This window comes from Mastomys coucha, unplaced genomic scaffold, assembly GCF_008632895.1.
Source record: "Mastomys coucha isolate ucsf_1 unplaced genomic scaffold, UCSF_Mcou_1 pScaffold4, whole genome shotgun sequence".
Lineage (NCBI taxonomy): Eukaryota > Metazoa > Chordata > Mammalia > Rodentia > Muridae > Mastomys > Mastomys coucha.
The window spans coordinates 10958511-11029452 of record NW_022196910.1 but is presented as its reverse complement, the minus strand read 5'-3'; the positions used below and the strand labels follow the sequence as shown (position 1 = coordinate 11029452).

General features: G+C 42.7%; 3 protein-coding genes and 1 non-coding gene across 13 annotated transcripts in view; 1 reads left to right on the top strand and 3 right to left on the bottom strand.

The window, feature by feature from the left end:
* Bpifc (BPI fold containing family C) overlaps nucleotides 1–16981 on the bottom strand; it is a 61714-nt gene extending 44733 nt beyond the window's left edge. The window contains exons 1-2 of the mRNA XM_031350081.1: nucleotides 16865–16981; nucleotides 3652–3775 (exon numbers count right to left, since the gene is read on the bottom strand). Of these exons, the coding sequence (XP_031205941.1) occupies nucleotides 3652–3775; nucleotides 16865–16969 (229 nt within the window). The 5' untranslated portion in view covers nucleotides 16970–16981. The remainder of the gene's footprint in view (nucleotides 1–3651; nucleotides 3776–16864) is intronic.
* An 11065-nt stretch (nucleotides 16982–28046) lies between these two features.
* On the top strand, nucleotides 28047–56281 carry Fbxo7 (F-box protein 7). Of its 6 annotated transcripts, XM_031348906.1 has the most exons (10): nucleotides 28307–28485; nucleotides 29138–29278; nucleotides 30752–30894; nucleotides 35685–35912; nucleotides 37999–38140; nucleotides 40428–40511; nucleotides 50735–50830; nucleotides 52387–52563; nucleotides 54741–54778; nucleotides 55682–56281. In XM_031348906.1, exons 2-10 carry the CDS (start codon nucleotides 29167–29169, stop codon nucleotides 56066–56068), a joined length of 1407 nt encoding a protein of 468 aa, XP_031204766.1. In that variant the 5' UTR covers nucleotides 28307–28485; nucleotides 29138–29166; the 3' UTR covers nucleotides 56069–56281. The 6 variants fall into 6 exon arrangements, with proteins under 6 accessions (XP_031204765.1, XP_031204764.1, XP_031204766.1 ...); XM_031348905.1 differs by lacking the exons at nucleotides 28307–28485; nucleotides 29138–29278 and adding an exon at nucleotides 28047–28300 and having other exon boundaries at nucleotides 30600–30894; nucleotides 52402–52563; XM_031348904.1 differs by lacking the exons at nucleotides 28307–28485; nucleotides 29138–29278 and adding an exon at nucleotides 28048–28300 and having other exon boundaries at nucleotides 30600–30894.
* Nucleotides 46287–46390, bottom strand: LOC116076666. The gene has a single exon (XR_004113063.1). It is a non-coding gene; the product is annotated as a U6 spliceosomal RNA (small nuclear RNA).
* Nucleotides 56282–61054: 4773 nt separating the features above from the next.
* The window catches only part of Syn3 (synapsin III), a 467567-nt gene continuing 457679 nt past the window's right edge, over nucleotides 61055–70942 (bottom strand). For all 5 annotated transcript variants that reach the window (XM_031348897.1, XM_031348899.1, XM_031348898.1 and 2 more), the window contains 2 exons: nucleotides 65337–65628; nucleotides 61055–63853 (listed from right to left, as the gene is read on the bottom strand). In XM_031348897.1, the coding sequence (XP_031204757.1) occupies nucleotides 63721–63853; nucleotides 65337–65628 (425 nt within the window). In that variant the 3' untranslated portion in view covers nucleotides 61055–63720. The remainder of the gene's footprint in view (nucleotides 63854–65336; nucleotides 65629–70942) is intronic.

The following is a 70942-nucleotide window of genomic DNA, read 5'->3' as shown; positions in this document are numbered from 1 at the left end:
TTATTTAACAAGTTAACATTCATTAACCTTGCCTTTCTCCCTTTAAGTTCATCCCAGTTGGTCTATCCTCCCTGGAGAGGAGGAAGAGATAGTATCCTATAAGATGCTGTGGATACTGTTGTAATATGGGGGCAGAAAAACACAGTACAAAAAAGGTGAAGATAAGAAGCAACGGCAGAATTGAAGAGCTTAGGCTTGAACCCAGCACTGTTAGACACTTGTGACACACACTCAGCTTGTGTGACTTGGCCTCTGTATCACTCACTTTTCTCATCTGTAACGTGGAACGCATCTATTCACACATATGAAAGGGATAGTCACTGATGTTTACTAGGCATTGTGTTCTCAGTGCTTTGTACATGTGAACTCATTTCCTAACACAGCCGAGAGGTGGGCATCACTATCATTATGTCCACTTTGATAAGCAGCCTGGAGATACTACTAACTATTCAATTTATATATGGGAGAAGAGTTTTTTTTGTCTTGTTTTTGTTTTGTTTTGTTTTGTTTTATTGGGCAGAAAAGGTGAGATGTAGAGGGAGGTATTGTTTCCCTAACTGGTTCTTGATTGTGTCACTAAAAAAGGCAGAAGCTGGTTGCTGGGTGAAAGGAAAAAGGTGAGACTTCTAGGTCCCAGGAGGAAGAGAAGGGATGCAGGGAAGGAAGACAATTCGGACCAGGCTTTAGAATGAGAAGGAAGCTGCAGTCATATAGGTCACAAGGCACTTAGAGTGTGTAGCCTCTGCCAGGAGCAGGGGCAGGAGATTGGAGGGAGCTGGCTGATAGAATTAGGGCAGGACATTCTTCCCCCAGCCATTGAGTTATCTGGCTAGTTTCAAAATGATAAAACTGTTTAGTTTTTTCTATCAGAGCTAAGGTGGGCAGGAAGAGAAAGAGGGCAGCTGGGGTGGTTGTTGGCCGCTTGGGCAAAGCTAGCCGGAAGGAACAGGCAAATTGGAAGTAAGGCTGGCCTGGGAAGGAGGTAGTGCCGGCTGGTGGGAGTGTGATTTCGGAGCTAAGCTGAGAGCGCAGCCAGGGTAAAGAAGCAAGCATGGCTTTTAAAATGACATGCAACAGAGCACATTGTGCCCTGTAAAACTGTGGTGGCATACCATTGCTATGGTTCGTAATAATAGTTAATTTGTATGGAGGACCTGTATGTGTCAAGACTGTTCATACTCTATGTGGGTTCTTTCCTTCGGGTCTCAAAATAATTCAGTGGCATAGGCATTGCCCCAACTCCACATGGAACCACCCTAGGCTCAGCATGAATGTCATCAGGCAGGGCTGTGAGGCACGAGGAACAGCGCTATAAGCCTATGTTGTAGGGTGAGATGCACCTGTTTGGAAACATTTCCCCATGTTTGGTTGGAGAGGTCACCAAGTTCTCCAAAACCATACTGACTACTGTTACTGCTTGTAAGTGTTCACAGAACTAGAAAGCGAGACTTTATTGCTGAAGACACTAAATGTGTTGGTCAAGACATACAGAAACCACATTATAACTTGACTGGAAGCTTTCTCCCAGCTGGCTAGTTCTCATAGTGCCAGAAGGTGCCTCACAGACTGCTGGGGTGAATTTCCAGCAGTTTTTCTCAACTGTGAACCCTGTGTGAAACAATACCAATCAGTCAGGCGGGGTGAGCCTTAGTGGTGAGTCTGTTATGGGATAGTCAACCAGTTTCTGATGGACTTAATAGTTGGTCCATAGGGGGAAGTTTATATGTCGTACTGTAAGCCTGATCAAAAGCCCAAGGCTGGGAAGGACATAGGCCCTAGTGGGAAAGTTGTTTTGTTAAATGAACACGCCATGCCTATCAAACGGCCTGCTAAACAGCTGTGTTTATTCACACCGATTAGTGCTGCTGTTAGCCTTAGTCAGAAAAATCTTTTTTGAAGTGGTAAGTAGTGGCTTCAGACTCATAACTAGTTAAGGTACCAAGAATAAGAGATTGTTGAATGCCCAGCCATAAATGGGATGTCTTTACCACCTGCTTCCAATGCTCAGGGAACATTACAAAAGAAGGAGAAGAATCTAAGAGCTAGAGGAGGAACCCGGAAGAGGTGTGGAGCTCTGACTTCTGGACAGGAAGTAGCTTCTATATTCTTGAATTCAAAGTAGCTGTGATTAGCTACACAAGATATGCACTGATTGGGCCTGTAGGCACGCTGCTGTCATGGAAGTGGGAGGGCTCAGACAGCTCCACCCTTCCCTGAGGTTTTATACACAGTTAATGGTTGATGAGGGAGGGAGACACATTCTTATCTGTGGTATTGTCACTGATAAGGTATCCATGCTTCTGAGACCAACTCTGATCCGGACACACACGCACATGCACGCACGCACGCACACCTAAGGGCTAGGTAGGAAAAGGAATGCCTTTAATCCCACCACTAGGGAGGCAGAGGCAGGTGGATTTCTTAGTTCGAGGCCAGCCTGGTCTACAGGGTGAGTTCCAGGACAGCCAGGGCTACACAGAGAAACTCTGTCTGGGAGGCGGGGGGCGGGAAGAAAATGAAAAGGCAGGAAGGGAGGGTAACAAAGGCATGAATACATTCAAAATAAATTACACACATGTATGAAAATGTCACAGTGAAACATGCGATTTTATATTAATTACATACAGTTAACATAGGCTAATAAACACTTTTTTAAAAGGTATATCCAGCGGCTAGAGATCCAGACCAGTTGGTAGAGCGATCGCTTTGCACATATGAGGTCCTGGGCTCCAATCCCAGTACTGAAAAAAGAAACTAAAAGAAATTATACAAAAAAGGAAAAAGAGGAAAATATTTCTTCAACGCTTGCTCATAAGGTGTGGCCCCGATTTTGAGGGCTTTAACTCCATCAGAGGGTTAATTCATTGCTGGATTCATAACTTAATGGGTTATTGGGAAGTGGTGGGAATTTAAGGAAGTAGGTTAGAGGAAGGAAGTCATTGCGGAAATGTCATTAGAGGAAATATATTATCCGTATCTGTGACCTCCCTTTCTGCTTCTCAACTGTCATGAGATAACTAAATTTGCTCTACCTGCACAATCCCTGCCAGGACAGTGTGCCTCATCACAGGCTTAGAATTAACAATAGAATTGCCTATTAAGCAACAGGACCACGGGCTGTAACTTCTGGAATTGTGGGACAAAGCATCTCTCTCTTTCTCTCTTTTAAAAGCTGGTTTATTCAGGTATTTTGTCAGAGATGGAAACCTGACTAAAGCTGGACCTGAGTTTATACTTTGCCTTCGTCCTCTGCTGGTATGAGACTCCTGACATCACAGCCTCTTTCTGTGAAATGACATCAGCTTCTTCACAGGGCTCTTGTTGGGATACTTTCTACTCAAGGCCCATGAGGCATAGCCTGGCATGGTAGATGCTGATAGCATTCTGACTACAGTGTCTTTTTATCTCCATGGTTCCATCCTGCATTTCCACAGGTGAACTCCTTCGGTTCTACCACTTATCATGTAGGGACCAACTGCTCATCACCACTTTTGCAGATGAGCAAACCTACGTTCCCAAGTCTGGGCATTGAGGAGAAGGGTAGAACTATCCATGCAGGTAGGCTTCAGATCTGTTAAATGCTATGCCTTACAAGGTGGAAAGAGCACTCTAAGACTATTACAAGATGCCTGTTTCTGACATCTGACTCACCATAGTCTAGTGCACGCTGGGTGATCCTCGCCTTGATTCCAGGGTAAACAGTCTGAGAGGAGGCGATGTAGAGACTCCACAGGAGGAAGCTTGCCCAGAGGACTGGGACCTGCTTTGTTTGCATCTGCAGTGAGTGAATCAACATTTAGAGTTGCTTTAAATATTTTTACTTCCTCATCTGTCAATTCCACCTACTGTTTCTAGGCTTTCTTATTTTCATTACTAACCCCTCTAATTTTTCCTATTTCCTATCTTTCCTATTTGCTGACCCACCTATGCATCCATTCAGACAGGCATCATATGTAACAAAATACATTGCAGGTGTAGGGATGACCTGCATATGACTCCTCATCTTTCTTTTCCATGGGCTAGGGGGTGAGCTGGATGTGTGTATGATCACACACACACACACACACACACACACACACACACACACACACACACATTTAGAACACAATGCAATAAAATAGCTTCAATAGGGCTATACCCTGAGATGGATCCTGGGTCTCCGAGGTGAGATGCAGAACAAATACATTTTAGAACATGTACGTCAGTCATGTAGCCTTATGGCCATGAAGCAAACTTTCATCTGCTTAAAGCCACTGGTAGCTCCCCTTTATCTACTGGACTTGATGTGAGCACTGAGCACAGTAGTCAAGCTCTCGTTTAAGCCAGGCATGGTGGTGTACACTGTAATCTCAGCTTTTAGGAGGCTGAAGCAGGAAGGTCAGGAGTTTGAGCCCAGCCTTTTTTTTTTTTTTTTTTGGTTTTGATTTTGGTTTTTCAAGACAGGGTTTCTCTGTGTAGCCCTGGCTGCCCTGGAACTCACTCTGTAGACCAGGCTGGCCTCGAACTCAGAAATCCGCCTGCCTCTGCCTCCTAAGTGTTGGGATTAAAGGCGTGCACTATTACTGCCTGGCCAGCCTTGGCTCTTTAGCAAGCTCTTAAATCTGTCTCAAAACAAACCAAAGGAAAAAAAATAAATCAAAAAGATTTCCTTTCATTGTCTCTGCATTTCTGAGCTGCTGTACCTCCTCTTCTAAACAGTGGGCCAACCAGACCCATCTGCTTGCTATTCATTGATTTACTGGTCCTTGAGCCTTCTGCTCAACTCTCCCCATGTGAACAGACACACGTGTGCACATCCTCCGTTCCAGTTCCTGCACTCTGGTCACCCATCTAGAGTCTACTCTGTGAAACCATTCTCCTGGATCAGCTTCAGTTTCCTCTGTGACAATATCCTTTACTGTGCCATTCCATGCATGTGTGGTTCATTACACACCCCTCTCAGACTTGCAAAATGAACGTGTTTTAGTCAGGGTTTTATTGCTGTGATAAAACCCCATGACCTGATCTCTCTTCCCCCAGACCCAACCCACAGGGTCGTCCCTATTGCTGCAGCAGAGCCTCCCCTGCAGCCTCCCCTTCTCCCTGCCCTCACCTCCTGTGGATCCACAGACTATTGCCCCTCCCACCCTCAGTTTCCCTTCTCCTCCCTCATTGCTGTTTCCCAGATCCCAGCTCAGGCACACACTTTGATCAACCACAGGCCATTTGAGATCAAGGTGATACAAATTGGAAAAGAAGATGTCAAAGTGTTATTATTTGCAGATGATATGGCAGTATACTTAAGTTATCCTAAAAATTCAACCAGGGAACTCCTACAGCTGATAAACACTTTCAAGAAAAGTAGCTGGATACAAGATTAATTTTTTTTTTGAAAATTAGCTCTTCTCTATATAAACAGCAAACAGACTGAGATGGAAATTAGAGAAATAACGCCCTTCACAGTAGCCTCAAGTAGTATAAAAGATCTTAAAGAAGATCCCAGAAGATGGAAAGATTTCCTATGCTCATCGGTTAGTAGGATTAACAGAGCACAATGGCTGTTCTACCACAATCTATAGATTTAAAGCTATTCCCATCAAAATTACAAGACAATTCTTTACAGGCCTTGAAAGGACAATTCTCAACTTCATATGGGAAAACAACAACAACAAAAAACCCTTAAGGATTGCTAAAACAATCCTGAGCAATAAAAGAACTGCTAGAGGTCTCACCATACCTGATCAAGTTGAACTACAGAGCAGTACTAATAAAAAAAACACAAGGTATTGGTATAAAAAAGATATATTGATCAACAAAATCGAATTGAATACCCAGGCAAATCCATATACCTATGGACCCTGTTTGTTTGTTTGTAAAGAAACTAGAAGTACACACTGGAGAAAACAACAGCATCTTCAACAAACAGTGCCAGTCAAGCTGGACGTCTGCTGGAGAAGAATGCAAACAGACCCATAATTCTCACCCTGCACAAACTCAAGTCCAAGTGGATCGAAGAGCTCAACATAAAACAAGGTACACTAAACCTGATAGGAAAGAACTGGGGGACAGCTTTGTATGCATTGGCACAGCAGACAACTTCCTGAACAGAACAGCAATAGCAGGCCCTCAGATCAACAATGAATAAGCTTCCGTAAGGTAAAGGACACAGTCAAAAGGACAAACAACAGCCTACAGAGTGGGAAAGGATGTTCACCAACCCCACATCCAACAGTAATATCCAAAGTATATTAAAAAAATACTCAAGAAACTAGACATCACTAAACCAAATAAGCCGATTTAAAAGTAGTGTACTGCTCTAAACCTAGAATTCTCAACAGAGAAATATCTAATGCCTGAGAAACATTTAAAGAAATATTCAACATCCTTAGCCATCAGGGAAATGCAGATTAAAATTGCTTTGAGATTCCATCTTACACCTGTCAGAATGGCTAACACCAATAACACAAGCGACATCCTGGCAAAGATGCGGAGCAAGGGGAAGCGCCTCCTCCTTTACTGGTAGGAGTGCAGACTTGTACAACCACTATGGAAATCAATACAGAGACTTCTCAGAGAGTTTGGAATTGCTCCACCTTAAGACCCAGCTATACCTCTCCTGGGCATATAACTAAAAGATACCCCACTATACTACAGGGACACTTATTCATACATGTTCATAGCAGCTTTATTCATAATAGCCAGAAACTAGAAACAACTTAGACATTCCTCAAAGGAAGAATAGACAAAAAAAAAAATGGTGGTACATTCACACAATGGAGTATTTATTACTCAGCTGTTAAAAAAAGACATCATGGGCTGGAGAGATGGCTCAGTGATTAAGAGCACTGACTGTTCTTCCAGAGTTCCTGAGTTCGATTCCTAGCAACCACATGGTGGCTCACAGCCATCTGTAATGGATGCCCTTTTCTGGTGTGTCTGAAGAAAGACAGCTACAGTGTACTCATACACATAAAAAAATAAATCTTTAAAAAAAATGACATCATGAAATTTGTTCACAAAACAATTCATCTCGAGTGAGGTAATCCAGACTCAGAAAGCCAGACATAGTATGTATTCACTTATCAGTACATATTAGCTGTTAGGTAAATGATAATCAAACTACAATCCACAGACCCAGAGAGATTAGGTAAGAGGAAGACTCTTAAGGGGAAGCATGGATATCCCCATGAAAGAGAAATAGAATAGATTTTATGTGTAGCTGTGGGGATGGAATCAGGAAGTATCAGATTAGGGAAGGGATGGAGGAAGACAGTATGAGGAGAGAAGGCTGGAATCGGGGGACATTTGGGGAGCGGTATGAAAACCAAGTGCTGTGTAAACTTCCTGGAATCTCCACAAAGGTGATTCTAATGAGAACTCCTAGTAATGGAGAATCCAGGGTCTGAACTGGTCATCTTTTGTAGCCAGACAAGGCTTCCAAGTGGTGGGACTGGCTTGCATTTGTTGACTGAGTAGGTCCTGTGGAGATTCTCAAATAACCCAGGCTGATGTTAGGTCACTCTCTGAAAACTGACAGCAGGGTCACATTGCATAGGACAACCTTCACACAGCTCATTGAACATAGCGCTGGAAGGTACTCTGTAGGCACCAGCCCAGCCACAAAACCTTCAACCTACAATCTGTCCTGCCTGCAAGATGTGCTGGGGCAACGGTGGTACAGAATTTGCAGAACTGGCCAACTATCATCTAATTTAATTTGAGACCCACACCATGAAAGGGAGCCCATGACTGACAGTGGTTGGGTAACCAAGAGAGTCTGCATAGCCAAGAAACATAGGATAGAACCAAACACAACTGGCAAAACCAAAACCAAACCAAACCAATGAAATGATTCCTAACAATATTCTGCTATATTCATAGATTGGTGTCTTGTGCAGTCATCATCAGAGAGACTCCCTCCTGCAGAAGATGGGATCGGCAGAGACCCACACAGGCTTTATGCGGAGAGAAAGTCTAAATTAGAGGTCTCCATCTGGTCCCTCCCCTCAGAGCTCAGGGAAGTCCATGGAAGAGGAGGACACCAGTAGAACATAGCCCACAGAATCAACTAAACAGGGCTCCTATGGGCTTACAGAGACTGGAGAGGAAAGCACGGGGCCTGCATGGGTCTGCACCAGGCCCTCTGCTTATATGTTATGGCTGTTAGCTGGGTGTTTTTGTGAGACTCCTAACACTAGGAGCCGGCATGTCTCTGACTCTTTTACCTGGTCTTGGGACTATTTTCCTCCTACTGGGTTACCTTGTCCAGCCTCGATAGGAGGGCTTCTGCCTTGCCTTATTGTATCTTGTTTTATTGTGTTTGGTGGTTGTCTCTCAGAGGCCTGTGCTTTCCTGAGGAGGGAACAGAGGGAGAGTAGGTCCTGGAGAGAGGGAGGTATGCAAAGCTGGGTGGAGTGGAGGGGGGGCAACTGTGGTGGGGATGTAGTGTATGAAAGAAGCATTTATTTTCAATAAAAACAAACAAATAAATCACATTTCACTAAGAAGGACCTCAGCTCACCCAAGTACATTGGAACATTCTCATAGAAATAACGTAATTCACAGGAAGAAGGGAAGTCTTTAAATTTTGCAAGGTATCATTTTTTCAACTATCTTTCATCTGCATAACGAAATGTACATGCTGATGTCTCATGAAAATGAGATTTGGGAATAGAACACTATGGTCTCCCTGTCTTTCTCCCTCTTTTTCATATTGCATTAGAAATTTAAAAGAATATTTTAAAAAATGTCTTCCACCTTGTCTTTAAGGGACAGTTGCCTACCTGAAAGAACACAAACAAACAAACAAACAAACAAACAAACAAACGCCGTGACCAAAAGCAATGCAGGAAGGAAAGGGTTTATTTTAGCTTCCAATTCTGCAGCACAGCTTACTGCTGAAGGACATTAGGGCAGGAACTCAAGCAGGGCAGGGACCTAGAGGGACCATGGAAGAGAGCTACTGCTGGCTTGCTCTTCCTGGCTTGCTCAGTTTGCTTCCTTATATACCCCAGGACCACCTGCCCAGCAGTGACATCACCTACAGTGCCCTGGGCTCTTCTCTATCAATCATTAAGCAAGAAATTGCCTTACAGGTTTGTCTACAGGCCAATCGGTTGGGGACATTTTCTCAGTTGCATTCCTCTCTTTTCAGATGTCTCCAAATTGTGTCAAGATGACAAAACAACAGCAATAAAACAAAAGGAAACAAGGATCCCTAATGAAGCAGCATAGCATTATGTGTGCTGGGGCATTTGACTCATGCTGCTGTCTGCTAGAAGGCAGATAGACCTCTTGCTAGTCTCTGGTTCAAGCCAATGTTGTGTCACATGTAAGTCTTTGATAACCTCTGTTCTAGTCTCCCTGCTTCAGTATTTGTTGCTTTCTGGATAGTCAGTGGGGATGTGAAGGTAGGATCACATCAGCCCCCTCTGGCTGGCTCTGTTACAGCCTTCTAGCACTTCCTCATCTCAGTATAAATTTCACCAGAATCAAGGCTTCCTCGGCCTCTGTTCCATCACTGACCTCTTCCTGGTGCACACTGAGGACTACCGGGCAGTCTAGTTCACTAGGTCTTTCTTGAACACCCTAAACTGCTTGTCTCTATTCTACACTTGTTTCCTCTGCCCCACACAGCCTTCCCTAGATGAACTCATGCCCAGGGCTTTCACTTTCTCTAGGATGTCCAGCACCACCTCAGAGAGCCTTTCCTGTCTACTCTATGCGAAGCAAGACCCTCCACCGGGACTCTGATAATTCCTATGCTTTTTCTCAGAATTAGTTTTTCTTCGAAGCATATATCATCTACCACATTGCCTCCTGAAAAAATTTCTACCTAGAATCCTTTTTGCTCAAGAAAGTTTTATTCTAGTCTGGCTATATAGGCTTATAAAATATAGGTTATATAGGCTTTGTATAGGTATACAAAGCCAATATTTACTGATCATAAATAAAAAAAAATATTTTAAAATCACAGAGGAAGATTAGAGGTTAGAGGTTAGAGGTGAAAGATTGAATTTTTGCCTAGGGTTCAATCATTTGGGACACAACACAGCCTTTAATATATATATATAAATAAATAAAATTATATATATATACATATATAAAATTTTACTGTTTGTTAAGGACAAAAGGAAATTTGCATGCCATTGAGAGGGATGTGTTTATTTTTATATAAAGAATTAAATTCTTGTATATTTGATGCTGTTGGACATAGAACACCTTCAATAATTTTTTTCAGAGTAGATCAATATTTTGATTTAGAAACCACCACTACAGAGACTGTTACTTTGCGTAAGTACAGTACAAAAAGTATATTTAGGGCCATTACAGAATCATTGGAAATACGTGTAATCCAAAATTCATTTAATTTTTTTTTATAAGACTCAAACCAGTAACAAAAATAACAGTTTCAAAAATCAAACATTCTAAAATAATAATAATGATGATGTAAAGAACAAACATTCTAATGCAACAAAATCCAAAGATATATTAATTTGATACATGCTGAGTAATGATTCTAGAAAAGTATTAAAAGCTTGTTTTATGATGGCCTACAAGATGGCTTAGCATGTAAAGGAGCTTACTGCCAAGTCTCATAGCCTGAGTGTGATTTCTGGGACCCACATGGTAGAGGGAGAGAATTAATCTTTACAAATTGTCTTCTGACTTCACATATGTGATGTCCTCATTTCAGAACTCTCTCTCTCTCTCCCTCTCTCTCTCTCTCTCTTTCTCTCTCTCTCTCTCTCTCACACACACACAAATGCAATAAAAAGTCTTTGTTTTCTGTAAATAGACCATTGTGTTTCTATGAGAGGATGAAGTTTTGTATGCACAGTGAGAACACTGTAGTTCATACTGCAAGCTAGTTTTTAGTGTGAGCTGAGTTATTTCAGCAGCCAGTGTTGGTGCTGTATGGTGTGACAGCCTGTGCAGTGAGCATGTCATCTGTTCAGGGCGATGGTTGCAGTGACATCACACAGTGGAACACTGGTCTCCATTGCCAAAAACACTTTAGGTTCATTATGAGTTTTTAAATTAATTTTTGGTGATTGTTTAGATACCTCTTCCTGTTACATTTTTTCTCTAGTTCCATCAGTTATGAGACTTCTTATGGAGCTGTGATTCTTAGATTAGGAAGTTATAACCTAATCATTATTTAAAAACTGATTATTGGGTTTTCCCCCTTTCTGGACATTTTTTGGTGTCACAAGAATGACATCATTGTGTCAGTACTTTGGACAGCACCTGGCGCCCAGTAGGCAATGGGCAAACATTGAATGATGGATTGATTGGATAAATGAATCATTGTCTCCTTGAGGCTATGAAATGAATCATATGTGCCTTTGTCCTGAGACCTTAGTATGAGGTGCTCAAGGCTCTGAATTGTGATTTCCTCTCTACTTCTCTGTCTTTACTCACTAAGGGAGTGTTTTGTTTCTGTAGCTCCGCAGTCTAGTACAATGCCTGGCTCAGAGTAGTCATGCAGAAGTATCTTGATGAGACAAACATACTCACCAAGGAAAAGAAACACATTGTATTCAATGTTATGTCACCCATGTTTGGAATGTATAAGTAAGCGATTGTTTGCTTGTTCAGTTAATGCTGCCCCATGGATTAATGCCAACCTATTTTTCTTGTTGGCTAAATGATGCCAATAGCAACAGTGGTATAGACTTATTTCAATGACAGCCAGGTGATTACTATCCACACAAGCCTTACGACTTATATCAATGGCGGCCAAGTGATTAATATGCACACAAGCCTTACGACTTATTTCAATGGCGGCCAAGTGATTAATATCCGCACAAGCCTTACTTCTTGTTTGGGGTGTTTACAGTTTGGATGAGCTGTCACTGCTGAATTCACAAAGGCAAAGTCACATTAATTTAAAACAAGTCAAGGAAGGTGGTCAAAGTAGAGACATTTCTGAGAGTTCTGTGCTTGGACAGAAGGAGGAGTGCAAACAGATAAGCATTAGAAGAGACTTAGACCTTGGGAGCAGCCCTGGTGAAGAGAAACCAGTCATGGTAAGGGGGCAGGATGGGGCTCGATTAATGCAGCCGAGAAGTTTGATCCATAGAGTTTGTTGCTGTAGAGGTGATATCATGGAGATGGTGATGAGGATGCAGATGAGTAGATTGTCTAGAGAGTTGCTTTTAAAGGACGGAACAGTGTGCTTAGGGTAGGAGGGGCAAGCAAGGAGTTTGCTCCTCTTTCTTGGACCTTTGGATGAAGTGGAAAAAGATGCCCTCTTGTTGGAGCAGAGCAATGCCAGTGGAGAGAGCATGTTAGCAAAGCAGCACAGCAATGTGTGAGTTTCAGGGGAGTGAGGGCTACCTCACTTATCCTTTGAACTACTGTTTTTCTCTAGTGCAAAGACCACCAAACTCACAGTTGGCCTGTGCTCAGATTAGTATTTTACTGCAGGGCCATGAGCATTAGAAAGTGACTCAGTGCGCCTATGAGAGTCCCTCTTTATCTTTAGTCTATCTTTAGGTGTAAGCCCACCCATATCTGCTTGCATCTCTCATCTGGCCCCCCAGGAGCTTCCTCTATGTATGTAATATCCAACCAAAGTGAACCTGCAAGCCCCTAAATAAGTGAACAATGCCCAGATAATAGATACCACTGCTCATAGACAGGTGGCTTTAATCCCTGGACTTGGGAGGCAGAGACGGGAGAATCTCTGAGTTAGAAGCCAGCTTGGTCTACAGAGAAAGCTCCAGGACAGCCAAAGCTACACAGAGAAATCAGGCTCATAAACAAACAAAACAGACAAATAAACAAATGAATAAAACAAAACAAAAAATAAAAACCACTGCTCATGCTTTTCTTTATCTAGGCGGTAGAAACCTTATGTCTCCTGGAAGTCCAGCTTATTATTTTTGTTTGTTTGAATATGTGTATGTGGTATGCATGAATGTGAATATGCAATGTCACATGTGTGCCTGTGTGTGTGTGTGTGTATGTGTGTGTGTGTGTGTGTGTGCACTTGAATGCATAGGGATGAAGTTGATACCAGATGTATTCTTCAATTGCTCTCCACTTTATTTTTTCATGTTCAGCTTGTCTGGACAGAGAATCCTGTCTCTCAAGTGCTGGGATTATAGGTAAGCACTGTGCCTCCCCAGCTTTTTTTTTTTGAGTACTAGTGTGTGTGTGTGTGTGTGTGTGTGTGTGTGTAGGTCACAGAACAAGTTATTGGAGTTGGTTCTTCCACCATGTACATTCTGGGGATTGAAGTCAAGTCCTTAGGTTTGGTGACAAGTACCTTTATCCACTGAACCATCTCACCATCCCCCACCCAGTCTTTCAACAGCTTCTGGGGATCTGAACTCTGGTCCTCACACTTGCAGTGCTTTATGCATTGGAGCCATCTTCACAGCTGCCTGGAGGTGTGTGTCAAGCATTCTTTCTAAAGGCCTTTCTGACTTCCTTGAGCTCATGCCACTTCTTTCTGAACTATAGGTGAGAAAGTCTATTTATGTGTCTGTGTTATTTTCTTGAAAATAACCAGCTTCTTCTACCAGAGTGCAAGCACACAGTTTGGAGGCTCCAAATCTGGGACACAGTGGGTGATTGATCAGTTCGGTAGGATGAATGTATGAGAGAATAAAGGAAGCAATAGCTCTTATCTTACTCTGGATTGTGCTACAGTCCACGGCAGAGACGACTAGCATAGCATTATAAACTAGTAGAGTACAGATACCTATCAGATGTAGGTTGCAGTCTTGCAGCAGGGTCCAGGAGGTTGGGTCTGGGTCATGGGGAGGATAGGGCATTTTGGAGGACTGTTCAGGGCAGTTAAGGATACTGTGGGGCACAGAGTAGTAGCTCTTTACTCAGGGATTTTTTGGTATTTTTATACTGGTATGGACTTGTGAATCTAGTATGATGTTTCAGCCTCGCACAGCTGGTTTTGATTCTGCACAGCAATCTCCAGGAGGAGACCCATGGCCCACTCATGTCATGAGCATGAAAGGGAGACCCAGCTGATGGAGAGGCACTCAGTAGGCCAGAGAGACAGGCTTCTGACCAAGCAAGGAGCTATCTATGGTTGGAGGAAATGTAAGGAAGGATAAACAGGTGTGAAGGTTTCATATCTTGGGAAGCAGAGTACAGGGTAGGCTATAACAGTATCCTGTACTCAGGATGGAGGCAGATCCAGTGGCTTCCTGGTTTTCTAAGCCTTTCTGATCCTGTAATTGTACTGGGGGCAGGTAGTCAAGAGATCCTGCAGAACTGGACAGATCGATTGTTGGGTAAAAAATTGTTGGCTGTGCAAATATGAGGACCTGAGCTTGGATCCTCAGCACCCACATAAAAGCCAAGTGTGGCTGTGTACATTTGTAACCCTAGTGCTTAGGGGGAGATAGATGTTGGGCATATAGTAGAGACAGGAGGATCCAGGTCTAGCTGAGATGTGAGCTCCTGCCAAAACAATTAGATCCCATGACCCAGAGATAGGAAATACCCAACCTGTTGCCTCTACAAGGTATGCACACAAAGATGAAAACACACTCACATATGCACATCATAAAACACACCACACACACACACACACACAAGCACACACACACACACACATACTCAAGGGATTCTGGAGTGGAGACTGGACACAGAGGGATGGGGCAGTGGGAGTGAGAAGAACACCCCAGGCCCTCAGATTAGTGCCTTTATACCAATTGCTACAGAATATTTCCACATTTTACCAAATGGAGAGGCCATACTGCTGGTGACCACATTAGTACGACTGGAGACAAAGATTGGAAGTGGAAGTGTCCCTCTGAAATGGTCACCAGAGGGATTTTTGTCAAAGAGCAAATTATTTTTCATAGCAGAGAGAAGCAATGAGAAAAGCCTGAAGCAATGTGACTGTTTGAAACCGAGGGAACAGGGCCTTAGTAAGATTCTAACTACATAAGAGAAGTTCTAGAAAAGGTTGTGACAAAAGAATAATTAAACTATGCACACACACACATATACATACAAACATGTATATGCACATATGCAGATATTCCCATAACTGCAGTGGAAAAGCACAACCAGTCTCACATGGTCTCTGCAGGGTCACATCAGTGTAAAGCACTACGTTGTTTCAGTGTCTAATAGTGACAGGTATGTGTGTGTGTGTGTGTGTGTGTGTGTGTGTGTGTGTGTTCTTAAGCCAACAATGCACTTCACAAGGTGGATATTGTTGTTTCACCTCCAGTTTAGGCACCTGGAAATGGAGATTTATAAAAGTGTTGCTGACTCATTCAGTTCCACAGGCCCCCGACAACCAAGTCTTCCTCCTCTAATTCTAGTATTACTGTTTTTTTCCCATCAAATGAGTTGGTAAATGCTAGGTCTTCATTTTCATCTAGAGATTTTTTTTTTTAAGGTAAGAATTCCTGGGGGACATCTTCAATGTGGAGATATCCAACCAGCACTAGGAAGTTTTCAAGCATTGCTGAGCACCCCTCTATTATATTTTATTGGGCACAAATGGAGTTTAAAGTTCCTCTCCAGAGGTAAAAACCAAAAACCAAAAATCCCAAAACAAAACAAAACAAAAAAACTCCAAACAACCCCCCTCCCTGTTTTCTTGGCTAAGGGAAGTGTCTGAATTGGCATACTTTGATGGTGATCCAGGAACTCAAATCCTGTGTAGAAAAACATATTTTTTTCCTCCAGACGTCTTATGAGGGAATTAAATTACTGAAGTAGAAAGGGCAGGATTGTCCATAACTTTCAGTTGAATTGTTTGCCCAGAATGATGATTTATGGGCAGAGGAGAGCCACCCTGACAGGCAAGCTGATGACTTGAGAAAGGTTAAGTAATTTGTCTGACAAGTAAGGGCAGGGTGAGCTGCCCGCTCAAGGAAAGGATCCAGGACGACTCACAAGCCCTCCCAGCCAGTTCCCTATTTTGTTGCCTCTCAGGAATAGTTTCTTTCTAAGAGTCAAAGCCTCCACAGCAACATTTCCTTGCCAACGCACAGAGAGAAAAAACGCCCTCAATTACATGGTCTGGCTGTCCCAAACACCAGGAACAATACAACACCAGTACTGTTTAAAACATTCTGGAGACTTACAGTTCAGCTTCCCGCTGCTATTAATGATAAGATAGATCTGGAAACCCCGATTAGGGGAGCAAGGAGTAAACAAAACGCAACATTCTAAACAATGGCACCATTGAAAACTTGAGTTCAACAGGTTGGAAGATGTCTCCACTAGGGTATTCCAATATATTGGTTAAGAAAAAAAAAAAACTATATGTAAACGTGTAAGAGAAATATGGGCAGAATTGGCAAATCCTTCAAGGGATTCTATCCTTACATTTATGGTATGGCAAGATCCAAGACCAGAGGGCCCCGATATTTCTTACAAAGTTGTTCCTTTCCAGAGTTGAAGTTTAGCACTGACAAGTTCAGCTGTTCAGACAAGTGGGAGGGCAGGTTTGTGGTGACAGGATCTAGGTCACTGGTGTGGTTTGAGACACAGCTCCAAAGCGTAGGGATCACAATGGCTCCTTAGTCCTGACTACAATGACTGAGGCACAAGAGGACAGATTCTTCTCTCAAATGGAGGCTCAAACAAGCCATCAAAAGCCCAAATTCCATGTCACCATGAGCCAACTCAGGGTGGATGTATATATAGTCCAGACTGACTCTTCTCTCTTCTTCTGGCCTCCCAGTATTCACTAAACCTCTTTCCTAGGAGGGTTCCAGTGAACAAGGATAACAAAAGAACCCAGCACGGAAAACCCCATGGGTAGTAAGAATTCAGAATGTGTGACAGCTGACTACTGAGTGTCAAATCTGGGATGTCTGCATCAAAGGTCCCGATCCCATGGTCCTGGGCCAGTAGAGACCTGAAGTTTGTTTGGGATTCTTACCTCAAGTTCAGGATGAGTCCAAAGCTGGAGAGTGTCTTCAGTTCCCTTCACCTTTGAAGCAGGAGTGTTCTCTACTGAGCTCCTTAAGCGCAGAAGCTGAAACATCAAGATAATTAAGTCTGAGTCATCTCAGCCATGAACTTTTTTTTTCAGATGACTCTTTCAAAATGTGATATAGAATTGCCTCACTACCATTACCCAACAGCGTGAATGAACACTCCAGTCTCTCCTGAGATGAACACACAGGCTACCTGTGCAATCATTGCCTTCTTATAACACGTGTGTGTTCACATGCCAAATACACACGCAATGTACTTATGAAAGTATTTGGCTATTTTGCCAAAGTGACTAAGAAAAGACTTCAGATCTATCTTTCTTTCTTTTTTTTTTTCCAAGACAAGGTTTCTATGTTTTAGCTCTGAGTGTCCTAGAACTAGCTCTATAGACCAGGCTTGCCTCAAACTCAGAGATCTGCCTGCCTCTGCCTCCTGAGGGCTGGGATTAAAGTCATGTGCCACCACTTGGCCTGATCTACTTTTTAAAAAGGTGATAATTCCTTTTTTATTTTTATTTTTTTCAGTTTTTCGAGACAGGGTTTCTCTGTGTAGCCCTGGCTGTCGTGGAACTCATTCTGTAGACCAGGCTGGCCTCGAACTCAGAAATCTGCCTGCCTCTGCCTCCCAAGTGCTGGGATTAAAGGCATGTGCTACCACTGCCCGGCTGATAATTCCTTTTTAAAATTAGTTTATTTTTATTTTTTATATACACTGATGTTTTGCCTGAATGTATATCTGTATGAAGGTGTCAGATCCCTTGGAATAGGAACTACAGTCAGGTGTGGGCTGCCATGTAGGTGCTGGGAAATGAACCTGGCATTCCCTGGAAGAGCAACCAGCATCCTTAACCACTGAGCCATCTCTCCAGGCCCCAAAGGTCTCAATTCTTATTGAATTGACTCAGGATGCAGCTAAATAGTAGAGTAATTATCTAGCATGCCCTGGGTTCCATCTCCAGCATCAATGGGAAAGATGGAAATACTAAGTTGAAAGATGCGGAGAAGAAGAAGAGGAGAAATGGAAGAGAAGGAGGGGCAGCAACCGCAGCAACCGCAGCAGCAGCAGCTCTGGGACAATAAGCCCCACTAGGGTCCCTGCCGTGGAAGACTCCACCACTGCATAGGATAATTTTAGGACTTGAGGTGGATCAAGAGATTCAGTGTAAAAGCATGTGGCTGATAACCAGGCTGGTATTGTTAGCATCTTTGTCATTCAAGGCAGGACTACAGATGGCATCTCTACATGGCTGCTCCTCTTCAGAATGCTATGACTTCAGAATGCTCCCAGCATTTTTTTGACACCAGTTGTATGTGTTTATCAGGTCCTCTATACCCGTGGTTTACATGATTTAGCCAATGTATTTATGTTTTTTCTTTCTCGCAACAGATCTCTCTGGGTAGCTTAGACTGGCCTCAAATTCACAATCCTTTCCCAAGCATGAGCACTACAGGTACGTGCCACCACACTTAGCTAGTTAGTGCATTTTGAATGACCAGGGATTGGATTGCATGATCTGTCATATTTTAGCTATATTAAAAGTTGTCTTGGGTAAGGTAGAATTACTGTCTCAGTTTTTCCAGGCTGTGTGATTTTTCAGTACTAAAGTGAGGATAGCTTGGGCCAAATCAGGATATTTATTTTCTCTAGTGAGGGCAGCAGACACGCTCACTTTGCATATCCCTACTACTGATGGGGCTACAATTTTGTCATAAAAAATACCTTGAGTGGATCTAGGGGAGAGGGAAGATTAGGGTTATTGACTGGGAGGAGAAAAGGGAGAAGAAACAGTGGACAGGATGTAATAATGAGAAAATGATGATGATGGTGGTGATGATGGTGATGATGGTGATGATGGTGATGATGATGGTGAAGATGATGATGATGATGATAAATACTTTGAGTTCTAGTCATCTCTTTAACTTGATTTTTTTTTTTTTTAAATCATGAGCAAAATGAGGTTCTACATGAACAGGCTCTGTACATCAACAGGAAACAATGATAACACAATAATATGCCATTAAAGCCATACAATTTTAGTGGCTTTGTCAATGGCAACATGGGCCTGGATACAGTCATCATAGATAAGTCTACTTATTCAGTCAACAAACATTTATCAGGGCTTACTGTGGGTGAAGGTCTTGTTAGCAGAAAAGACAAGAGGAACAGTGGCCACCACAGAGCACATCTTCCAGCAGACAGAAACAAAGTGAGTATGTGACAACCAGAGCAAAATTGCACAGACTGGAACATGGACTGTTCCATGCTTTGGATGCTGAATGTTCCCTCCCAGGCCCAGGGATTAAAGGCTGATTTGTTAGTGTGGCATTATGAGGAAATGGTGGAATCTTTGAGTGTGGATCTCATAGGAGAGTCTTAGGTTGTTGGAGGCATGCTGTTGGAGCGGACTGTGGGACCTTTAACTCCCTTCTTTATGCTCTCATGCCCTCTTGACCCCAGGCAAGCAATTTTCTTCCGCCACAAACTCCTGCCTTGTCACAGGCTCAAGTCAACGGTGCCAAACTGTTATAGTCTGGAACCTTGAAAAGGGTGAGTCAAACAAACCTCTATTATTTATAACTTAATTGTCTCAGGTAATTTCTTATAGTGAGAGAAAGCTGAGCAGCATATATCATATGAAGGAAATAAGGAAATGTAGCTGGTGAGGTAACCTTTTAATTGGTAGAGTGATGCAGTTGCAGGAAGCCAGCTCACTTTGTCCAGGCTGGCCTCTCTGAGGAGGTAGTGTGTGGACTGAGCTCTGGCTAGCAGAAGCCACTGAAAGGAAATAGTAGAGGGGTACTGAGAAAAGTGAGCAAGTGGAGTGGGTGAGGATGGACACAGGGATAGGGGTTGTCATGGTGATGAGGAGTGTGTGTGTGTGTGTGTGTGTGTGTGTGTGTGTGTGTGTGTGTCTGTACCTTGAGTTCAGGGAAGAGATCTCTGGAAGCATGGATTTTGAGTCATCACCCAGAAGTGAAAGACATCATCTGAACATGGGGTCCTATGATGCATGATGGGAGATAATGCCAGGTGTCACACAGACAAGCACATCAAATTATACTGTGGCCCTTTTTGGTGAATTAGAAAAAAAAATGCAGAAGCTGGAAGATGAATGATGTCATATATCATATCGAAAAATTCTTAAAATAGCTCTAAACATTTATGCTTTCTTTAGCATCTTCTTAGGATGGCACCAATAGTTTCTTTCTTGTTCCAACTCTCCCCCTGGAAAAATATGCTAATTTAGTCTTGATGATTACAGTCTCCCTCCATGACTACAGGTCATTGGGTCCAAATCTGTGCAGCCCTGGCTGTCCTGGAACTTACTCTGCAGACCAGGCTGGCCTCCAATTCAATGACCCATCTGTCTCTGCCTCCCAAGGGCTGGGATTAAAGGTGTGTGCCATCACTGCCCTAATGTGTAGCTTTATATATTCTTTTTAAAAACATGACATTCATCTTCTTGAGAAACTTCAAAAACATTTCAAGAAATGGACCCTTTATGGGAAAAACTGTATAGCTCACGTGAAAGATAGAATAGGTTTTTAAGAGGGACACAAACAATTGGAGCTTAAAAAACAAAAGGCAGGCAGGAAAGATCTTAGGTCTTGCCTGGAGACCTAAGTTCAATCCCTGGAATTCAGGCAAAGGTAGGACAGAACTGCCTCCACAGCCTGGCCCTTTGCTCGTCACAGCCAGACACATCATGTGCCCTCGAATCATAAAAAACAAGTTTAAAATGGTCCAAGGAAGGGCGAAATTTGTTTTATTGTGTTTGGAAAGGGCATTTGAAATTGGCTAAGCTAGTTTTCTACTCTGTTCAAGGAATCATTTTAAGGCAAAGTTTCCAAGTTTATCAAGAAAACAACAAAAACCAACAGTGCCCCGTCCAATTTCTTTGTTTCTTGGTTTTCCACATTTAACTGAAAAAAAAAAAAAACTGCTTGTAATTCCTGCTTATTCAGACTACTCATGATTGTAATCTAAAACACAAGATTACTTATTTTGTTTATTAATGGCTGACAGGGACTTGGTATTTTCAGATCAAGGGATACTTTTTAATGAAAGCTTCAGATGAAAAATAATAATTAACTAGGCAGAATAATTATTCGTTAAAGAAAGATGCCAAGACCCAATTGAAAGGAATAAAGCGTCCCCTGTTTCTGGTTTCTAGAATGTGTAGCATGTAGAAGTTGATACTCTGAGCAAATGTAGCCACCATTTTTATCAGAACAGCTATGCATACTTACAAGAGGGAATCTGTTGACTCTTCCCTCAGAGGAGAGAGTTGGAGGGCCTTCAGTTGAGATTCTAGCTGTTCATCTGGGTCATTTATACGTGACTTTGTTCTTCTTGCCTGTGGCCTTAGGTTCTCAGGAGGTGTGGAATATACAGGCTGGGTCAGATTAAATGAGGGAACTCCATTATGCAGCTCTGGGGACCCATAATCCATGCTGGGGATTTTCCAGTTGGGGAAAGCCAACTGATTTGGGGTCTCCCATGCTCCTCACTTTTGCTCTGGAAGGAAGCCTCACAAACTCATTGTGTTCCCAAGGTGAGGTTTGGTTTGTCCTTGAGACTGTCTGAGGATCAGTGGACATGGTTTCTGTCTCCTTAAGGAAAGGATTATATTCCCATGGAGAAGGAAACACTGTAAGTTGGTTTTTTTTTTTTTTTTTTTTTTTTTTTTTTTTGACTTGAAGATTAATTATACTGTTTTCATGGGAGGGGATGGTGTTAGATGTATATAGAGTATGGGAGAGGCAGAAGGGGCAGTTTGGAGGCAAAAGTCAAATTTCCAGCTTTGCTCCTTGTCTCCCCAGCACTTGTGCTAACGAAGTCTGATTGAAAAGGAACCCCAAAGGGAGACGCACAGGGTATACGAAATGAGACCCAGTATTTATTATGTGTTTGTTATGATTTGGGTACTTTTCATATATGAACTCCCTGAACCCCTGCCAAGACCATGCAAGGAGCAAATACTATCTCCATGGTACAGATGAAGAGACTGAGGTCAAGGCTGAGGTGAAGCTTGGCATCAGTGCTGCCATTCAGGATGTGGGTGCTATGTTTCTAGGCATCTCTTACGCAATGCCTATTGCTTTAGTAAGGTCGCTGAAGGGCAACCCACAGTTCAGGGTATGTGGAAGGCCGGGCAGAGAGGAGAATGCTGTTACTTGGTAACCCATCTGGTTTCCTCACTAGCTAATTGAACTTGTGTGAGCAATACAGATTTGCGTTTTGAATTACTTACCGGAGGAAGCTGCCTGGAATTTGTCTGGCTCTTAAGAAAGGTAAGTAACTCTATAGTCTGGTAGAATGACCTTGCCAGTTGGCATCATCTCTATCTCTCTTCCATGCTTTGTTTGTAGGTCGCAAGTGTTTGAAGTAGCCTAACTGAAGAGTTTTGGCGGAAAAGGTACAGACCTTAACTGTGGGGAGGAATGGAGTCTGTAAGTCTAAAGGCAATGAGAACTGCAGACCAGCTGGGTAGTCTAGTCAATGCACAGGGTATGGGTTAATAATTCCGAAGGCAGTATGCATGTACAGCAAAACAAAAGTAAGTGGCAGGTAGCTGTAGGCAGATGACTTATAGCTGGGCTGGGAAGGAGAAGGTCAGCAAGGGAGGATGTTGCTATACAGAAGGCTGGTAGAGTTTCTATCAGGGACAAAACCAAACTCAAGCGTAAGCTGGGACTTAGTTAAACCCTCGCCTCCATGGAAAACTGTAGGGCAGTCTGACAGCCAGAAGGAAAACGCCACAGATAGCTCTCAGTCCTTATAACCCAAAGCTCTAGGGAAGGCCTGGCATTTCCAGTAACCCAGTAACCCTGATTTTCCCTTAAAATACACCAAATTATAAAATAAAGTGGTTCTCTCTTCAAGTAGAGGAAACCAAGAGAGTCTGTATGTCCTTCTACACAAATCATTGTTCTCTTCTAGGAACCCCCGCGTTTTAGCTTGTGCTGTACAGGCTGAGGCGGTAGGGGGCAGTGATTCATATGTGAATGGGTCAGAGTTGGGTCCATCAAAATGCTATATCTGGTTATGCATAGAAGTACATATTCTATTATGGAAATATGATATACCTTGCTCAGTCAGCTAGGGAGGCTTAGAAACAAAGACACTTCAGTAACAAGAAGTATAATCAGCACTCAGGTCTTGGTTTCAAATACCAATATTAAAAAAAAATGGAAATAGGCAAAGATTCTTGGAAAAACTGGTTTTGGTGCTGGGGCAGAGAACATATAAAATTAACCCACAGCATCTCATGGTTGTAGAAAGTAAGAAAATGCTTAAAAAATGGAATTGAATAAAACAAGTAAGGGAAAAATCCCGAGATGGAAAATGAATATAAGAGGCAATGGAAGACTCCTCCGGTGGGTAAGCTGGGCAGCAGCAGTAACAATGAAAAATTAGTATTAGGCTATGATGAAAACCATTAAGTGATTGATGAAGAAATAGACAAATGTACTATGTAGACTAAGACAGAACACATTTATTTATTGAGTGAAATAAATAAAAAGGAAAAGGAAACATGACTGCCTTTCGCTGTGGTGGAGGAAGTTTACTGCAGATATATGGGAGAGTGTAGCCAGAGGCAGGGGCATCTAGAAGAGGCCAGAGTGGCAGTGATCAGACTGACATGTGCCATGTGGAAGGGAGAGGGTACACAGGGGAACCAGAAGCAGCGGCCAGGAGCCCAAAAGTACAAAGAGGGTGGGAAACTAAAATGGTTGGATTATATAGGGGAAGAGCAGCCCAGCCCCCTGGGCTGGAGAGTTCATGGTAGGAGGTGGTGTATGCCAACCATGAGGATCCTGTGACAGGTAGGGGATAAAGGATGCTGGGAGAACCTGGTGGTGTCTGCTTTGATAATGTTAAGTAGGTACTTCAGTCATTTGTCTCAGGGTTTGAAACCTATTTATTTATTTATTTATTTATTTATTTATTTATTTATGAATGAGACAGGAGCTCCCAATATCTAGCCTGGAATGTAGATCAAGCTGGCCTTGAAGTCACAGAGATGGCCCAGTCTGTCCTGAGTGCTGTAGTTAAAGGCATGCGCCACTATGCCTGGATATTACTTATATCAGGACTCACATAACCCAGATTGGTCTGGGCTTGTTCCTGATTCTCCCACCTCTCCCAAGTGCGGGGACTAAGGCATGCACCATTAGACTTAGCTTGTGCAGTGTTGCTGATCAATCACAGGGCTTAGTGGATGTGTGGCAAGCACTTTGATGTAATCAGAAGCACAGTAAAGAAATCACGCAAGAGTCTGCTCCATTATTAGAGGGAAGGCTTTTTATTGTAAGAGAGAAAGGAGACCCACAGGCATTTGCAAGAGTTGGAAGCTGAGAGAAGAAAGCAGACGGGACATGAAGAAAGCAGACGGGACATGGCTAGGGCTAGGCTAGGGCTAGGATGGAGAACTAGGGTCGTGGAGCATGGGAAAACCATTCTAGTTATAAAGAGGATGAGTAGCTCAGGGAAGGGAAACTATGAACTGGAATAGCCTACAATGCTAGGGTACTGGAGGTGGTGAAAGGGGGCAGGATGCTAGTATGGGCTTTTAGATGAATAACAATATGTGTGAATAGGGACTGAAGGGGACAGAAGGCCAGTATGGGCTTTGACAGGTATATGTCAATTGAGAGCTATTGGTTCCTTTTGTCAGAGTCAAGGGCAGGTTAACAGAAATGACTTTTTTTTTTTTTTTTTTTTTTTTTTTTTTTAGCAGACCCATTTCACAGATTTCTGAGGAATGCTGAAAGAATCGGCCAGGAAATCCTATAGTCCAGCATCATCTGAGCCAAGATGGTCATTCTGGACCAAATTAGTAGGCCTGCTCTTTTGGGATGCTTGGGGTTTTCCTTCAGACTTAATATTTACCAACTGAACTATATTCCCAGCCTAAGCCCACACAGATACCCCACCTACAATGAGTTGGACATACTATTTTAAAGTTTAAAAATATTTTAAGTCTGTAGGTGTTTTTCCTGCATGTCTGTGGACCATGTGGCTGCCCGGTGTCCATGGAGGCCAGAAGAGGGCACTGGATCCTCTAGAACTGGAATTGCAGATGGCTGTGAGCAGCAATATGGGCGCTTGAAGAGCAGTCCCCTTGACCCCTGAGACATCTCTACAGCCCTACAGGTGTTCCCTGCCACCTTTTTTTTTTTTTTTTTTTTTTACAAGTCATACATTTCAGATTAGAGCATGGCCCTCGTAGTGTACATCTGTCAAACTCATGTCTCCCTATCAAATTCGGAACAACCTTCCCTACACTTCTGGGGAAATTCTAATAAGTTCCTGAGGAAGGAGTCAGATTCTGATTTTTCATTTCTTTGTAGCGAGGACTCAGGTTTGGGGGCCCAACTTCTTTAGTCAGATTGCACCCCTATAAACCTTTGATTGGGAAGTAAGATGAAAAAAAAAAGAATCTTTTGGAAGCTTGCCATTTTGTTGGTGCAGGATATAGCAAAACCCACCAGGAATCTGAGGGTAGCAGAGACAGGGTCAGTCACTCCCTAGTCTTCCCTAGCAGTGGTGACAGCAATTTCCCCCAATCCCAACTTTGTTATATTCCTAATCAGGACAGGTCTTCAGTGTGATTATAAGTTTTCTCCAATCCTTCCTAGAATCTGCTGGGTCATATATTATCCTTTTGATTCACCCCTTCCTGGGTAGTTGCCCAGAATCAATTTTCACTGTTTAGAACTAAAGACCCTGATATTGAAGGCTCCCTCACCACTTTCCAGTGGCTTCTTGTGTATTCTAGAATGTGCCTCAAACTCTTTCGTAAAAATCAGTTTTCTATTACAACCAGTCTCAAACCAATGGTGATCTGATCTGTCAGTATTCATGCTTTTGGTTTGGTATTCTTATACTAAAATATTGGCTTGTAGCAAAAAAAAAAAAAAAAAAAAGAGAAGTAAAAATGTAACTTAAGAGGCTATGTCGTGGGGCTGGAGAGATGGCTCAGCGGGTAAGAGCACTGACTGCTCTTCCGAAGGTCCTGAGTTCAAATCCCAGCAACCACATGGTGGCTCACAACTATCCGTAATGAAATCGGACGCCCTCTTCTGGTGTGTCTGAAGACAGCTACAGCGAATTACACCGGAGCGAGCAGGGCCAGAGTGAGCGGGGCTGGCAGAGGTCCTGAGTTCAATTCCCAGCAGCCACACACATGATGGCTCACGGTCATCTGTACAGCTACAGTGTACTCATACACATAAAATAAATAAAATAAATCTTTTTTAAAAAAAGAGGCTATGTCGTAAAAGACTTCTCAGTTTCTGTCTTGGTTATGCTTGGGTTGCTTACTCTCAGGGAATCCAACTATCATGTTATGTGGATGTTCAAGCAGATCTCTGGAAAAAAAAATCTGCGAAAAACTGTGGCCAATAGGTTGATGATATGTGTATTCAATTCTTCAGGCTGCTCTGGTGGTAGATCCTGAGGCAGTAGATCCTTTTTACCCATAGGTTAGAAAACTACCTAACCACCCAACATCCAAGTTCCCAATCTGCAGAATCTATGGGGCATGGGGCAACAAATGTTTATTCATGTAGGCTAGTAAGCTTTGGGGGACAATTGATATGCAGCAAAAGATTACTAATACATGGTGCAACAACTAAAAGTTGCTTTAAAATTTGCAGTAACCTGAAGGACCTAAAGGAGTTGGCTTCAACTTCAAGTTTCTAAGAGCAGCACCAAGGAAGAAAGGTGGCAAATGTTGTTAATCCCACAGAAAAAATGATCAGTCCCACAGATTTGAGGAGAATGACCATCAAACCCAAATCATCATGGCCAAATTAATTAACGCAAGCTTCTCTTGGTTTATGTACATGGGCTAGACATAGGTAAGATAAGGTTTTAATAGTTCAGGGGTAGGGGGCTTCCAGATGAGGATTTGGCAGGCAAATAGGCATGGATTATGGAAGCAAAACATAAACATACCAAGCTGGTCAAAACAACCTCTTGAAACAAAGACATGGTTGCAAAGTGGTTTCAACAGGGTCACCATAACAACAGGGGGTCATACTAACCTTTTGTAATAAAGCATGGGGCAGTACAGAGCCGTTTGTAGTTAAGATTATGGGTAGGACATAGCCCAATCTTTGAGGAATAGAAATGCAATCATAAACAGGAAAGAACCTAGTTTGTCTTTACTGTAAGATCACATTAAAGCCTGAGATGAAGGCAGGCTGGCTTATCAGGATTTACCCTGGGAAGTGGGGAGCTAGACTGTTGTGGCCTTCAAATCCATTGGGAGAAACCAAAGACTTAGGCTCAATTCAAATTTATTTATTTTTGCACTGGTGTTTTTATTTGGTAGTATATACTGTTTAAGTGGAGTATTGTCCTCCCTGTTACAGGGCAATTCCCATCGATTCAAGTTTATATTAAATGAGTTTATTCTTACTGCTAGCAGAAGGAAGGCAGCTTTAGAGCCAAAACGACATTCCATAGGGAAGGGGGATTAAGGATTAAGGTGGGGTTTTAAATTGGACATCAGAAAGGTGTATATTACAACTTCCCACGAAACCCACAGTCGGGCAGGAAAATTATTTTACTTTCCTCAGTTGTTTCTTACCTTCCCGCTATACAGCAATTAAAAGATCATTTCATCCCTCTCCCATAGCGATAGTGAGTTTTAAAGAAGCAAAGGCAGCTGTTAATACGTCACAGCCATTATCCCATTCTTATTTCACTTGCAGGCCTCTAGTATCTCCCATGCATTCAACAGCCCTTATGAGATCCGTGGCTCCACATTAACTCTCTTTAGTCATCACGGGGGACCAGCGTAAATTATTTCTCAGGCAGGTCTGAGCACTCTAATGACAAGGATGGAGCAGTTCATTTCTGGGCAGGAAAAACCAGTGCCATCAGGTTAGGGCCCTCTGTCATGTCTCTTCACTGTTGGCGGCAGCATTCCTCCCAGAGCTAAAGATCCAGCTAGCTGGGATGGAAGAAACAAACTCGCTCACCCCAGCGGAAGCGCACGGGTTAGAGCGCGCAGGGAGGCTCAAGTGCGCCGAGGCAAACTCAGCGCCTGCGCCGTGCGCACCTCGCCCCCAGGTGGCGCTGTCGCGCGCCGAGACTCCGATAGGGAAGCGCAGGCGCTCGTCACTCCGCTCGAGCGGAAGGCTCTAGGGGGCGTAGTCGAGAGAGCGGCGGGCGCTGGGATTCCTCCGGAGCGCAGGCCCGGGGCTACTTGCTTTCGGTTTCTCCCCGGGCTGACCGAGGCCATGAAGCTGCGCGTGCGGCTTCAGAAGCGGACCCAGCCGCTCGAGGTGCCGGAGTCGGAGCCGACGCTCGGGCAGCTGCGCACGCACCTCTGCCAGGTCTTGCTGCCCACGTTGGGGTTCAGGTGAGAGGCGTCACAGTCGTGGGGCTCGGGGATGGCGCGCGTCGGGCGGTCACGTGAGGCCCGGGCCTCCTAGGCGTAGCTGCGCTAGACGCCTGGGACTGTAACGCTCGGCAGCTAGGTGCTCGCCGGGGTCCGACTTCGGGAGATCATGGCCCAGCCTCCCCCGGGTGCCGCTGTCCTCCCCGGTGAGTAGTCACTTCCGGGGTTGGCGGTCCCCGCGGCCCCGAGGGCGGGAAGGAAACTCGGGAAGCTTGGCTTGGGTTAAGTCTCCGGTGTAAACTCTCCGTTAGTTAACCTCAGCGGTTGGGATATTTCAGGAGTTAAATCGAGAAAGCATCGTGCCTGAAGTGACAAGTGTCTTGACACCCTAGGTCTCTGTAATTGGTGCCACGGCCTAAGGCTACAGTAACTTTAAAGACAAGTGCCCGACTGCACCTAACTGTAACTTTCTCACTTTCTCACTGTAAAGTTTTTAGGAAGGACGCCTGCTTCAGATCAGTGGGCAATCTCTGGGTGAGAATGTTGCTTTTTCTCTAAAATAGAGGCATGGCCCCAGAGAGCTTGCAGTTTCATGGCAAGTTGAAAAAGGATTAGGTTCTATTACTGATTTATGGGGCTGCAGATGAAGCTTCCGTGTTTCTGCAGAAGATAGTTTCAGGATGTAGAGAGACAGCTATATGGATGACCCACTTCAAGTGCTGAGCTGGAAATTTGAACTAGTGAAGAAAAATTGTTTTAAAAAAGATGGGCTCTGGGGCTTCTAAAGGGAAAAATTTCAAAAGAAAAACCCTTCCTGTTAATTGGCATTTTAAATAAGCCTTTTCACTTTATTTGTAGGGAATTAAGCAAAGTGAGATCTCGAATGGATGAATGGATTTCTCTCCCCCCCTGACACACTCCCCATCCCCATCCCTCCATTAAGGGAGCCTGAACTACACCTTTATTCTAGTGCTCAGGAGGAAGAGGCAGATGTTCAAGGTCAGTCTGGTCTACATAGCAAGTTCCAGACCAGCCAGTGTTACATAGTGAGACTCTGTCTAATAAAATAATAATGTTAGCCAAAACATTAAAAAAAAGAACCTTTTTAATATTAAAAGAATTAAACAATGTATTGCCATATTTATGTTATGTATATTATATTCCATATAATGATATAATGATGACCTACCCACGTGTTACTTATTGGTGTAAAACTGAGTGTTTTCTATGTTGATAACAGTTATCTCTCCTCACACTTGGAGAATTCAGTTTTTAAGGTATTTACAAAGTGTCTTACTTTTCAGTTAAGCAGGGCAGTTTGGGAAGGGTTTGAAACCCAAGCGCTCTGGTTAGTTTCCCTTGCATGCTGTTTTCACAGTTGAAGTTGGTTAGTTGGATGGAATTTAAGCCTCAGCTTGTGAGAGTAAGCTCATTCCTCTGAAATTTTGTTCATTTGGGGAGCAGAAGGGAAGCTTTAAAATGTGTTCATGTGACACATTTGTTATTCTTAAAGAGTATTATCTAGTAAGCAGATCAAATATTGGTATAAAATACATTTTTTTTTGAAGTTTGAAGCTTCTAGAATTGTATTGTTTTTGGTGAAATCCCCCAATCCCCGAAATTACAGAAAATAGGACCTTGGGAAACACTTCAGAACAGTGGGAGGGAAACTGGCATCTCTGTTAAACAGACTGTTCCTTATCTTGTCTGCAGAAGGAATTGTTTGCTTGGGGAGTTCCCCCTTTTCTGCCAAAGTTGACATGGTGTTTCACCGGCAGCTGGCAGATTTCCAGCTTTTTGTTGATCAGAACATTTTGCAAGCAGCAGAGCAGCTTATTTTCTGAAGAGTAGGAATATTTTAACTCCAGTAATGTCTCTTTAATTGGTAAGAGAAAAACAGATGTGTATAAGAAAAACGAATCAGTTTGGGGGTTGGCTAAAGCGTTTGATGCACAAGCCTGACACTAGAGTTTGAAGTCCCAGCACCCATGGAAAGCTGGAAGTAAAGCTGTGGATTAAACTGATGTGTTAAGCTCCTCAAGTTCAGAGATGTTGAAATACTGAAAAGTGTATGCTTTAGAACTGATGAAAATGTGGGTTAATGATAAGTGTACCTCCCTGCTATTAAAATTTTAGTTAGAGTCTATGACCCAGGCATTTGATGAGAAGAACAAGTAATTTTGTCTCCAGCTTTCTTTCTTCCTTTTTTTATACTATATAATGCTTTTGGGTACATAGCATGTACTTTAATGTATTCCAAATGAATTATTTGGAATATTGGTAGGTAGCTCTTACTATGCTCATCCATCTTTCTTGGCAGTTCTGATACCCGATTTGCAATTACATTGAACAACAAGGATGCCCTCACTGGAGATGAAGAGACCTTGGCTTCATATGGGATTGTTTCTGGGGACTTGATATGTTTGGTTCTTGAAGATGACATGCCGGCACCTAACTTACCTTCATCTACAGATTCAGAGCATTCCTCACTCCAGGATAATGACCAACCTTCTTTGGCTGCCACCTCAAGTCAGGCTAACATCCCAGATGAACAAGGGAGTGATTCATCCCAAGGACAGGCCACCCAGTTTGATGCCTGGACTGATGTCAGCATGGTGGGTATTAAAGATGAAGAGGTGGGATAGAGTAATTGACAAGGTATATTGACACTTCCGAGGAATTCTACACCAGTCAGCATGATTAGCATCAATAGACTGTGCCCTTTAATGAACATTTTTGGTTTGGTTTGGATTGGTTTATAGAGACAGGGTTTCTCTTTGTAGTACTGGCTATATCCTCTCTGCTGCTCACTCTGTAGACCAGGCTGGCCTAAAACCCAGAGATCAGCCTGCCTCAGCCTCCCAAGTACTGGGATTGAAGGTGTGCCCACCACTGCCCTGCTTGAACATTTTCTGTCTAACTGCTCAGTGCCTGCACTAATGATATGCTGGCACTCTAACTTGCATGGCTCCCCACATAGGACCCCCTGTTCTGCCTTTCAGAGGGACCACTAGTCTTCTGTGCCTAGTGACTTGTACCACAGCTGCCAGTCTGTTCTTCAGTCTATTTTTCAGGCTGTCTGCTTTCTGCGTCTTCATTATGGCGTTCCTTTGCTCTGTACTAGCTCTGTGTCTAAGAGGCTTATCTTTTGTGTTATTTCACAGAAGAGAAAATCCTGTATTATCCTGTACCCAGTCTTTCTGAAACAACTTTCAGAAAGTTGTCCCACCCTACCTCTCCAGGGTCACTTTCTGTTCTTTTCCTGTCAGTGATTGTCTCTAGTTAGTACAGATTCCTGATTGTTCCCATTCTTCCATTTTTCACACTCACACAAGTGTACAACCTGCTGACCTTGTCATCAGTGATGATGTGCCTGGTGCCCTTGCTGGCTCTGCTTTTCCTGTTTGTACTTTTGTTGGTATTCCAGGGTCTCCTTGCTAATTGTAGTTCAGCAATCTAAGTATTTATTGGTGATCTTTGTTACTTTGTAAATTCCCCATTATCATCATTATTATTAAGATTTATTTTTTTATGTACATAGTGTTCTGTATTCCTGTATGTCTGCATGTCAAACTAGGCCATCAGATCCTATTATAAATGATTGTGAGCCACCAGGTAGTTGCTGGGAATTGAACTCAGGACTGGGAATTGTTTACAGGAACAACCAGTACTCTTACCAGTGAGCTAACTGTCCAGCCCCTAATTATTTGTTTTACACTTTGTGTGAAATGATTATTTTATTTGTTTTAGGCTTTTTGAGAGAAGGTTTCTTTGTATAACAGCCCTGACTATCCTGGAACTTGCTTTGTAGACCAGGCTGGCCTCAAATGAAACAATACTGATAACATATACCATTCTTAACTGTCTTTATGAATATATTCTTGTTATCCCAATTTAATTTCTTTTGCAAGCCTTAAACATTGATCTATGACATAAGAATAGGCAGATATTCTGAATAGGTGGCTATTAAAATACTTAATAGATTCATAAATTGTTAAAATAATTTCCACATAAAAATAATTTTAATTTGTCTTTCAAATCATTCTTGTATCTTGTGTGTTTTTGCTTCATAGGGCAATGTATGAGATGAATAGGGTATGCGACTACATACTTAAACTTTACTCGTATACTTGTGAGTTTGTTTTACTGACAGGCTCTTTCAGAGATAAACCTAGAGAGAAGAGCCCATTCTTTAATTAGGAGTGTGCTAAAAATCCTCTAGTTAGATGGAGTTCTACAGTGTGTGAAATACCTTGTTAACTTTTCTTTGGAAAATTTTGAAAAGTTACTAGTGCCTCAAAGTTACTGATTCCAGTTCTTTTTTTAAAAAAGATTTATTAGTATATCTAAGCACACTATAGCTGTCAGAGGCCGTCAGATCTCATTATAGATGATTGTGAGCCACCATGTGGTTGCTGGGGTTTGAACTGAGGACTTTGCAGTCAGTGCTCTTAACCGCTGAGCCATCTCTCCAGCCCGTGATTCCAGTTCTAAGAGCATACCGTTTGTCTTGTAAGGTTTTTATGGGGTGACTATGAAACCTTGGTGGGGTGACTGAGCTTGATGTCATAAACAATAATTGGAGTCCTTGAATCTTTATGATCTGCTAGTTCAGTATAGAAGGGAACTGTGGAAAAGGAAGATAAATAGATGGGCAAGACTCAAAACCAGAGGAGAGGAATTTTATTTTGTAACTAAACATGAGTTAGTTTTACTTCATTGCTCTTGGGAGTTACTGTTACTGACAGCAAGGGATTACCTGTGTCAGACCCGATAGGAGCTGGAATGCACTTTAGACAATTGTTTTTGTTTTTTTGTAAGTGGCCTGTGGCAAGACTACATAGAAGTAAGTGATGTCCAGCTTTTTTCTGTTCTCACACATGGAAGATGATAAACACTCATATTAGAGGGTACCAGTGCTTCTTGGACTTAGGAATATGGTTTGATAAGCCTACAGTGGGTATGTAGTTAGCAGCTTAAGGTAATGCTTTTTTAAAAATTACCCGTTTTGTCCCCTGCTACTGGCTAAATAATAAATGGCAAAAGTAGGGATAATGGGGAAAAGTGAAGAGATTATTTTCATAATTTAGACTTGATATATTGCTTTTTAATATGGTGATTTGTTCAAAGAAAATCATAGAAATGTTTTGAACAGTAGCATCTTTTATTTTTTAAATTTTTTATTTGTTATTTTATTTATTGATATTTCAAATGTTATCCCCCTTCCCAGTTTCCCCTCCACAAACCCCCATCCCCTCCCCCGCTTCTATGAGGGTGCTCCCTCACCTGCCCACCTAGTCCTGCCTCAGGGCCCTAGCATTCCCCTATCTATCCTGGGTTATCAAGCCTCCACAGGACCAGCTCGCCTCCTCTGGTGATGTCCCATAAGGCCATCCTCTGTTACATATGCAGGTGGAGCTATGGGTCCCTCTATGTGTACTCTTTGGTTGGTGGTTTAGTCCCTGGGAGCTTTGGGGAGTCTTGTTGGTTGATATTGTTGTTCTTCCCATGGGATTGCAAACCCCTTCAGCTCCTTCAGTCCTTGCCCTAACTTCTCCATTGAGGTCCCTGTGCTCAGTCAGCTGGTTGACTGCTTGCATCTGCATCTGCATCTGTATTGGTCAGGCTCTGTCAGAGCCTCCCAGGGAACAGCTATACTATGCTGTGCCGTAGCATCTTTTAGGTAGTCTTTTAAATTTTAATTATCTAGCTATCTATGTATCTATCTATCTTTCTTCCTTCCTTTCTTCCTTTCTTCCTTCCTTTTTTCTTTTTTGAAACAGGATCTTGTCATATAGCTCAGACTAACCTTGAACTCTAAAATTCTTCAGCCTCAGCTTCCCCAGTACAAGAGTTATAGGTGTGTGTCACTGTGCCTGCCTAGAGTTGGATTAACAAGTATGACCTTTCTATAGCCATTAGGCTTTACCTCAGCTGTGGCTCTATACTAGTCCTTCAACCTTGTCTTATACTATATAACTTTAAATTCTCCTGCTCTGATTCTTTTGGAAATACAATACTAAAAGGAAAAAAATAAGTACTTTGTATTAAGAGTTGAGCACAAACTAAGAAACAAGCTTTCTGAATAAAATCAATGTAGCAAGTTAGGTTTACTAAAGCATTTTTTTACATCAAAAAGCCTTAATGGTGAATCTGAGGACCTGGTTCCTTTCAAAGTTGTATAAACTGATTATCTTGACTAGTCATTTATTTATTTACTTATGTATTTGAGTTAAAAATTATACTATCTATAAAAAGGCATTATCCTCTTCTCTGCTTGTTATATGAGAGTACCTGGTAAACAAAAACAGGAAGTTGTAGTATGTCATCTTTCAGCAATTGCTTACAAGCCTTTCCTGAATGTGTGCCATGTGGCAGGTACTGTGTTCATTTTACAAAATGGACAACTTGTGTAGTCTTGTACTTTACACAAACTTGCAGTCATAGAAAGATGCAGATGCGTGAGTTGAAAAAGTAGCAATACAGTGTAATAAGGTACAATATAAAGGCTGTGGGTGGCATCCCTTGGGTCTGTTGAAGAAGTGGGAATTCTGCAGTGGCAGGAAAGGGCTAGTAGAAAGTGAACAGATGACAAGTCAGGGAATGGGATGATGATGGACAGGCCTTATATGCCTATATTTTCTGGTCTTAATTTTCTAGGCCTGCACTCTACTCTCTGTCTCTGAGGAACTTGTTTTATGGATTTATAGTAAGTGTAATGATGGCGCTAAGTGTAAGGAAGAAGGCAAATGTATTTTGGTTAAATGAACACATGACTACTATTTTTAGAACTCTCAGAGATTTTATAAGGCTACTACCAGATCCTGTGGATGTAGAGGGTTAGATTAGGCAGACATAGCATGTAAGATTTCTCTGCTTGACTCTGTACCAACTTTTTCTCTAAGAACATTCAGGGACATAGTCTTAAGGTACAATGGTGGGAAACAGTGCTGCCTGTTTTGAGGAAATCCTGAGTTTTAAATTGGGACATAAGATGTGATTGGATCCTTAATTTCTGGGTAACTGACAGGAGTACATGGTGTATATGAGACAAGAAGGGGAGACAGGCAATCTAAGGAGGTGCTGTTCCTGGAAGTCAGGAGACACATAATGGGGATAGGAAGTACTAGTGGCACAGGAAGCACAGCTTTAGAGATATCCGGGCATGGTAGTGGTTGGAGCTATGCACACAACACATTTATGTGCTCACCAATGAGCTCCATGTTTTTAGCCTGGAGTTGTGGGACTCAGGACAGAGGTGTAGGTTGCAGTCTCATTTATGTATAAGAGCTTCCTATTTCTGAACCTCATACTGGCTTTTGTTTTGAACACTAATCTCTGCTCAGTTTAGGGTATAAAATGTCCTATGTAAAATTAATGAATCTATTATTGTCATCCTTTTTAGGAAGGGCCTAGTCAAAATATTGAAGCTGAGTCATTTCAGGATGCCATGGGTATGGAAGAGGTTTCTGGTTTCCATCCATTGGAACCAATGCTCTGCAATGAAACAGAGGATGGGCAGGTACCACATTCTCTAGAGACCCTGTATCAGTCAGCCAGCTGCTCCAACATCAGTGATGCCTTGATAGTGCTGGTCCATCTCCTTATGCTCGAGTCAGGCTACATACCTCAGGTGAGTTCAACCCAAATACCTTATGAGGTGTAGTGGTTTGAATATGCTTGGCTCAAGGAGTGGCACTATTAGGAGGTGTGACCTTGTTGGAGGAAATGTGTCACTGTTGGGGTGGGCAATGAGACCTTCCTCCTAACCACGTGGGAGCTAGTCTTCTCTTAGCGGCCTTCAGGTAAAGATGTAGAACTCTCAGCTCCTCCTGCGCCATGCCTGCCTGGAAGCAGCCATGCTCCTGTCTTGATGATGATAATGGACTGAACCTCTGAGCCAGCCCCAATTAAATGCTGTCCTTATAAGAGTTGCCTTGGGCTCTTTCTCTTCCGGTCCCAGGCACTGCGGGGAGCCGTGGGTTACCATGTTGACATGGCCAAGTCCAAGAACCACACCACACACAACTAGTCCCGCAAATGGCACAGAAATGGCATCAAGAAACCACGGTCACAAAGATACAAATCTCTAAAGGAGGTTGACCCCAAGTTCCTGAGGAACATGCGCTTTGCCAAAAAACACAACAAGAAAGGCCTAAAGAAGATGCAGGCCAACAACGCAAAGGCAGTGATTGCTCGGCAGAGGCCATCAAGGCTCTGGTGAAGCCTCAGGCCGTCAAGCCCAAGATGCCAAAGGGTCCCAGCAAACTCAGCTGTCTGGCATTCATCACTTACCCCAAGCTTGGGAAGAAGATTCGAAGCTAATCGCTAAGGGTCAAAGGCTCTGCCAACCAAAGCCCAAGGTTCAAACAAAGACAGGGGCCAAAGCTCCAGCTAAGGCCCAGGCTTCAGCTTCATCCCAGGCTCCCAAAGGTGCCCAGGCCCCTGTGAAGGCCCCATAGAAAAGGCTCCTGCCAGTGTGAAGATAGATGGACTGCTGTGACACAACCTACTTACACAGTTTGCAGATGACCAGTGTCCTATGCTGTTTTTACAAATAAACTCGAGGCAAGGAAAAAAAAAAAGAGTTGCCTTGGTCATGGTGTGTGTTCATAGCATTAAAGCCCTAACTAAGTCATGATGTCTCACTGGGTACTTCAGTCACAAGAGCATTGTGGTAGTCCATCTTCCTTTACTGTGATTAGTTCTTTAATATAAAATGTCAGATACAGTGAGGGGTTGTCATAGGTACTCAGTAAAATGTGCCCTTTCCAGCATTCCTTTTATTTCCATCATTTCCCTCGTTAGCATTTAGTATTACAGAGATAATTGCAACTGGTCAAAACAAAAAGGCACAAGGTTTATATACTATAATATTCAGATAAAGTGGTGGCAGTGTGCACTGAATAGGACTAAGTGCTGGCTAACTGAGCTCATGTTCATAGGTTTGTGCTGGGGATGCTTATCGTCATTCAGCATGCGTTTGTTAAGTTTCTACTAATGCAGTGACTTGTTTTTGTTCCTGGTCTTAGGTCTTAGGTCTCTGTGGCCACGTGATGGAATAAAAGATGAAGAGTAACCCAAGATCATTGTATGCCTGTGCATACCGTGAGCACAGGCACAATTTCTCAGAGTTCACAGATGAGCACAAAGGACCAGGCAGATAGGACATATTACAAATAACAGTGTAAATTGACAAAGCATAACAAATATTCAGTGACAGAAATGTGAACAAACTGTTAGAAAATAACTTTTCTGAAAAAGGGCTGTATGAAAGAAGTGCTATTCATCCTGTGGTCTTTGCTAGGCAGAAAATGTGAGTCTTAGAAGAGAAAAATTAAGCCTTATTTCTATGATATCATCTATTAAAACAAGAATTTTGATAGAAAAATATCCTCCTTTAGTAGCAGTATCAATGATGTGCATATTCTGCTAAGGAGGCTATGCATCTTTAAAAATGTGTGCATGTGGACGTGTGCATACTATATAGCACGTGTGGCAGTCAGCCACGTTCTGTGGAATTCGTTCTCTCCTTCACCTTTCTGTGGGTTTCAAGGTTCAACCTTGGGTATCAGGCTTTTGTGACAAGCACTTTATCTATTGAGCCGTGTCAGCGGCTCAAGGGGGGCTACATTGCACTATAAGTTAGGGGTGGTACTGATTTTCAGTTTTTTTCAGCATAACACCTTCTTTATTTTTCCTTTTATTTCATTCCTCAGGGGACTGAAACCAAAGCAGCGTCAATGCCTGAGAAATGGAAGTCAAGTGGTGTGTACAAGCTACAGTACACACATCCTCTCTGCGAGGGCGGCTTTGCCGTGCTTACCTGTGTGCCTTTGGGAAACCTAATCATTATAAATGGTAATGGAACGGAGCAGTCATGGTTGCTGCCTTATGAATTAAAGTTTCTTTTTAAACATTATATAGCCACTTGAGTGGCTGGCTGAGTCGTTCACAACTTAATTACTATACCACTGATGGCATGCCTGAAGATTTAAAATGTGAGGATGTTGGTTTAGGACAGCACCCTTTATTCTTGGGGTAGCCCCCTTGTTTTCTTTTTAAATGTTTGTTTTTAGTGTTTTATCTACATGTATGTCTGTGCATCATCACATGCATGTAGTGCCTGTGGAAGCCTGAAGAGGTGTCAGATCTCCTGGAATTGGTGTTACAGATGCTGTTAGCTGCCATGTGGGTGCTGGGAATTGAAGCAGGCTGCTCTGTAAGAACAGCCAGTGCTTATGACTAACTGCTGAACCACTTCTCCAGCTTCAGCCCTTTTTTGTGATGTCTCATTCTTTGAAAACTTTGTTCTGTGAGAGCTGTGGTAATAAAAATGAAATGAGTTTTACTGTGAGGAAACTTAGAAGTGTTTTTTTTTTTGTGCATGTTTATGAGTGTCTCTTTTTATTTGCTTCTTTAAATCTTAACCTGTGGTTAGGAAGTTGGCATCTCTGAAACTGCTGAGATTTTGCAGCCCTAATATGCATAATTTAGCTACCCTTCCTCACAGAAGTTCTCTGAGTAACCTCTCTGCTCTCCTCTTTCCTAAAAAGAAACTTCACTGAGGTGGCAGTACCTCTCTGGATTTCATGTTAGTCATGATGTCACACAGGTCCTTCCCAACCACAACTGGTTTCTGGAATTGCTCTTATGATCTCACAGTAGGTGATCCATTCGGGTGACCAGGATTGTATATTTCATTCTGATCTTTTTTTTGTTTGTTTTTTGTTTTTGAAATTTGTTCTGTATAGCCCAAACTGACCTAAAATTCTTTATGTAGCTGAAGCTGGCCTTGAACTTCTGATCCGTCTGTCTCTAACTCTCAAGTTCTGCATTGTGGTTGTGCACCACCTCAGTGGGCTAACACTGTTTAGTTTTGGAGGTTATCTTTTTCAGATACTTAAGCTAGTGAGTCGAGGTGGACTGTAATGTTTGTATAACAGATTGTCTTGCTTTGCTGCCTTGGGTTGGGTATTCACTGGGTCCTTTAGTTACTTGTTTTGTTCAGATGATGCTGTTTATTGAGGTCCAGTGTTAGAAAACACTTTTCAACTAAAATTTATTTTAAATGCTAACATTGCATTTTTTATTTTAGAATTAGAAGATAATTTTTGGTTCTCTCATATAATTTTCCCCCATTTCCTTTTAGTTGCCCAGTTCTCTTAGCTATTTGAGCATTCAGCATGTGATGCTGCATGCTTGTCAGGGTGTGACTGATGACATGGAGCTGAGCACTGTCTCTGTTAGTTCCACAATTAGCTTGTAGAGCTTGTAGTTCGGCATTTTGTGCCCAGAGTGGCAGCGGTTTCTGTTTCTGTCTAGTCATCATGATTTATCATATCACACCTGGGAAGAATAACAAATGTGAGGTGGTGAGTTTTACCTCAGTTTCATATAAGTGTACCCAGTGACATGCTGGGTGACATACTACCCTCTCTTCACTAAGTATTTTGGTGGTTTATTAATTTATGTTAATTTGTACTTTAATTATTTGCAGAACAGTGCCTTGCAGGCTCTCACAGTAGCTGCTTATTCCAGGCTCAAGTCTTTGAAAAGGAACAGTGACTTTAAATCTTTCCTTCACCCAGGCATGGCGTGGTGCACATGTGCATGAGCCCATCACTAGCTCTTTCATAAGCTGAGATGAAGTACGCCTTTGTATGCAAAACTAAAATTGAACCCTCTGGTGATGTCAAGAATATTGGTCTTTTGGGTCTAGAAAGCAATGTTGCTGTGAAAACTAGCAGGATCCTGTTAATGAACAAGGATTGACCATTGCCAAGGATTTAAAAAAATGTATAGTGTTTTAGTGACTTCATTAGAAATAATGGTCTTCTGTGCTTGCCTGCTTCTTATTGACCTTGTTGCAGATCTGTCAACTGCTAATGAGCTGCTGTTGGTGATACGTAGTGGGTTATGTATGAAGATGCCTGCTGTATGTAGTCCTTAAAAGGTGGTGTTTGAGGCTGATTACTTCATGCCAGGCTTAGCCTTTGACCCTGCTTTGAGATGAAGAGTGGGCTCAGAGGAGTTTGTTTGGAACAATGTATCAATAGTATATGGAGGCAAGGAAAAAGGGCCTGTACTAAAAAGAGAAGTGATTCAGGAAGTGACGCTTTATTATCTTTCTTTTGTTTATTTACAGCTACAATAAAAATCAACGGTGGGATTAAAAATGTGAAGTCAGTGCAGCTGCAGCCAGGATCCTACGTTTGTGGAGTGGAACCAGGTGATGTAACTCTGAGTTAACTTTTGGAAGGAAGCTTTGAGAGGTTCACTGAAAAACAAAGTCTGATCCTTTCTAAATTAAAGCAAATTCCAAAGCAATGTTGCCTCTAAGAATTCAGGTGTTGAGGGCTCAAGGGTGTAGCTCAGTGGTAGAGCATTTGCCTAGCATGTACAAGGCCCTGGGAGTCACCTCTGCACCATAAATAGAGAGGGAAAAAGGAGAGAATTTGATTATAATTTGAAGAATTTGTTCTTTAGGTCTTTGAGCACTAAGTTAATAGTCATACTATTAAGAACTAACATGGGCATAATTTGTCCCACTGACGTTTGACGCTCCCTTCTGGTTTCTTGTGTTTATTTTTGGAGATCTTTCTACTATGTATTTAACAGAGAAGATCTATGTTTCTTACAAGTAATTCAAAGTGGTTTCTTTTTATTGAATATTAGTAGAGGAAAAACTACTTAACATTTTAAATGTAAATTTGATATAAATGCTACTATTTAAGGAGGTTAGAACTTCCCTAAAATTTGGGTTCTTAGTATGGCGTTGCCGATATTCCATAAAATTATTAATAGAAGTAAGAAAGTCAGGTTTCTCTTTTTACTGTTTTTATTTAAACCTTAATTGTGAGAGACCAGGTGGTCAACAGGAGTGATGGGTGGAGAGAAGAATGAATGATCTTTTCTTTTCTGTTTCATGTTGGGTGTGTACTGTCTCTGTTGTCCTTGTGGTAAATAGTCAGAGGCCATACTAAAAACCCAAATTTTAGGGAAGTTCTAACCTCCTTAAATAGTAGCATTTATATCAAATTTACATTTAAAATGTTAAGTAGTTTTTCCTCTACTAATATTCAATAAAAAAAAAAACCACATTGAATTACTTGTAAGAAACATAGACCTTCTCTGTTAAATACATAGTAGAAAGATCTCCAAAAATAAACACAAGAAACCAGAAGGGAGCGTCAAACGTCAGTGGGACAAATTATGCCCATGTTACTTACGCCTATGCTGAGCAGAGGAGAGGGATGGTGCTCACAGCAGCATCTCTTGGTCAAGCCTGGCTTGATCCAGCCTGCTCCTCTGAAGGGAGATACATTCTTGTGAGTTTAGAGGGAGCTCAGGCCTCAGGAAACTGCTGGAAAGAGGAACAGCACAGTGTGTTCTTACAGTGCTCTCGGGCTGGATGCCCATCCAGATCTTGGCACTAGACCACTCTTTAGTCAGCCTACTATTTCTTTACTGTCACTCCTTTAAGGACTCCTAGCCCCCTTATTCTTTGCCAATCAGTCTTCCCTGTGGAATTTCAGTACCACAAATACACTTCATATGTCAATACTGTAACCTTTTGAGGATTCAGATTAGTACTCCCCAGGAACCAGTTGTTGCCGCTGTAGGGTTACCTTGCCCCTATTGAGAATGTGTGCTAGACTCATAAGTCTCTAAATACGTTTTCTGTCATGATCAGAAGACTTAAAAGTTCCTCAGAACTATGTTTATCTTTGTTCTAGGTAGGAGCTTTCCATGGGATAAATATTTCATACTCCAAAGCTGGTTTCTGCTCATATTCCTAAAGATAAGGAAATAGTTCTAAAGAAGGCTAATCAGTAGAGTAGATCATTTGACTTTTAAAAACAACCTTATTAGGGATATAGCTTGGATTCTTGTTCTTTATCTATTAAATATGGAATAAAGAAATGGAAGGGAGGGAGGAAGTTCTTTCTCTGGAAAAGTTTATAGACTTTAGTAAAGTATTTTTCCTGAAGTACTTTTGTGTTAGGTTCATTTGGCAAATCAGTGTTATTTTATTGTTACTCATAGTTTAAACCCCAGTAGCTCATATTATTCTTCTAAGTCCCTAGTCAAATACTTACAAGAAGATTTTATTTTGTTTGTTAGTTATGGAATTTAAGGAAAAAATGTATTGAAGATTTGAAGAGCAATTCTATGAACCTGACTTTCCTCTACACACTCTGTTGTGTCTGTCATTCTTAGATGATTCAGAGACCATACACACATGAAACACACCACCATGCTTCAACAATGTAAGGAAAGGAAAAATGCCAAAGGAACATTATTGCGAGAAAAATTTAAAGAAAATTGATTTTTCACATTTGAAAAAACACCTTGAACTGAATTGATTTTTTTCATTATTTATTTACTTTACATTCCAATATCAGCCCATCCTCCTTCCAGTCCCCCCTCACATAGCTCCTTCTAACATTACCCCCTTCCCTTCTCTTCTGAGAAAGGTGAGGCTCCCCCCTTCCCGTCCCCCAGGTATCACCACGTCCTGGACCATCAAGCCACTGCAGGACTATGTGGCCCAGTTAGAGGAATGGGATCCACAAACAGGCAGCAGATTCAGGGACCCTAATGAAGACTGAGCTGCACATCGGCTACATATGGGGTGGGGGGCTGTGTCCAGCCCATGCTCATTCTTTGGTTGGTGGTTCTGTCTCTTGAGAGCCCCCTAGGTCCAGGTTAATTCACTCTGTTGGTCTTCCTGTGGAGTCCCTGCCCTCTTTAGGTCCCTCAATCCTTATCCTAACTCTACCATAAGCTCCATCTAATGTTTGACTGTGGCTCTCTGCATCTATTTCCAGAGGCTGAGTGGAGCCTCAGAGGACAGCTATGCCAGGACCCTGTAAGCATAGCAGTATCATGAGCAGTGTCAGGGATCGGTTCTTGCCAGTCTCAGTTTGGGCAGTCACTGGTTGGCCTTTCCCTCTGTCTCTGCTCTATTTTTGTCCCTATACCATCTTGGAGGCAGGACACATTTTGGTTGAAAGTTTTGTGAGTAGATTGGTGTCCTTATCCCTCCATTGGGAGTCCTGCCTGGCTACAGGAGGTGGCTACTTCAGGCTCTGTGTGCCCCACTGCTAGGAGTCTTAGCTAGAGTCACTCCCATAGACTGTCTGGAGCCTCCTGTATCCCAGGTCTCTGGCATGTCCTAGAGATGCCCTCCTTGCCTGCCGATGATTTCCATCTCTCCTCCTCTTATACCTGATCTCTCTGCCCCATTCCCCCAAATTGATTTTTTAAATTGAAACTATGTTTTTTCTCATGTAGTAATCCTGATTATAGTTTCCCTTCTCTCTACTCCCCACCTTCTCTCCTGTCCACTACCTTTCTGTCACATTAGAGAAGAACACACTTCTAAGAGATAACAACCTTGAGCCCTGAGGGGAGGGATTTGATGGTAACATCTTACTTAGCTCTCTCTCTGCAATGTCTGGCTGTGGGTCTCTGCATCTGTTCCCATCTGCTGCTAGAAGAAGCCTCGCTGATGATGACTGGATAAGGCACTGATTGTTGAGTATAACAAAATACCATTAGGAGTTATTTTATTGTAAATTTTATTCATTTTTAAGACTACTAGTGTTTAGTTTTACCCTAGGTCTCTGATTCTTGGTTACTCTAGCAGTGTCAGGTATTGGCTCTGACTCCTTGAGTTGACTTTAAGTCAAATTAGACATTGGTTGGCCACAAGTTCTATGCCACCATTGCCTTAGCATATTTTGTAAGCAGAACAAATTATAGGTCAGAGGTTTTGTGGCCAGGTTGATGTTTATGTTTCTCTTTTGGTAGCCTGCAGAGTTACTTCCTGTACCTACTGTTAACTCTGGAAGGTAGAGGTGAAGGTTCCATGGAGGCACCAGCTTGATTTCTACATGTTCAGTGAGCTGTGAGGTGCTGTCCTCAGCAATGGAGTCCCACTGTCTCTTTTCGGAAAGAACCATCATTGTCTTAGGAACACTCTGGGTTGTTTGGGGTTTTTAATAGAGCACCTTGGCTAACAACTCAACTGAATGTAACCCAGTCTTGATACTGGAAACCTCTCATGGTAATGAGACTTGAGACTCCTATCTCAATTATTAGGGGAACTCAATTAGGACCACCTTCATATATTTTCCAATGCACTAGTTTTTATATCATCCCTCAAATGCTCCTCAATTTTATCTCCTTGTATTCTCTCCCTCTACCCAATTTCCTCTCCCTGTACCCACCAGATCCTCCTGTTCCTGTCCCCTGCCTGTCTCCAGTTTCCCCTTCCCAGGGAGATTCATGAGTCTCCCATAGACCCTTCCTCTGTACTTAACCTCTCTGGGCCTACTTATCGTAGCTTGGTTATCATTTACTTATGGATAATATCCATTTATAAATAAATACATACCACATTTGTTTTTCAGGGTCTGGATTACCTCATTCAGGATGATTTTTTTTCCTAGTTCACTCATTTGCCTGTAAATTTCATGTCTTTTTTTTTTTTTTTTTTTTTTTTTTTTTTTTTTTTTTAGCATTTTTAATACTCATGTGTAAAGGTACAACATTTTATTTTTTCGCATTTATTTATTTTTATCCCAGTCACAGCTTCCCCTCCGTCCTCCACTCCCAGTCCCACTCTCTGCACTTACTTCCCATCCTCTCCTCCCTTTCTCTTGAGAGGAGGAGGGAGGTTTCCCATGCATATCATTCTGCCTTGGCATGTAATGTTACAGTAGGGCTAGCTGCATCTTCTCCTACTGAGGCAAGACAAGGCAGTCCAGTTGAGGAAAAGGGATCTAAAGACAGGCAGCAGAGTCAGAGACAGCCCTGGGTCCTAAATGAAGACCAAGCTACACATCTGTTACATATGTGTAGGGGGCATAGGTCTTTTTTTAAACATGCTCTGTGGTTAGTGGCTCAGTCTCTTTCAGCCCCTATGGGCCTAGGTTAGTTGATTTTGTAGGGTTACTTGTGGTGACCTTGACCTCTTTGGTTCCTTCAATCCTTCCTTCCCCTCTTCCACAAGATTCCCCAAGCTCCACATGATGTTTGGTTGTGGAGTCTGCATCTGTTTCCATCAGCTGCTGGGTGAAGCCTCGCAGATGACAGTTATGCTAGGCTCCTGTCTGCAAGCCTAGCAGAGTGTCATTAACAGTGTCAGAAGTGAACTCACTCTCATGGTCTAGGTCTCAAGCTGGGCAGTCATTGGTTATTCTTTCCTTCAGTTTCTACTCCATCTTTGCACCTGCACTTGCTGTAGGCAGGACAAATTGTAGGTCAAAGTTTTTGTGGCTGGGTTGGTGTCCCAGTCCCTTCGTTGAAAGTTTTGCCTGGTAACAGGAGGTGGCCTTTTCAGGTTCCTTATCCCCAATTGCTAGTAGCCTTAGCTAGGGAGCACCCCTCAAGGATTCCTGGGACTTTCCATTGTCCTAGGAACAGCTAGAAACAGCTCACCCCAGAGATGCCCCCACACCAATTCCAGTTCTCTCTCTCTCTCCATCCTCCCTACACTTGAACCTCTTCTTTCCTCCTCACCTCTTCTCTCACCCAGACCCCTCCCTCTGTCTACCTCCATATCTATTTTATTTCCCCTTCTCTGTGAGGTTCAAGCATCCTTGGGCTCTCCTTGTTACTTAGCTTCTTTGTGTCTAGATTGTAACATGGTTATCCTGTCCTTTATGGCTAATATCTTCTTATCAGCAAGAACATACCATGCTGTCTTTCTAGGTCTGGGTTACCTCACTTAGGATGATCTTTTCTAATTCTATCTATTTGCCTGCAAATTCCATGATGACATTGTTTTTAATAGTTCAGTAATATTCCATTGTGTAAATGTTGTTTATTCATTCCCTGGTTGAGGGACATCTAGGTTTCCAGTTTTTGCCTATTATGAATAAAGCTGCTATGAACGTAGTTGAGCAAATGTCCTTGTGGCATGGTGGGGCATCTTTTGGGTTTACGCACAGGAGTGGTATAGCTGAGTTTTGAGTTAGAACTATTCCCAATTTTCAAAAATATGGAATGCTTCACAAATTTGGCTATCATTCTTGCATAGGGGCCATGTTAATCTCTGTAGTATTCCAATTTTAGTATATGTGCTGTTGAAATGAGCACATACCACATTTTCTTTATCTCTTTTTTGGAAGAGGAACATCTAGATTATTTCCAATTTCTGCCTCCTTTGAATAAAGCTACAATGAGCATAGTTGAGCAAGTGTCTTTGTGCTAGGATGGAGCATCCTTTGGGTAGATGCCCAAGAGTGGTGTAGCTGGATCTTGAGGTAGATCGATAGTTTTCTGAGGAAATGCTATATTGATTTCCATAGTGGCTGTGTAAGTTTGTGTTCCCACCAACAATGGATGAGTGTTCTCCTTGCTCCACACTAGTGAGCTGTCACTAGTGTTACTGATCTTAGCAATTCTGACAGGTCTAAGATGGAATCTCAAAGTAGTTTTGACTTGCATTTCCCTGATGGCTAAGAATGTTGAACATTTCTTTGATTGTTTCTCAGCCATTTGAGATTTCTTTAATTGGGGTATGATTTAGATCTGTACCCCAATATCTATCTATCTGTCTGTCTGTCTATCTATCTATCTATCTATCTATCTACCTACCTACCTACCTACCTACCTACCTACCTACCTACCTATCTATCTATCTATCTATCTATCTATCTATCTATCTATCTATCTTATCTTTGTTGTTGAGTGATATAGTCCTGGCTGTCTTAGAATTCACTTTTTAGACCAGACTGGCTTTGAACTCAGATCCATTTGCCTCTGCCTCCTGAGTGCTGGGATTAAAGGTAGGTGTCACAATGCCTGGCTGCCTGTACCCCATTTTAAAATTAAGATTATTTGGTTTTGTGATATCTAGTTTCTTGGGTTCTTTATAGATTTTGGATATTAGTCCTCTTTCAAATGTGGAGTTGGTCTTTTTTGATTAGAAGACTTTTAATGACTGCTTCTATTTCACTAGGGGTTTATTGTTTATCTGATCTTGACTTAACTTTGGTAAGTGGTACCTATGGAGAAAATTGTGCATTTCTTTTAGAGTTTCCAATTTGATAGAACACAGGTTTTTAAAGTATGTACTTACACATCTTTGGAATTCGTCAGTGTCTATTATGTCCCCTTTCTTGTTTCTGATTTTATTACTTTGTATATTCTGTCTTATTTAGTTATTTGGTAAGGGTTTGTCTGTCTTGTTGGTTTTCTTCTTCTAATTTTTTTTTTTTTTTTTTAGACAGGGTTTCTCTGTATAGCCCTGGTTGTTCTGGAACTCACTCTGTAGACCAGGCTGGCCTAGAACTCAAAAACCCGCCTGCCTCTGCCTCCCTGTGCTGGGATTTTCTTAAAGAACCCTTTTGGGTGTGCTTGCTTTTTCTAGATTTTTCAGGTGAGCTGTTAAATTGTTAATATGAGATCTCCAACTTTTTTTTTTTAATGAATTCCAGAAAGTCTTAACTTTCTTTTTTTCATTCTGTCTTGACCCGTTTTTCATTCAGTAGAGAGTTGTTCAGTTTCCATGAGTTTGTAAGCTTTATGTTGTTTTTGTTGTTGTTATCACTAATCCATGGTGGTCTGATTCATGGCAGGGAATTATTTCAGTTTTTTTGTGTCTATTGAGACTTGCTCTTTGTATGAGGTAAATTTTGCAGAAAGTTCCATGAGGTGCTGAGAAGAAGGTATTTTTTTGTGTGTTTGGGTGAAATGTTCTGTAAATATCTGTTAGGTCTGTTTGGTTCATAACATTTGTTAAATCCAGCATTTTTCTGTTTGGTTTTTGTCTAGATAAATTGTCAATTGATAAGTGTGGGTATTGAAGTCTCCCCTTATTGGTGTGTAAGGGTCAATATATGATTTAAGCTGTAGTAGTGTTTCTTTTCACAATTTTGGCTGTCTTTGTGCTTGGGCATAGATGTTAAGAACTGAAATGTCATTTTGGTGGATTTTGTTTTTCTTTTTTGATGAGTATGTAGTGTCCTTCCCCATCTCTTTTGATTATTTTTGGTTTGAAGTGTATTTTGTTAAGATATTAAAATGGCTACACCAGCTTGTTTCTTAGGTCCATTTGCTTAGTATATTTTTATTTTCCAACCCTTTACCTGAAGTAATATCTTTTCTTTATATTGAAGTATATTTCTTGGATATAATAGGATCAGAGATCTTGTTTTCACATCCATTCTATTAGTCTGTGTCTTTTATTGAAGAAATTGAGACCATTGAAATTGAGGAAGATCAGTGACCAATGATCATTTGATTCCTGTTATTGTTTTTGTTTTTGTTTTCAGTGGTGGTTATATCGGGTATGCATGCATGTGTGTGTGTGTGTACATGTATGCACACTTGATTTTTTTTTTTTTTTTGCTGGTGTGAGATTTTTTTTTTTCCCCTGTTTTCATGAGTGTAGTTAACCTTCTCAGGAGGGAAGTTTTCCTTCTAGCACCTTTTGTAGGTTGGATTTGTAGATAAATACTGTTTACATTTGGCTTTATCATTGATTATCTTATTTTCTCCATCTTTGGTGAATGAAAGTTTAGCCGGGTGTAATAGGGCTGGCATCTCTGGTCTTTTAGGCATATTTACTCAGGACCTTCTGACTTTTAGAATCTCCATTAAGAAGTCAGTTGTAATTCTAATAGGCCTGCCTTTATATGTTACTTGGTCTTTTTTCCTTGTAGCTTTTAATATTCATTCTTTGTTCTGTATGTTTAGTGTTTTCATTATTATGTGGTGAGGTGACTTTGTTTTCTGGCCCAATCCATTTGGTGTTCTGTATGTTTCTACCTTTATAGACATTTCTTTCTTTAAGTTAGGGAATTTTCTTCTACAATTTTACTAAAAATATTTTCTGTACCGTAGAGCTGGGATTCTTCTACTTCTTCTATTCCTGTTATTGTTAGGTGTGGCCTTTTCATAGTGTTCCAGATTTCCAGCATGTTTTGTCTAAGGAATTTTTTTTTTTTAACATTTTCTTTGAGCAATGTATCCATGGATTAGCTCTTCTGTCTCATGTTCTGTTGGTTATGCTTGCATCTGCAGTTCCTGTTAGCATTCCTAAATTTTTTAATTCCAGAATTCTCTCACTTGATATATTCTTTATTGCTTCTAATTCTTCTTTCTAGTCTTGAGCAGTTTTACTCTTTTCCTTCCACTGTCTGTATTTTCTTAGCTTTCCTTAAAGAAATTATTTATTTCCTCCAGTTGTTTGTTTGTTTTCTCTTGAGTTTGTTTGTTTGTTTGTTTGGTTTTTTGGTTTTTTGGTTTTTCCGAGACAGGGTTTCTCTATATAGCCCTGGCTGTCCTGGAGCTCACTCTGTAGACCAGGCTGGCCTCGAACTCAGAAATCCACCTGCCTCTGCCTCCCAAGTGCTGGGATTAAAGGCGTGCGCCACCACACCCGGCTTTTGAGTTTGTTTAAAGGACCTCTATCATCATTCTGTACTTGGTTTTCAGGCTGTCTGTGCGTGCTTCAGCTATGTTGGAATAATCAGGGCCTGCTGTGGCAGGTAGCTGGGCTCTGGTGGAGACATACTTCACTCACTGTTCATTCACTTTACAGCTTGTAATCCATCATCCGGGGAAATGAGGGTAGGAACTCAAGGCTGTAGCCTGGAGGCAAGAATTGACGCAGAACCCATAGAGGAATGCTGCTTACTTCCCTGTTCCATAGTTTGTTCACTCAGCCCCAGGGGTGACACCACCCATAGTGAGCTGGGCCCCACGTCAATCCAGAAAATACACCACAGGCCAGTCTGATGGGGGCATTTTCTCAGTTGGGGTTCCCTTTTCTAAAATTACTGTAGCTTATTTTAAGTTGGCATAAACCAGCACAGATGGCTATTTTGTAATTGTAGATACTTAGAAAAATGAGTATTTTGGATCGCCCGATCCATAGTTAGCTTTTGTACCCTTCTAGCCTCATCACTCCTGGGACTGAGGATAGACTCTCTACCATGCTTTTAGAAAGGGTGAAGTGCTAACTTTCTCTTATGGTTTCTCTTGGGGGAAACTGCTGATGTGAGAGATGGAGAGCTGGCCAACACTGCTTTGATACATGTTTGTTGTGTGATAGGTACTGCCCCTTTCTTGGGCTTCATGCTGCATAAGAACATTTCTACACTGCATAGTGCCCAGAACAGACTGTTAGCTAGTTGGTAAATCTTGATAGTGTGTACAGACCCCCCAGGCTTTTCTCTGTAGTCTCAGAGCTTTATTTGAGTTTATTTACTATTACTTTGACATGAATTTTTGCACCTGAGACTGACTTTTGTCAGTCATGCGCTGTGCCTCCTCTTTTAAGGATTTTGATTTCCCTTCCTTTGTAGGAGTTACTCATGAATATTTAACAATATATAAAACAATGTTTAATATTTGTTTGGCAGAACTGGAAGACAGATGCCACTCCAGGTTTTTCTATTTGGTTTTGACTTCTACTTTGTAAAAACACTCTAGGGGAAAGTGCAGCCAAAGTGTACAAAGATCTGAAGAAGCTCTCTCGTCTCTTCAAAGACCAGCTGGTATATCCTCTTCTGGCTTTCACACGACAAGGTGAGGAGATACGGTGAATTGTTACTGCTGAGTGACTGAAAGAGTGGCCAGAGCTCAGTGTTACAGAGCTCTCCCATTAACTCTGAGGTCTGACTTGCCTTTCTCCCTTCTACTGAATTCTGCTTTTGAGTCACTGCAGTATTGTGTTCCTTCAGTATTACCCACTTTCTCTTTGTACATTTGCCTAGAACCTTTTTTTATTCTTTCTTCTGAGACAGCTTTATCTCACTGTGTAGCCCTGGGAGTCATCTGACTTGTTATGTAGCCCAGGCTTTGCCTTGAATTTGTGATCCTTCTGGCTCAGCTTCCCTGCCACACCTGGATTCCATGGCAGTGTTTGCACTCACTGTTCCTTAGTGGTTGACATGATTTCTTTTCAGTGTAAGGTTGTGACTTGAAGGTAAGGAATGTGTCTTAATCAGTTTTGTATCTCATTTTTCTGTCCCATAATAGGCCAGATAAATAAATAAAATTTATATGTAGCATATAAAATGAGTGTTTTCCTTAAAATTTTATTATATTTATTTAGTGTCTGAGTGAGTAAATGTGTGTATATATGTGTGTGTGAGTGAGTGAATGTGTGTGTGTATATATATATGTGTGTGAGTGAGTGTGTATGTATATGGGTTTGTGTATATGTGTGTATATATGTGTGTGTATATGTGTGCATGTATGTGAACATGTGTTCACATGTGCATTTGGGTCACTATGCAGGACATGTGTGTGGAGGTCAGAGGACAACTTACAAGAATTGATTCTTTTTTTGCATTATATGGTCTCAGAAAATTGAGCTCAGGTCATCCTTAATGGCAGGCACCTTTATCTGCTAAGTCATAATTGGCTCACATTTTAAAAAAATGCATCTTAAAAATTAAAAAAAAAAAACCATGTGTATGAGTAATTTGCTTGTAGGTATGTGTGTTCCATGTGTGCTTGCAGCGCTGGCAGAGGTCAGAAGAGAGCAGTTGGAACCCCTGAAAATGGAGTTAGAGATGGTGGTGATCCACCACGTGGTGCAGGGAAACAAACCTGCATGCTCTGCAAGAGCAGCAGTAAGTGCTCTTGACTGCTGAGCTTCTCTCCAGCCTTACTGTGTTCATTGTTTGGAAGCAGCGCTTATGGGGCACTAGGTATTTTTACATTGCTGATGTTGAATATTAGTAACTTTAAACTAGATTTTACTGTGGATATTTTATGGAGGATGAAATTGTTATTTAGCAGGCTTTATATTTTTCAGAAGATCTTTTATAAGTCAGCTTTCTCTCTTTGTGTCATAGTGAGGCACTTATTTCTAGTCCTGTGCATGTGTGGGTTTGCGTTGGTGTAGTGACCTGCATAAGGAGCGCCCATGTCAGAGCCCAGCTACGTGCTGCCAGTTCTCAGAAGATTCAGTGCTGAAGTTCAGGGTATTGCAGAGAGTGAGTCAAGTGAAGCGTGATGGTAATGGTTGAAAGTAGTTACAGAGAAAGCTGATGGTCAAGACCAGAGAAGCCGTGACAGCTTTTGGTGTTGTTCTTCTTTAGTCAGTAACTCCTGTTGCTCCTTTTCTCATCCAGTATTGAACCTTCCAGATGTGTTTGGGCTGGTTGTCCTTCCATTGGAGCTGAAACTACGCATCTTCCGACTTTTGGATGTTCATTCTGTCCTGGCTCTGTCTGCAGTCTGCCATGACCTCCTCATTGCATCAAATGACCCACTGCTGTGGAGGTGTTTGTACCTGCGGGATTTTCGAGGTGATGTACATAATGATGGAAATTTACATAATGGTGGAGAAAAAAAGGCTCTTTGTCATGGTTGCCATAGTGTTACTCAGCTGGCTAAAGTTTTTAAGTATAGGTTTTTTTCCTTACTGCTTTGGTCTGCAGCTTTTTTTTTTTTTTTTTTTTTTTTTTTTTTTTTTAATTTTTAAAGTTTTTATTTAATTTTTTTTAACACTCCAGATTTTATTCCCTTCCCAGTCCCCCCTCTGACTGTTCCACATCCCATAACAACCCTCATCCTCTGTCTCCCTCCACAAGGATGTCCCTTTTCCTGGTCAGCAGCTTGTTAAGGAGTAGCTTTTGAGGAAAGAAGCTCTAGGCTTCCTGATGCTGGCCTGTGCCAAAAACACTATCTGTGCACTTTTTCATATTTTCTGCAATACAACCCTTTAGTCGCAATAAACTATTATGTCAGGATAAAATAGAAGACCACAGAGCATTTTCAGTCTCTTAAATGAACCACACTGCTTGCCACTGCCTCGGGACCAGGGTCACCCTCAGTGTGCTGCTTGTGGTGGTCACAGTGGTAACTGGTGGTCACTGCAGCAGTGATGAGGTGCTGGGCCTTGTGTACCACCATTTCCAGATCAAGGCCAGAGGAGCCTGGCTGTGAGCCTCTCTCTTTGAGGACTGACATTCTGTTATCTTTGAAGCTGGTGTTTCAACTGTAGGGTGGGTCATGAAATTGACAAAACAGGCAGTGAGCAACAGAACTACAGTCGAAATTCGAGTGGGCTTTTTGCACTGTGCTGCATATACTTTCTGTGTGTTTCCTGTCAAAAACATTTTAGTGAAAATGTGCATATGCTGTTAACATACTACCTTAGCTGTGGAAACCTGGTGGGTAGACTCCCCCCCACCCCAATAGAATATCATGGAGTCATTTAGTCTTAAAATTGGGCAGTTGTTCTTTAAGAAGAAGTATGAGTGACCTTGTGTCCTTCCTTTTTGCCCTTACATCCCAAACTTAAGGAGTTTGTGATAGTAGGTAACAGTGTGATACAAAACGAAAATCATAGTTAGAAAGAAAAGACAGGGCTGGGGATGTGGCTGAGTTGGTAGAGTACTTGCCTGGCATATATGGAGCCCCGGTTTCCATCTCCAGCCTTGTATAAACCAGGAATGGTGTAAGCCTGTAATCCCAGCATGTGAGAGGCTGAGGCAGGAAGGCTGCTGTAATTCTTAAGTTAGTCTGTGTCCCTGTAAAACCTTATATTACAGATAAGTAATTAAAAAAAAGACATAGTGGTCAACATACATGGAACAACTGACAAAAAGCGGGCAGTAGTATAAAATCATACAAGGGGAGCAAATGCCCCTTCACCTGTGCATTTAAATGCCTTTGGTCTAGTTCATTTCTAATTGTAGGTCACAGCTCCTTAGTCAGCTGTTTTGTATAAAATTGTATGGGGTTGGAACAGTGGTTCGCAGCCTTCCTAATCTTGCAGCCCTCATGATATGGTGATCCCACCACCATAAAATTATTTCTGTTGCTACTTTATGACTGTCATTGTGCTACAGTTATAAGTCATAATATAAATATTTGTGTTTTCCGATGGTCTTAGGAGACCCCTGTGAAAGGGTTAACTCCCAAAGGGGTCATGAACCAACGAGTTGAGGACCACTGGGCTAGAGCTGTCATTAACTTCAAAGCTAGTTAATAACTTGTAGAGAAGACATGGCCAGCTTTTTCCTAAACTCATTAGACTTGAAGTTGATTGACTTTTTCCTCATTTCATTATTGAAGTATACTTACAGTAGTTCTTTGTATGCTCATATGCTTTGGTGGGCAGAAAACGTGTAACCTACCTATAGAAGAAAGTCTGCTCAGTTTGACTTCAGGAATGAACGTGGGCTATAATCCAGATAGTTAAGAGATGCTGTTAGGCCAGGTCAGTATAACTCAAGGCATGGCTTAGAAGCAGCTGGCACACCTTCATGAACCTGGGGCGGAAGACACATGCTGTCCCACAGTGTCCTGAGGGCTCACTGCTTATCATTAGGTAGTGTATGTAGTAGTGAAGCCCACTTGACTTACTGTAGAAGTAACGGTGTACAGTGTGTGCATACAGACGCCCCATGTCTGGACTGCTTGATATTGGATGCGTGAAGTGGTTTGTAACAATCTACATTTTGTTTTACTTTCTCAGATGGTACTGTCAGAGGTCCTGACACAGATTGGAAAGAAGTAGGTATTTTTAAATATGAAGTCTAATGTTTATGATTCAAATAACTAGTGAGTCAAGATTGAAAGGTTTCTTTTTACTTTTAGTGTGATACGATAAAGTCAGTTAAAATTAAATTTATTGTTAAATGTATTAAATATTGGTAATGAAAATGTCTTTAATTTTAGGCTTAGTCTTTTCTTTCAAAGAAAAGTCAATACATTTCTCATTGAAATATAACAAGGATTTTTTCACAATAATTTTGTTGTATTTGGGTAATCTAAATCTTTTAGTATTCTACATTGTGAAAAGAATAAGATACATGGTTTTATTTGCAGAATGTGACTATAAAAATCACTGATAGGCCTGAGGAAAATTCTTTGGGATGAAGGACTGAAGAAAAAATAACTGAATGAAAGCCCTCAGCTGCTTGCGGAATGTACAGCGTTGTTCTTGAGCCTACGTCCTGCCCTTTAAAATAGTCACTAGTGTATGCTTTAAATCGAAATCCACTACGGATGGAAAACAAGATGTTGCCTATAGTACCTAAATGTTACTTATGGCATGATGTTTACAACAAATCCTTAAATTGCATGCTCAGAAAGGTTCACCTAAACCTATGTTAGCCATGGAGTGCTAAAAATATATGCCGCTGAGTTTTCCCTGTTTTGGGCTTATTGATACCTCAGATTAGACAGTCACTTTGTAGCAAAGTACTTAAAGATCAGAGCTCATTTGGCACTGCATCTCAAGTCAAGGCTCTTCATGTGGAGAAGCTGGCAACCATTCTTTTATGTGTCTGCCTTGTTTGCATAGAGTAGGAGAAAGAAAAATACAGATGAACTAATGCAGTGAAGCAGCTTAGAGCTTGAGACGACCTCCACTACTCACCCTATCTTGTCTCTCTCCCTCTGGTCTTTCTACAGTTGTATAGAAAGAAGCACATACAAAGAAAAGAGTCTCAGAGGATGCGGCATGCAATGTTCCTACCATCAGCCCACCCTAGCCCATTTTGTCCCATTCCCGTCTACCCCAGGACCTACTTTCCCACCTCTCTGCTTCCTCCAGGAATCATTGGTGGTGAATATGATGAGAGGCCGATATTGCCTAGTGTTGGGGACCCAGTCACCTCACTCATCCCAAGGCCTGGGGAGCCTCCTAGCCAGTTCCGTCCACTCAGACCACGTTTTGATCCTGTTGACCCACTTCCAGGACCTCACTGCCTCTTGCCAGGAAGAGCTATCCCCAACAACAGATTTCCCTTCAGACCCGGCAGGGGTAGGTCAACTGACAGCCGGCTACCATTCCTGTGACCAGTTTGGAGATTATATGGAAACTATGGATGCTGTTTCCTTGGATGCTGATCTCTGCTGTCAGTCTCTAGTTCTGTGGGCACCAAAGACAAGGTTGCCCAAAGAGGGGTTAGCTTGGGAATAGGTGACTGCCGGTCTCCGCTGGATTCACCTCTGGGGTAAATTGTGGTTTTGATAATGTTCTGTGTTATATTAATAAAAGTAAAAATCGTATGGCGGACTTGACTTTTGTTAAGGATATATTTAGTAGAAAACCTTAGTCACACTGTTAATTTGTATATTTGAAATTCTCAGGGTGCTTCTCAAGTGTGCAGAGGTGGTTGGTTATAGGAAGTGGTTCTCAGTCGGGTGAAAGCTCAACTTATGTCATGATAAAAGTGGAACCAGTTTGCTTGAACTTGGAGTGAGCCCAAGCCCATCCTTCCTTAGCAGCTTTTCTGGGTTCTTTGAGGAACTTTGAGGGCTCTGAAGACTACTGGGCTGATATAAGACACATTACCACCTAGGGTTTCCCCTGTGTTTTGGTGTCAGAGACAGTCTTAACAGCAGCGTTCTTTGTGTGCTGTCAGGTGAGGTATTTGTTCAAGGACAGCTCCCTTTTGCTGATGATTTTCAGACTTAGGATACTCAAAATTCAACATTTATTTATTCTACAACAAGAAAAAGCCCAAACACAAATGACTTAATACAAATAACTATAGGGACATGCTGTAGTGACACACTTAAATTGGAACTGCTGCACAGGAATAAAATGCTTTTAGCTTCTGCAGAAAATAGGAATAGTGCCAATGTCTTCCTGTTTTTAAAAACCTGTTTGCATATTAGGAAATGGCTTGGAATATGTGCTGCCAGGGATATTTTGAGTCGTGTATGCGAATGAGACTTTGCTACATATCTTTGAGTCTTTGCATCACAGTGAAGAAAATTCTGTTTGATATTCTAGAAGCCAGAGACGATGTGACCTTTATGTTTCTATGATGTACAGGACAGTCTTATTGTCCACTGAATGCCATAGGCTTCATTTAAGTGTGGCTAAAGGGGTCACCCTGAAGTTTTGATTGATCTAGAGTCTATTTCAGAACATGTTTTTTTGTGGCTGAATGTTAGGTTGCCCTATGTAGTATGTGTGTGTGTGCATGTGTGTTTGTGTGGAGCTGAATATTATTGGCATGGAAAACAGTGATGACCAGAGCACCAAATACAAGTTTTCAGAACATAAGTCATTTCCAAATGGGCCCTGGAAGGTCCTGATGGTGCTGGTATCCAGCCTCACTGGGCTTAACTGGCAGATGTTGCAAGTCTTGAGTTTAAGATATTGGCAGAGTGCTCTAAACCTAAACTTAGGCACCTCTAAATATTTTTATTAGAGTTCTCAAAACATTTCCTCCTGACTAGCAGCTAATTTTATATTAAGAAGCTTAGAAAGTCTTGCATCCTTGTCATTGGGCTTTTGAGCTTTTATGTATTGCTGATAACATAATGAGTGAAATCATGGCTTGGCAGCAGCTTGTTCACTGCATGGCTTTGTGATGTCATCTCCATGCACTGTAACGGGAGCAGGACAGCCTAGAAGTCCATGGCAAGCGCTTGAGAATGGTGCAGCCCCAGTGCATTGGCTTGTAGTAGCCTCATCTTTTTTGGCCCCTGAATTTTCCAGTAGTCACCTTTTAGTAATAGGATCTTGATTCTCCTCCCCTTACCACTGTTAAGTGGAAAATGCCCATTTGTCATGGCTGGTAATTCAGTCTTGGGAAGAACCCTTTCCAACTTGTGACTCCCTGTGTAAAAATCCTGAAATCTGAAGCTTTTTTTTTTTTTTCTTTCCTAGTTCCTCTCAGTTGCTGAGGCCATTGCTTCATACATAGCTCCATAATTCTCAACTGGTGGAATTTGGATATTCCTCCCCTTCTTCTGTTCAGAGTTGGTTCCAAGGTCTGTTTTCTTCCTGTCTGCCTGTTTGAGCCTTGGAGAAGGTGCTCTGCTGTGCTCTAGTGCTGGTGGTGCTTTGTAAATACTTGTATGGATAAGGGTGTTGCAGTACACTAGGCTAGGCAAGTCATGTAAAGCTGTGTGTACACATTTGTCTCACTTGGCCTGGAGGAGCTGATAGACTGACTAGCCCTTGAGCTCTTAGACTCTACCCATCTTCATGTTTCTAGTACTCGCCACCATGCCCAGCTTTTCAGCATGGGTTCTAAGAATCAAATGCAGATCCTTGTGCTTATACTGCAAACACTGACTGAACTCTCCAGGCCCTAAAGATTTGACTTGATATGACTTCTTTTTTGCTCTATTGGAAATCCTCTGTGAGTTGTTGACCCTTGTTTATGATATTCCAAAGTAAAAGAAAGTGTTAGGTATAAAAAGTGTTAACTTCTAGAGACTTGATGAAAATCTCAAGGTGTTCTTGGTTTCTTCTCTAGGTCTGCCAGTTAGATCTGCATGTGAAGCCTGGGTGTGCAAGTTTATCTATCTGGGCTAGTGCTTTGTGGGAACACAAAAGAGCATCTGCATCTTTTATGTTCCTAAATGGACCAATTTGGCTTGCTTGTCACCCAGCCTTCCAATTTGTCTTCAGTCAAGCCCAAAGTGCTGCCTCCTATTAAAGTCTAAATATTAAACAGTTTAATCAGCCACTCTGGTTTAGGACAGCATCTGATACTAGGTTAATTCTATCAGCTGGCTTGGTTCTGGGATAAGGGACCTAGAGATACATGTGCAAGCTCTCTTGAAGAGAAAGGGCTGGTCCTGGTAATAATTATGTTATCACTTGTACGTGCAAGTCTGGCTTAGCCAGTGCTTGTGGCTAACCTGCAGCCGTACACCACTTCTGATACACAAAATGAACCACCAAGCTGTTTTATGAAGCTGAACAAAACAGATGAGATTGGCCTGCTGCTGGGAGCTGGTGCACACTGTCCCGGGGCCTTGTTTACAAAGCTGTGTTTGATCAGTACAGTCTGCGAGGCTCTCATGTAGAAGGCCGCTTTCTTGCCTGGGTCTGGTAGCGTTTTTCTATTTCTTCTTTTTTACTGATATTTCTGTTTAATTCCAGGTGACTTCCTCAACCAGTAGGCTTAGGAAACTATCCATTCTCCAATCTAATTTGTCACATACATGTCATTATTTTCCTAATTTTCTAGGAGAGTAACCTAAAGAGAGTCCTGAATATCTAAAGGGCACTAAGCAGCTGCTCCAGACGTCTATGCCAGACCCAGGTGCCCAGCCTGCCCACTTCCCTGCTGCTGCTTTTATGGATGTTCACATGAGGACTTCCTGGAGGCAGTGGCGATTCAGTTACATGGAATTTTCAGTTGATTTTTTTTTTTTAAGTGATACTGAAGAACTCTGATACTTGAGGAATAGACCAACTGCATGCTAGAGTGGATGCGGCGGCCCAGAAGCACGGGGAAAGGGAAATGGTGTGGGTTTTCTGTGCCTTGAAAGTTGATTCTCCACCAGCCAAAGTCCATCCAGCATCATTGGGTCATGGGGCAAGACTGGAGGACATGTGCTGTGGCTGTTTTGAGGTGTTTTGGGGGGTTGTGTTTGGAAGTCCCTGGTCACTGTGTACAAACTGAATAGGTCTTTGTTGTGTCTCAGCTTCATTAGGTCAGCTTGGAAGGAAAATGCTATTGTTTGGGTCAAAATTGTAAAGCCTTTCAGATTCTGTTTACAGTGGCTCTATCCCCGCTCCTTCTGCCCTTTTCCACCTAAATGTCACAGTTATTGAAGGTTTCAAAGTTTTGGGAACAACATGTACTAGCCTCTGGGGAAAACAATCCATTGGAGAGAGATGTGGGCTCCATGGGACCTCTGTCTATATTCTTGGCTTCTGTTTTCATTCCCAGGCTAGTTTGGAAATTATTTAAAAGTGCTGGCTACAGTCTAGTGTTGCATCATGGATCTACACATACTTGCATGGTTTTTAAAATCAGGATGCCTGGCCTGATTTAGATTTTGAAAGACATTTGTGTTACTGTAGTTGGGATCCTGGAGGGATATCATTGACTGCTGAGATATTTTTAAGGGCAGAATGTGAGACTATTTTGGCCACATGGTCATTTATGGAGCCACTGGTTCTGCCTGTCAAAGGAGCGGGTCTTTAGCAAGACTAGTGATTGAAGTATATTCCTCCTGCCCTGCTTCAGGATGCAGCCCAGTCTCAGCGGGCTGATCAAGCCACAGGCTCTGACCCTAACGACAAGTTCATAGTTCTGTGTTCTGAAGCAAAGCTTTCTGGGCCTTCATAAGTAGTTACGTCCAGGGCCACGGCCCACATTTGAGAAACTCCCTGCTGCTGGTTACTCCACTATGTGTCAGGAGCTGTTTTACCATTTAGACAAGGTTGAGAGTGCTGTAGAGTGACGGCTGCCACCTGTGTTCCCTGTGTTCTTAATCACCCAAAGCATGGCTTCCTGTGATGCCTCTCACCTTTTCCCAGAATGCAGAGTTCTCCCGCCTGCCTGCCTGCCTGCGTGTCTGTCTGTCTGTCTGTCTGTCTGCCTGCCTGCCTGTATGTCTGTCTGCCTATCAATGTGTCTCTGCCTGCCTGCCTGCGTGTCTGTTTGTCTGTGTGTCTGCCTGTGTGCTTGTCAATGTGTCTGTCTCTGCCTGCGTGCCTGCCTGTGTGTCTGTCTGTGTGTGTGTCTTGTCTTTCTGTCTGCCTGCCTGCCTGCCTGTGTGCCTGTCAATGTGTCTGCCTGTCTCTGTCTGTCTGCCTGCCTGTCAGTCTGTTTTTGTCTCTGTGTCTGTCAGTCTGTCTCTGTGTATGCTTGAGCTTATTGACCAGAACAGTTTTCTGTAGAAAGTTGCTCCTGAAGGAGCAGTTTCAACTGTCATTGTCAGGAGCTTCTGTGCAGCCGGTGTTCTGATTTCCCTCCACACGTGCCTCGTGAGCAAGGCCTGGCTTCTCAAGGTCTGGTGGGGAAGCAGTCTGTCACTGACGCAAATATCAGGAACTAGAAAGAATTACAGTCTGAAATGTGGGCTTTAAGATATTATGTCTTAATGTACTCATTCTGGTCATTAGCCAGGCACTAACATCCACATCCTCTTCTGTAGAACTCACTTCATAGACTATCTTTTGATATTTCAAATCTTACCTCCCACACTCCTTTCTTCGGTTCCACCTCTCTTTCTTCAGAGGTTCTAGAGAAAGGTGCAAGAGCCAAGAGCAGAGGAGGGGCAGGAGGAAGAAGCAACATTCTGTTGACTCACAGACTGATCTTTTTTCTCCTTTGGATAACCTACCTAAAACATGGCTTGTGGGTGCTGGCCTCAAGACCTCTCCTTACCAGGGAGAGTGCACTGACAGTTGTGCCATGTGTCTCACCATGTGCTGGGCCTGCCCCATTAGCCTCAAGAAGCATTCTGGAAGCTTTTGGCAGCTTCATCCTGTGAGAGAAGAGCAGTTGAGTAAAATGAGGAAGATGTGGGCAGGCTGGGTGTCGGCATGCCCAGGGATTGTCCTTCTCACACTGAATTCATGGAAGTTAGCAATAAAACAGGTTGGGTTTTCTTGATACTGGGAGGGCTTGTAGGCTTTTAGTAGTTCACTCCTTCCTTCACACCACAGCCTATTTACTGTTGATTCTGGTCATTTTCAATTAGGCCTAAGTCCTGTATGTCCAGCTCCAAATTATGGCCTCAGTGGTCACTGGACCTACATAATTTTACATCACAGCGGCAACTTACCACTTCAAACCAAGGATATGGAAAGGGAGGCCAAGGAGGGCTTCTGGAACAACTCTAGTGCACTTGCTCTCGATACTGACTTGTTCGAGAGAGAGGAAAGAGGTAAGAAGAAGGGATGACCTTGAGGGCCAACTGGATCTCTAGCAGCCAGTGGCAAAGCTACCACTTTTGATACTGAGCTGATCCCTGCTGGAAAGCAGCCAGAAGGTGCATTCTGCATAAATGCGGGGTTCTAAGTGGACCAAGGTCTCTGTCCTTGTCTCTGCCACTCATGTCTGGGCTGAGAGGACCAAACAGTGATGGATTGTTTGCTGGGCATGGTGCTTCATAAATGTAATCTCAGCACTTGGGAGGCTGATTAAGCAGGAGAAGCACTGAGTTTGAGACTTGTGTGGGCTACATAATACATTCTATGCTAGCCTGAGTTGCTGAGTGAGACTGTTTCAAAAAAAAAACAAACTCCCCAGAAACCGCAGTGACTACTTCTATGCTCCTGGAGGCCCAAGGAAGCTTCAGGTGATCACCAGACACTATGCAGAGCTCAAGCATAACCAGAAACTGCTTCAGGTAATAACTTCCCTCCCTCATACAGTACGGGGGGGCACACCTTAGGTGGCCATGGGAGCTGTATAGAGAAACACGGGTCTGTTCTGATGTCCTGGGTCAGTCTTCTTGGGACCAGGAGGCTGCTTCTGGCACCTACAATGTTTCTAGCACCAGGTGCTTGGTGATGTGATCCTGGGAGGACATCTGGTGCAGGGGAAAGACCACTGGAAAGGGAATCAGGACCATTTTGCCTAGCTCTGCAGCAAACTATCGTAGTCATCGTGGGTATGCTGAAACAAGGTTGGAGTGGAACTTTTTTTTGGAAGAAATTCCAAAAGGCTTCAATATCTCCTAAAGAAAAACACACAGCCTGTTTTTGAAGGCTCTCTCACTGTAAACTGAGTGACCTACTGACTCCTTTTTCAGAGCAGGTAAGATGCTGAACCACCACGGTCTCTTCTGATCCTGCAACAGGGAGTCATCCACTTTCTCTGGGTTCCCATCTAGCCTTAAGGATGAAAAAGGACAGATTCTGTGTGAGGTCACACAGGCACAATCCTGTGACTCTCTCCCCAGGGAACACAGGCTCTTTCTTCTGGATTCCTGCTGTTGGCTCTGTGGGTTTCCCTCTGTCCTCTTCTTTTTTTTCCCCCGAGACAGGGTTTCTCTGTATAGCCCTGGCTATCCTGGAACTCACTCTGTAGACTAGGCTGGCCTTGAACTTGAAATCCACCTGCCTCTGCCTCTCAGGTGCTGGAATTAAAGGCGTGTGCCACCACTGCCCAGCTCCTCTGTCCTGCTGTGAAAGGTCCCACTTGTTGCATAGGGTATTGCTTCATTCTGTTAACATCAAGATCACCATGAGGGCCATCTGTGATGGGGCCTTTGTTGACCTACTCCCAGCAAGGATGGCACTAGGTTGCTTTAGGTGAGTAGTGGGCTCCCAGGCTGGGTTTCCCTATTTCTGTTTGCAAAAACACCATTAAAAAGTATTGCCTCTTGTGTTGCTGAGGTCCGACTACAATGTATGCATTTGATTGAGGTGAGTCAAGGCCTAGAAGGGGGCCTCTGCCCAAAGGCAAGCAAAATACTAATAAGACTGCAAAAACAAGCCACACAGACATCTCACTTGGTACTGGCGGCAGGGAAGCAGGCGTATGGTGGATGTAGTGATGCCTTGTCTGTCTAGAAGGCCCGTGCTGAGGAACCTAGGGGCTCTCAAGGCTACCGTTCAGTCAGACAGCATTGGAATGTCATGGCCAAGGAGGGGGGAATGAATATAGATCACCAGTTCCTGGGTCTTTAGGAAGCATATTTCCATCAGGAACCAAGTCTGAGAAGGAGGGAACCAGAGAAAGGCTCCAGTCATTGAGTCTTCCTGCCCGCCTGTCCTCCAGCCTGGAGAGGGGCTAGTCGGAGAAGAGGCTGGCAAAGGACTTCCTCAGGTTGCGGATTGTCTCAGCCTTGGCCTCATCTTCACTTGGGGTCCCTCGATGGGAGGTATCCGACGTGCTGAGGCTATTAGTCAGGGACTGAGATTTGCTGAAACAGAAAGCAAGAAGGTTGGGATGGTCAAGGCTGGAACTCCCAAGGAAATGAGTCTGGGCTGGCCCTGAAGCCTGCTGGCTGAGAATGGTTATTAAAAGATGGTGAGACCAAAAATCGGGCACTACAGTATGTACATGATGCTGGCCTAGAACTTGCCAGGTGGGTAGTATTGCCTTCACCTTCTAAGGTACAGAAGTTGGGGTTCCTAAAGACAAGTGTTTGGCTTAGACAGGCCTTCTAGCAAGAAGTAGGGAGCACGCACTGATTATATGCTTCCCCCTCTCCCATCCCAGGCTGCTCTGTATCTTGTGGGCCACAGTGGGCTAGACCAGGCTCCAGTTTTCCCCTCAGAATTCCCAGAATTAGCTGAGAAATCAGGCAGTTCCTGTTCTAGATCCCTTGTCTCAGTTGAGGGTTTGTCCAGATCAGAGGTGTCCCTGAGCATGTCGGTGGAGAAATGCCTGGCTTGTTGATTGCTGCAGGAGGGTCCAGCCTCTGTAAGCAGCATCATTTCCTGGACAGGTGGTTTTGGGCTATGTGAGAAAGCTAGCTAAGCATGGGTCAGTGAGCTGGTTTGCGAATAGCATTCTTCCATAGTTACTACTTCAAGTTCCTGTTCAGGTTTCTTTCCTGATTTCTCTCAATGTGAACTGTGACCTGGAAGCCAAAACAGATACTCTCCTCCCTAGGTTGTTTAGAAACTTGTTTTTAAAAGCTTTTACTTGTATTTTATGTGTATGTGTAATTTGCCTGCATGGACCTGTGTGCATCACCTGCATGTAGTACTCATAGAGGCCAGGGGAGGGTGTCGGATGCATGCAGTGCTCATGGAGGTCAGGCGAGGGTTCCTCCCCTCCCCCGACATCAAGTCTGCCAGATTACATCCTCTCCCACTGAGGCCAGACAGGACAGCCATGAAGACTGAGCTGCCTGACTGCTACCTATGTGCAGGGAGGGGTCAGGGGAGGTGAGATGGGCTCATTCCAGCCCAGGTGGGTTCTTTGGTTGGTGGCTTAGATTCTGAGAGCTCCCAGGAGTCTAGGTCTGTTGATTCTGTAAGTCTTCCTGTGGTGTTCCCATCTACTTCTGGGCCTTCAGTCCTTCCCCAGTTTGGAAGCGTGCTCCTAATCAGTGGTCTTACTTCCTGAGCTATCCCTTCAGACCCTCTAAAATTGTTTCTCGCTGAAATGTTTTTATCACAGCAACAGAAAGGAAATTAGGATAACCAGAAAACTGTTTTTCTTCAGCTATTGTCTAAATTTGAGTTTGTTTGTTACACAGCAAGTGATGACTGATCCAGGGATCATGAGGACGTGGTGGGGCCTAATCTGTACTCTCAAATTGCTGGTCCCTGCCACCCTGAAGGTCCACTTCCCCCTATGTGAATCCTAGGCAAGGCCTTGTTGGGTCTGAGTCAGCTCATCTTTGGGCACATTCCAACTCTACAATGTACCCATTCAGGCTCTCAAATACTTACTTGAGGTGGGGGTGAGGCGATACTGGCTTTTGGGGCTCTTCACCCTGCTGGGAGGTGCTTCGTCCCTGCACAGGAGGCCGGTTATGTGAACTGAGGCTGGCACTTGGCTTGGAGGCCTGGTTTGGAGAACTGCCACCAGATGCCCGCGATAGCTGTGGAGAGCCTGGTGACCTTTGCTGCTGTGGAGATCCTGACTGGGGACTCACAGGCTGCTGGCCTTGTGGGGAGAGTCTCTGTTGGGATGGACTTCTGGACCTGGGAGGCTGAGGAGACTGAGCCTGACGAGGGCCCCCTACAAGACGAAGAGAGAGTTAAAGTTCAGTGTGCTTTGGGGATAAATGTGGCCGTGCACTTAACTCATGTTTATAACTAAAAAACAATCTCAGATCTCAGGGAGGTGGCGAAGAACATCAAGAAACATCTAGATGACTGGGGACATAGTTCGGTTGGTAGAATACTTGTCTAGTAAGCACAGAGCCCTATTATTGATTCTTGGCATGGTTTGGCATGGTGGGACATGGTGGTAATCCCAGTATTCAGAAGGCAGAGGCAAGACGATCAGGAGTTCAAAGTCTTCATGGATGACACAGAGAATTCAAGGCCAGCCTAGGCAACATAAGACCCTGTGTCAAAACAAAGCAGCCACAGGAAAGCATCTAGATAATGGAGTCTGGGATGGTTGTCACATGGTGTGACAGGTGCCTTTAACTGACCTGTCGACAGTGTGTGCCAAGTATATACAACTAAGCAGAGAAAAGGCAGCACATGTCTGCTTTCCATTTTAGCGTTAATGAATAGAGCCATGTAATAGAAAAACACTGGGAAGTTACACATTAGACAGGCAGGCCTCGGACTCCAATGTCTAGATGGATTCATAGAGCAATTGGGTCAGGATAGGGGTTGAGATGGTGTTATAGGCAGAAACATGTTTCCTTAAATTCAAATGCTGATACCTTAACCCTCAATGTGACTGTAAAGAGGTCATAGGTAAAGATTTGATGTAATAGGGATGAAGTCCTATTGCAAAAAGCAAGAGGTAATCAGGAAGGTGTATAGAGTCAAGCATAGTAACTCACACTTGTAATCCCAGCACTTAGGAAGATGAGGCAGGAGGACTGTGGAAAGCTGGAGGCTAGCTTTGGCTATACAGTGAATTTCAGTCCAGTCTTTGTTTAGAATGAGCCACTATCTCAAATATCAAGATTTAATTCCCACTTGGTGTAACATAGTTCTCATTCTCTTCCTAAAGAATAAACACAAGGAAAATACGAATGGATTCTTGTCTCTGTGGATATGCAGAAGGGGAGAGCAGGGTTGGGGACAATTGGCACGTCCCTCTGTGACCAAGGGAACATCTCTTACTAATCACCATGGCATGCTGGGAAGGAAAATGTTTTGGGTATTTCTAGAACATCTGTGATTTCTAGAGAGGCTAAAAATTGACCAGGAGTAGGGGTGGGAGACTTAGGATAAAATCCAGATGTTTAAGTAAAAGTTTTACGAGTTTTGTATGTTGACTACATTTTTGTTGTCTCAACCCAGTGCAGGTCAAACAAAACATAGGTTTCCTCCTTTCAACTAAAATCTGTGTCCTGGTTCAATAACTCATTAACTATTAGCACTGGTATCCATCAAGAGATATTTGGCTATTTCTTACAGCTTTTGGCAAAGCAAACAACTTAGTATTTTTTATTTGATCATTATATATATATACATATATTTATATATACACATATATATGTATATATTTATATATACACATATATATGTATATATTTATATATACACATATATATGTATATATATATGTTTTTTCCTAAACACAGTATTTTGATCCTAAAAAGATGAAGTTTTTTCAAAGAAAACTTCATACTCATTGAGTTTGAAAGTAAGTTCAAAACAAGTTCATAATGTGATCCTGTTATTTATAGAAACTGGTGAAAATGTTTTAAAATTATCCTTGTTATTTTTGGTTTGAATGTTAATTCACTGAGTGTTTCTTTTAATTAACTTAATTGGTTTTAAATTGATTATTTTTCAACTCACTCACATAGTGTTTAGCCACATGTTTCTTAAAATAATCTCTCTTTATCAAGCATGCTTTTCCTCTGGGCCAGAGAGAAGCTCAGGACACACTAGCTCTCTGTCTTTTAAAGGGCTTCCATTCAAAAGTGGTTTTAAAAAATTCTGGCCAGAGAGGGAAAGGAGGGGGCAGAACTAGGGGCACAGTAGGGCAGTGAATACAGTTTGGTACCATTTGTAAGTATGGTATTGTCAGGTTGGAGGGGAGGAGGGCTACATGTGTCAGAAGGGTTGCTAATGACAACCATGAAGAATAATCTACTAGTCTATTAGAATTGTTTACAAGACAGCAGGCATTACTGGTAAGAGCCGTGTAGTTGTCATTAATCGTGAATTATTCGTGAGAACTGAAGTCCTGGAAATGCCACCCCTTTGCTAGATCCCTTTCTAGTGGCTGTCATCGTTATCCTATAGACTTGGAAGCGGTTATTTCTTCATTGCCACTGAGGGACTTGAGCCTTGACCGGACATTATTACTTAGCTAAACCCGAAAGGTGCTGAGGTCAGAACTGGACTGAATGCTTGTTTTCCTCCAGAACACGACTGTTCACTATACAGGGTTTGCTTTAGTTTGTGTCTGAAAAGCCTCCAAAGTTCTATGTGTGAGATGCTTCATCCCCGTTTGTGTCGCTCTGGGATAAAGTAGAAGGGCCAGGGCTTAATGGAAGTTAGGTCACTGGGCATATGACCTTGAAAGGGAGATGGGGCCTAAGCCTTGTCTCTCCATTTCCCTGTTTTCAGGAGTAAATTGTCTTTGTCCATGTCATGTTTCCACTGCTGTGAGTGCTGTGTCATCACTGGTCCCAAACACAGGGCCAAGTGACTGGACCTCTGAAACAGGAGCCCAAACACAGCTCTTCTTTTTAAGTTGGGTTTGGGTAGTTTGTTATGAGGGGAAGCTGACCCACCCCATAGTAGACTCCTGCAATCTCCCTTTGTGAAATTCTTCCTGCTTTCCCTGGGGCAGATGGTGGGCATAGCACAGACAAGGAAAGTGGGTGGGCAAGCCCTGTGTGGGGCTAGCAGGCTTCTGTCCACACAATTACTGTTGCTGTTCTTTATTGTAAAGCGATCTGAGTTGTTCAAACTATGAAGACTTGTCACTAGAGAGAATAGAATAAAACTTTTAGAAGAAAGACTCTGAAATAAATGAAGAGGCTAATTCTGGCCTCCAGAATGAACATAGTTTTGGATATGTTATTATATGCCAACCGCCTACCCCCTTCTCCTTGCCCCCAAGTGTGTGTGTGTCTGTGTGTGTGTGTGTTTGTGTGTGTGTGGTATGTGTGTGTGTGTGTGTGTGTGTGTGTGTGTGTGTGTGTACTCTAGAGCATGTATGCACATGCTCGCACATATAGCTGTATGGGGGTACAGACTTGCCGAAGGAGGTTAGAGGTCAACCTTTGTCCTTTTTAAAAAATTTTTCTTTTTTAAGACTGAAACTCTCCAAGTAGGCTAGTTGACAAACTAGCTTCAAAGACTCACCTCAATCTCCACTTCTCCAGCTCTGGGATTACAAACCCGCTGCCACACCCAGGTGATTTGTTTGTTTGTTTTGTTTTGTTTTGAAATGTGAGATCAAAGTCATGTCCTCCTGCTTGTGTAAGGTGTACACTTACACAGTAAGATGTCTCCTCAGCCTTCCACTCGTACTTTTGAGACAGAATCTCCCACTGTAGCCCAGGCTGGCCTGGCATTGCACTCACTGGTAGCCCAGGCTAACCTCAAACTTACAGCAGTCTTTCTACCTCAGCTTCTTTTATGCTGGGGTCACAGGTGTGACTCATCAGGCCTTGTTTGTTATAGTCAGAGAAGAGTATTTGATCACAGATATTGAGAATTAACGTGCCACCTAACTGGCATTTAAGTCCATGGTTAAATATAATTTTGATTACTGTGTATAGATTTAGAGTATACTGGGGGAGGCTGTGAATTCCAAAGGCATTTATATGAGAAAGGAAGTTAATCTGAAGTTAAATAAAGTAATGGGGAAAAGAAGGAAGATGTTGTAGGCTATTTGATCACACTGTGAACCCCAAGATTGTGTTGTTTACTGGAAAAACCTGTTTTTAGTTGCGGTGTGGTTCAGCTTTTACAGATTCTTTAATTCCTCTGGCTGGTATACAGACAGGCCCTTAATACACACCTTTAATCCCAAACATGAAGGGAAAGTTAGTTTCTAGAAGGAAGCACTCGTGTTTGAAAGTGAAGTCTAATTGAGTGGCAGACAAAGTGATGAATCAGAGAAAGGTTTGATGGAACAAGTTATGCCAGCTCTCCCAGGGGAAGAGGCTACATAAGGAAGAGCAGGGAAAGAGAGAGAAGGGGAGGAGGGGCCGTTTTACTGGGAGAGTTTTACAGAGAGAGGTTGAAGAGAGAACAAGCCAGACACAGGTGATGACAGAACTAGCCAGAGAGTAAAAACAAAAAAGCCAGAAGATTAGAACATATTGCCAAAGTTACTATGAGGCCAAGCAGAGCAATTCAGGAGAAGCCAAGAGAAGCCAGATTGAATCAGTCAGCTTAGAGAGGAGTTTGAACCAGATAGCTGAGTTGAATTAGCCAGCTAGAAGTCAGAAAGAGCTAGAAAGGGTGAATTTATTCAGCAGCAAGTCTCATAGGCTGAAAAACATTCTAGGCCTAGATTGTATGGAGGCTAGAAGCTTCCAGGACTAGGCCTAGGTTAGCAGCCAGAGGCAGTAAGCCTTCGAGACAATTAAAGTTACTTTTACAGGGAGAAGAGAGAGAAGGTTGAAAGGGATGAAGAAAGGGAGGGAAGTAAGAGGGAGCTGTGTTTCCTAGATCCGTGGAAGAAGAGGCCATCTGTCGCTTTAACAGAAGTGACTAGAAAGTTCAGGACAGAAGGGAGACGCCTCTGTCGAGATCACAAGGAGATTGTCTGCCTTGGCACCTCCATGCCAAGCTGCTCTGAAGCCCCAGCTGGCTCAGAGCAGCGGAGTTGAGCACCCTGATCTGCTGCAGGAGACATGTTTGCAGGCACTCCTCTTGAGCCCTCTCATGGGAGGCCCTCCACACCGACCTTCCTCCAGGAGGCATCTAGCTATTCTCCTGACCCCCCTTTCCTCTGCCTCTTGTGGTCCATCCTGTATCCACCCGCTAACAAGCCATGGCTCTTTTGGAGCAGCGCAGGGATGGTTTTGAGGAAGAATGTCAGCAGCTGAGGGTATAACGTTTTGAGTTTCTTTTCTCTTTCTCACTCTAGTTGGTTGGCTCACAAATGTATACTCAGGCACCACTGGTGGCTAGAAATAGCATTTCCCAGAAGGCTTAAAAGTCCAGGCTTGTAAATCTGCCTTCTTCTCATTGTGCCTTCCTGGGCAAAGTTTCAACTTCCTCCTGGGGAAAGGGAAACCCTAAGGCTTCCTCAGCAGAGCAGTTGAGAGGATGGATTCCAGTGTGGAAGGGCGTGGCCCCAGCACAGGGGCTGACAAGTCAAATCCTTAGCAATTCTTCTGTTCTCTCTTCCCAACTCCTTCCCTGACCTCAGGAGGACAGCATCCCCC

Excerpts from the sequence above, each read along its gene's own strand:
- Fbxo7 (XM_031348904.1), top strand. The coding sequence starts at position 28,179 with ATGAAGCTGCGCGTGCGGCTTCAGAAGCGGACCCAGCCGCTCGAGGTG. Across the intron at positions 30,895-35,684 it reads CCTGGACTGATGTCAGCATG|GAAGGGCCTAGTCAAAATAT; the intron begins GTGGGTATTAAA and ends CATCCTTTTTAG. Across the intron at positions 35,913-37,998 it reads AGTCAGGCTACATACCTCAG|GGGACTGAAACCAAAGCAGC; the intron begins GTGAGTTCAACC and ends TTCATTCCTCAG.